This window comes from Lathamus discolor, chromosome 1, assembly GCF_037157495.1.
Source record: "Lathamus discolor isolate bLatDis1 chromosome 1, bLatDis1.hap1, whole genome shotgun sequence".
Classification (NCBI taxonomy): Eukaryota; Metazoa; Chordata; class Aves; order Psittaciformes; family Psittacidae; genus Lathamus; species Lathamus discolor.
In genome coordinates, this window is record NC_088884.1 from 154,678,750 (window position 1) to 154,750,838 (window position 72,089).

General features: G+C 41.1%; 1 protein-coding gene across 2 annotated transcripts; it reads left to right on the top strand.

Moving 5' to 3' along the window:
* Positions 1–5,209: 5,209 nt before the first annotated feature.
* Positions 5,210–40,194, top strand: CPZ (carboxypeptidase Z). 2 transcript variants are annotated; one of them, XM_065660121.1, is made up of 11 exons: positions 5,210–5,456; positions 17,527–17,550; positions 18,430–18,804; positions 20,150–20,362; positions 22,489–22,685; positions 23,641–23,802; positions 29,624–29,782; positions 33,284–33,419; positions 34,491–34,630; positions 37,298–37,397; positions 39,143–40,194. In XM_065660121.1, the coding sequence occupies exons 1-11, from the start codon at positions 5,369–5,371 to the stop codon at positions 39,496–39,498; spliced, it is 1,950 nt and encodes a 649-aa protein (XP_065516193.1). In that variant the 5' UTR covers positions 5,210–5,368; the 3' UTR covers positions 39,499–40,194. The 2 variants fall into 2 exon arrangements, with proteins under 2 accessions (XP_065516193.1, XP_065516200.1); XM_065660128.1 differs by lacking the exon at positions 17,527–17,550.
* Positions 40,195–72,089: the final 31,895 nt, after the last annotated feature.

Sequence of the window (72,089 nt, forward strand, 5' to 3'; positions counted from 1 at the left end):
GAGAAGCAAGCAAGTTAAATGTACTGGATTTAATTCTGCTTTGAGGGCTTGCCAAGGACACAAACCCGTTTTGGTATTTAGTCTTGTCTGGATTGCTGCTGTGCTGTGGACTGTAGGCTGACAAAAAAGGTCTGATCAGGAGAGAGGTAGTCAGCAATAAGGTCTAGTAAAATTAATGTTATTGCAGTGATTCAAGTGCAGATGATTAAACCCAGCTGATGCTGCTACATCTGCTCGTCACACTGGGATTTGTTAATCTTTAAGATTCTTTTAGAACTGGGGTGAATATGTCATATTTAAGCCTAAGCCAGAACTTAATGCTAACCCCCTGGAAAGACTACAAGATTTACTAAAACCCAGAAATTAAAAGATAAAGGAGGTGAAATCCCTCTATTCCAAATCATCCCTTTCCTAGCTGTTTTTAGTGCTTTTAGGTTTTGGAGCAACTGCCCTGTGCAGTACTAGTAGTCCTATTTGATACAGTCAGCACAACACATCTAGCACACACAACAAACATCTAAGAAAGGTAAATGATATACAGAGAGTACTGATAATAGGCTGAGATATAGCCAAGCAAGATTGGATGGCTTCAAATATTTTATGGGTGGGAGGATCGATAGATGATCTACTATCCCCTCAGAAAGGCGGGGGTCTACAGGAGAACCCAGAGGTGGCAACCATGTAGAGGCAAATGGACAAAGCTTCACAGAAAGACACACAGTAAAGCCTGGGATCAAATACCTTGGAAAGGAGGAATAGAACAGGCAATCTGAGGTAAGAGTAAATGAAATAACCCTTCCATACCTTCTGTTCTCTATGATGAATTGAAACATTCATAGATGGTGGTGACAAACTGATAAATTTATCTTTGCTGCTAATTACCATAATGTCATTTGTAGGCCACCCATTTACCCTACTTATGCTATATCCTGCTTGAACATAGAAGTTCTCTGGAAGCTGAGAAACAAAGAAGTTTGGAGCTTTTTGGATGTCAGCTATTAAGGGTTTTATCTAGTTGATGCAGTGAGCTTGTTAAGGATGTGATGTTTCTGAGTGCCAGATCCAGGCAACCAGTACCTGGAATTCCCCCTTTCCTGCCTGTGCTCTGTCACCCAGAGGTCTCCCTGTCCCAGACCTGTGGGTGCAACTACTGCTGTTCCAAACTGCAGGTTCAGCCAGCAGCGAGGATGAGTCCCACAGTGTGAACACATGCATGATGCCAGAGGAGTCCTACCTTTACCAACAGTGCTCATGTAAACGTAAGCACAGAGAGCCCAGTCCTGTTGCCCCTCTCTGGTTGCTCAGGACTGAGGTTCACTAGTGAAAGCACACCCGCTCCCACTCCCTGGATTCACATATATGCTCGTATGCACAGAGCCCTCTAATATCAGCACAGGCTTTCAGGGCACTTCTACACCCTTAGCTCCTTAGCCAGCCACTGACTCAGACTGTAAGTCATTTTCTACTTGCCTGTTAATCCAGACTGGAGTTAGCCAGTAAACCACTGTCCTGGGTTCAGCAGTAGTAGTTATTTTTCTCCTTCTTAGTAGCTGGTGCAGTGCTGTGTTTTGACTTTCGGCCTGGGAACAGAGCTGATAACACAAATGTTTTAGTCTGACCAAGGACTTTCTGAACCTCATGCTCTGCCAAGGAGGAGGGAAAGCCGGGAGGAAGCAGAGACAGGACACCTGACCCAAACTAACCAAAGAGGCATTCCATACCACAGCACATCATGCCCAGGATGTAACAGAGAGTTATCCGGAAGGGCTGGGGGACTGCGGGGTTGGACAAGGTATCGGTCGGTGCTTGGTCGGGTGGGGTGGGGAGAGTTATCGGCCGGCTGGTTTTGGGGTGTTGTATTCCCTTCCCTTGTTATTTCCCTTATCATTATTATTGGTGGTAGCAGTAGTGATTTGTGTTACACCTTAGTTACTAATCTGTTCTTATCTCAACCCATGGGAATTGCATTCTTTTCAATTCTCCTCTCTATCTCTCCAGGAGAAAGAAGGGGGGGAGTGAGTGGACAAGCTGTGTGGCTGGGTTTAAACCATGACAGCACATGCACACATGGTAGATTTAGGATTATATTCACTTGGGAACTATGAACACATCCAGCTTTCTCCAGGTGCTGGCACTTTAACCTTTCAGCACTCACACTTAGGTCAGAGACAGTAAATACATAAGAAGAAAAAAAGGATAAGGAAAGATTTAATATGAAAATAGACTAGGTTGCAGGGGCCAGGCACAGGACTCAGTCAGATAAGCATACTGCGCAGCAGACTGCCTGCATGTAGCCATTTGCTTTATACCCATCCTTTCTGACTTTCCCACTCTTGTGCCTCCCTGATCCACTCTGGTCCTTCCCTTTGCTCCTTCCCCTAAGCAGGCTGTAATAAGTTTTGCATAAGTTTCCCCGCCTGTCTTCAGGTCCCAGGAGTCACTTCTAATATCCCATAATATTAATCACTTTTCATGTTTCATATCAGGAATAATATTAAGGCTAACCTCTTCAATGCTGTGCCCAAATCATTGTTTTAATGACCCATCAGAGACCAACATGTTCTGATCCCTGTTAAAGTTCATCACCTGCTTATTAATTCCTGAGTGTCTATTTACGTTTCTTTGTCTTTAATTTTCCTTATCTTTCCTTATCTTTAATTTATCTTTCCTTGGTACTTGTTTATTCTGTTATAGTGAATAATCCTTAACCAGAAAACTTAAGGAACTGAGTGCTTTTTCATTGTGCATACCTGTGCAGAGCTTACTTGACTGGTGTGTATAGGAGCCATACAGCCCACCATACCCCAGGTGCTGCAGGGGAAGAGCTAAAGCTGAGCCAGGCCAGTTCTTCCGTTCTGTTTGGAACAAACCTGGATGTGCAAACTTGGGTATGGGTAATCTCTGACAGCAATGTCGATGGGGCAGGATATAGCCTTGGAATCACAAAGAATGGGTAGAGCTCTGCTCCTGTCATCTGAGGTGGTAGCCCCTTAAAGCCCTGCTGTAGCTCTAGACAATGTCATAAGGAAACCCAGGGTGACTCACAGGAGTGAGTGTACCACATTGCAGCTATGTGTAAAGGCAGTAGCTCTGGTCCTGGAAGGCCTGCACTGAGGCCAAGGAGTCCTGACTCTTGGCAAAGCTAATTATGCTGAGTGTATTGCTATGATGACGATACACAAGGCTCTTTTTGTTCCAGAGCTTATCCAAGTTAATCACTAGTTTGTACTCCCTTATGCAAGGCAGAGAAAATACTGTCTCCATTTGATTATGATGAGTAAGATATAATGGCCCAAAGGATGGTTGAACTGGGGGGTGTGTGTGTATGGAAATCAATGCATACACAAGCTACAAATAATATTAGATGGATACAATAATCTTGAGAACAAGAAATGATATAATGTGAACCACAATCCTTTAATTACTTAAGTTCTTGAGACAAAGTACAGAGCACAATATGAATCTGAAGTATTACAGTGATGCTAAATACCACTGTTGAAAGCATGTGTCAGTGGTTTGCAATGTTTTGTGGGATCCTCGTAAAGAAAACTTATGATTGCTGGTATTTTAAAATGTGTGTCCCTAAAGTACGCAGCATCTAAACTGAGGCTGGAGGCTTGAAATGTGGAGGAAGGGAGGAGATATGCATGAGGATAGGACAGGCTGAAGGGTAGGAAATATTGAGAAATAGCATGCATAAACAAAAAAAACATCAACAACCAAAAGACAGAAAAAGGGGGAAATGATGGGATTGCAACTAGTGAAGGATTTGTTCTGCAGCAGAGCTCACCTCAAAAGCATTGAGATGTATGGGAAAAATGTCACTCCATAGTCTTAAAGGCTGCAGAAACTTACAGTAAAACATGAGCTTTTCCAAGGACAGAGTTAGCTTCTGTTTGTATAATCTCTGCAGCTCTTTTTGCTGTAAGGAATTCAGCCACATCACTTGGTTAGATCTGGGCAGCCTCATTCTTTTCCTTTAACACAAAATGCACAGCCCAGGCACGCAGCAAGAACTGGGCTTAGATGTGACCTCAGCTGTACCTGAGCACATCAGGTATGAATGTGGCAGACTGGTATTCAGAACATCTGACCGCAGGCTGCAGGGAGCTGGGCAGAAGGTGAAGTACCCCTGTCCTTGGAGACCACGCTTTTAGACATCCTGCTGCTTTCAGACATCCTGTCCTGTCAGCCTCTTCAGTGTGTTTCCCAATAGGGGGGTTTATTTACATTATCATATAGGAGCATAACTCCTTACTTATCTCTCTGATAGCGATCAGCAGGAGCCAATGTGCTCCAACTGCAAGGACAGATTCTCTGCCCTCATGTGTAAGCAGGTATCTCTCCTCAAAGGAATATGCACTGCCTGCAAAGATAGGATGGTTTGGTCTGTCTTGGTTTATGTTTTTGAAGAAAAATTCATTTTTGTGTCATACAGGATATTTTTTTTTATGTGTCAGTAAGAAATGAGGAGTTCACATCCAGTCTAAGGTGAACTTCACCAAACCTGTTGCATAGAGATAAAAACATAAAACACATATTTCTCTGAATGATAATAATAATAATTAAAAAACCTACAAAAATATCAACTTAAGATGAACTTAATGTAGATTTACCATCCAGTTAAAGCCTGCATAGATGTTCTGGAATCTTATCTATGTTTTTGTGCAGGTTTTTTTATGAAAATACTGGTATCCCTCCGAGTTTGGTTCTGTAAACTGGGTCTTAAGCAAAATGCACAGGAGGAGCATTTGGAAGGGGGATCCTGGTGACTATTTTGTGGGTTGCCATCATGGCTGTGCTGGAGAAGATGAGGCTTAAAGTCCCTTTGTTGTTGTGTCTTAAATTTGCAGTTAAGTGGGTTATGAAATACCATTCTTTGGAAGGAAATCTGCTTTCGATTGTTTGCTTTCCCTGTCTCTTTTCCCCCTGCTCTTTCCTGACAGTTGCTCTTGCTCAAGTGAGACACAGCTTAACGAAGCTCCCGTGTCCCATAGGAAAACTGCATGAAGACCAGAGGAATCAGACCCGCCGGGGAGGAGCAGGCGCATCCTTGCGGGACCTCCGTTAGCTCAAACTGTTTATGAAACTGTAAACCAGGCTGGAAGAGAGGGAAGGTCGGGAGGCAGAGGGGAGGGGGAGCTCATTCCTCCTCCCTCTCTGCCTCAAAGCTTTTTTGCTTTCCAAGCTCAAATGCTATTTGAAATCTGACGCCTGGACTGCTTATACTGTGAGACGTGGGCATGCCCTTGCAGTGCACTGATTTCCTCTGCAGCTTGGACAGCCAGAGCTGAGGCTCCCAGCGAGGAGCCGCTCCACCAGGCAGCGAGTGCCACATCACTGTGCTGCCTGCGCAAGCGGCTCCAGCATGGTCCTGAGGCTCCTGCTCCTCCTCGGCGGGCTGCTTAGGGCCACCAAGCCGGCGCCCCACTGTGAAACCAGCCAGGAGACCTTAGGTAAGGCTAACCACCCCAAAAGTCCCCCTTCTTCTCTCATTCCTTCTCTTGAAGGTGAGCAGAGTAAAGGGCTCCAGCTCCAAGATAAGAGAGGTGAGAGTTGTCACTCTCCCCTAGAGACAAGGGGATCAGTTCTTTCGAACTCTGCAAAGTGCCAGTGATGAAACTAGGGCTGTGCTTGGGAAGTGTGGATGGGAAGATAAGAGATGACATGGCCTTTCAACAGAAAAGAAGTCTGTGATGGAAGGGAATGTAATGCTTCCCCACCACTATCCCTTACAGCCATATGTAGAAGTGTCTTTCTGTCAATTTATGGAGTTCCTAGTAGGTAAGATCCCCCTCACTGTTTGGGGAATGCAAAGGATTCTCCAATCTCTGGCCTTGCCTTCTAGAAATGCAGTAGTCAGATTGCAGGAAGGTGAACTTTTGACCTTCTGTATGCTTTTCTGCTGAAGAAAAGCCTCTTCTCCTTACATTTAGCTTTAGGTCACTTATTTCAAGTCCAAAGTATGAGAAGATTTATTAGGATCCGACAGCAGTAGGGTGTGTTTTAGCTTGCTATAAGCAATGTGGAATTTGTATGAGTTGATTTGAGAAAGATTTACCGTTCAAGTAAAGGCTAGATAGGAACATGCTGCAAAATGAATTGAAAACTTTTTGGTTCAGTAACCAGTTGACTAATAAAAAACACTAACAGTATATTTTAAAAACACAGGCTGTTTTTTATCAAGTGGATGGGCTTAATTCAGATTTCATTTATATGGGGATAGTGGAGGGGTGAATTACTGTGTAGTGACAAGGTCTATTCCAGGAAAACTATTTTCAGAGAGTTCAAACTCCAAATGATTCAGAAAATCTTTATTTTATGGGAATACAGGAAGGGATAAGTTAACCTGAAACTGACCTTAATGTTACACCAGGAAATTCAGCTTTATTTCAGTGCTTAAATATAAGCTGTAGACTGTACTGGCATTGAACTGCTACACAGTGCAGTCCATGTGCCTTATACTGCATATAATTTGAGAGTGCTGTTCCCATGAACATCAAAGTGAGGTCTACCGCAGCCTAAAGGGATTTTATTTTTGGATAAAGCTGTACAAAGAGAAGTGTTGTAGACTATTTACAGCCAATTACAGGTTGTGGTTTGCAACATGCCCTTTCTCTGTGAGGTATGATTCTGCTCCAGTTCCAGCTGATCAAAGTTTTACCATGGAGTATTAACCCTAGCAGCCACAAATGTATGGATTATTGAGTGGTAACTGCTGCAGCACAATGTTTTGCGTGTTTGGAACTGTGCTGCCCTTGGGGGAGAGCTTGACGAAGGGCAGGCGATGGAAATGCCTTGCATGTGGTGGGACTGGGCTGCTGAATAGAGATGTCTAGTGAATAGGCCCTAGAGGGATATCTAGTGGTAGGGAAAGTGAGCTGTTAGTGTCACTACGTGGTGTGTAGGGTGAGGATGGGGCACATTTTATGCTTGAAGGGGTGTTGGACCATGGGATTAAGTAGCAACTTGGACGTTGAGAGACTTGCAAGATTTCTTAAGGGCCTTCCTTTTCTAAAGGGAAGATAAGGTCATGTCAGGCCACATGAAAAGAAAGGGGACTATGGTGCTGCACATATTCACAAACAGACCTTGCAGAGGTCTCCTCTCAGCATCCAGGGCGGTAGGTTACGTCTTCAGCTGTAGCAGTGGGATTTTCTCCCATTTTGGGATCCCCTGTGCACATCTCAGTGGGCAGACCTGTGATGTTCTGCAGGACACCAGCCTGGAGCTGCTCATGCCAGAGAGAAGGGCAGCAGGAACCAGTGCCACTGCATGACTCCCAGCAGGGCTGGAGCTGGTTTCTGGAGGCTGCCTGGACTTCTCAGTGATACTCATTCTGCTGTGACTCATTTCATTTTTTTCAATAAGAAACTAAAATGAAACATGGTTTACAATATCAACATCCTTACAGAATGCTTTGTGCTCTTCTGTTTAGAAAACTAAGGACATTATTACTGTCATCCAGGTTCACAATATGACGCAGGCATCACATGCTGCAGGGAGCTTTTAGAGCAGCAATTGGGAACCATGCCACTGAGAGAGGGCAGATCCTTTCTCCCCAGATGTGTCCTGTATCCCTGGGGAGCCAGTAAACCACTGCCTCCCCCAGTGATAAGATGCTACATTGCCCCATTGTGAGGCAGCACTTCCAGACTCTGATGAGTTTTACTGGCCTCTCAGCCTCTAGCTTGGGAGAGAAAAGTACAGCTTAGCACTTTTTTCCTGAAAGATGGGCAGCCTTTGGTGGAGGGAGGTAATAGTACAGGTTCTTGTTTTGAGCAGCGCTGGTCTCTGCTGCACACTGATGTATCCCAGCGGCAATGAGTTAAATGCAGAACTGACAACAAAAAATAAAGTAGAAGCAGGCTGAAGTCGCATGCCTCAGAATGCTAAAAGCAGGTGACTCCCTCGCAGCCGCGGCCAGCCCTACCACTGAAATGCTGTCAGGGGTCAGTTTGAGGCTGTAATATAACAGCAATAAAACCTCTTCTGAACACTCATGAGCAGAGAACGCTTTCGTGGAGACACTGGCGCAGGGGGGCGCTGTGCTCAGGCTGGTGTGCGAGCTCGCAGGGTGAGCGGGGAGGGGACACCGCACAAGCCGCTCCCGACGGGCCCTGCCGCGGCGCGGCCACCGTCTGTAGTGCCACCGTGTGGGCACCTCGGCTCGAGCAGGCGGCGGCGGGGCACCGGAGCTGGTCCGGCTCTGGGCAGCAAAGGTGTGCTTCAGCCTCGTGTCCTCCCTGTGCGAGCAGTTAAAGGGTGTTTCGGGTACGTGGCCGGTCGGATGCCTCTGGTGAGGAGAGGAGCTGTCGGAGCTGAGGCTGTGGAGGTGGGAGGTAGCACAGGCTAGCACGCTTGTCACCTGTGGGTCTACTCCTCGCCCAAGCACCTTGGTATTCCCCATCCTCCTGGCTCGCTCTGCTACTGAACTTGCCCATCCCTGAGGTTCCCCCAGTTTAACCACTACGAGATAGGAGGCAGTGGGGTAGTGTTACTTTGCCCAAGTGAAAAGTGATGTAACAAGTGATGGAGCAAGAGGAAACTGCCTCAAGCTGTGCTAGGGGAAGGTTTAGATTGGCTATGAGGAAAAACTTTACTGAGAGGGTGGTCAGGCACTGGAACAGGCTGCCCAGAGCAGTGAACACATCCCTGGAAGTGTTCAGGAATGTAGATGAGGCCCTCAGTGACATGGTTTAGTGGTGGTCTTGGCAGTTCTAGGGTAACAGCTGGACTTGATGATCTTAAGGGTCTTTTTCAACCTGTGATAAGGGAGAGAGACAGGGAGGGAAAATCCACCATGGTGGAAGCAGGGGACAGGTGCTGTATTTCTTCTGGATTGCCATAATAACACAGAAATAGTGCTAGAGACAATGCCCAGATTTTGTGGCACTGGCTCCTCTCTATGCTGTGACACTGAGTAAGACTTCTGGAAAGTCACACTGACAGAAAAATGGCTTCACATATAACTGTGGAGCCGTTTGCTTATAGACGCTATACGTTACCACCACCACCACCACCATCACCCCCTTTTCTCTGCCATTCCTATCTCCATAGCATGCCATGGTTTCTGCTAAGTGAACCATTTCCTTCTACAAGCTTCACACTGGCCCCAACTTCATGGGACCTGAGCATGTTAATTCACCTGCTGCAGACATTTCTAATGCTTGTTTCCTGGTGAAAGCTGTGTGCACACACAGAGCTACTGCTGCTCTCACGTGTGTGACTGCACTGGGTGCCCGGGCAGCAGTGTACTCCTCTGCCCCATGACCATCGCTGCCAACTGGGTTCTTCACCCTGCTATGGCCAGCATGGGCAGGCATAGGCATTGAGTATAGCCACGGTGCTGTGCCACCACGTGTGGGAAAGCCCAAGCCGCAGGAATATCTCCTGCTGCACCCAAGATGGGTTTTCCCCAGTCTTTTCAAAACAAAGCAAAATATGCAGAACTAGCATCTACATCATCACAAGATGAGAAATTCCAGCTCTTGTAAAGCCAGCTGTCATCACCCAGTCATGTGAGCTGCTCTGGATTCCCGCCACTGACTCTAGTATTTCTACACAGTTATTATTTTAGCCGTGATCTTCTGCTACATTTAACATGGGAAATGGGATCAGAAACAGCCACTTATGTGGGGAAGTTTATATTGAAAGTACAGTACACAGGTATATCCTTTTACTGCTGAAGCAGTTTATGCATGATTTTAATCTGAAGGCAAAGTTTTCTTCAGAGTACTTGTTCAGACATTTTTAAGATGTAAATATATAGAAGTCAAAACTTGAGCAAAACCCCTAAGGGGCAGCTAGACTTTTAGCAAAACCTAGTAACACTGATTGTTGTTCCCCTTTAACATTTGTAGACATTGCCTTTCCCTTCACCCAGTCAAGAGGTGGTTGGGGGTGCTGGCTGGTTGATGGCTACTATGGTCCCTTTTGGGTTGCCTAGGCTATATGAGAGCCATCCTCTCCTCAAGACTGGACCAAATGTCGGGTAAATGTCACAGGTGCCACTGTCTGAGGAGGTGTAAGCACAGAGGTAGCGTGAAGAAGTTGCCTGTCATGTTGTGAACATGGTGTTTGAGGCTGGTATTTGCTGGGCTTTTATGACCTAGGGTTTTCATGAGTACTGAATCTTTTTGGACAAAGTCACCCCCCTCAGCTGGATGCAGCAGTCATAGGTCAATGGAGTTCAAGGAGTTGGGGTTGCTCAACCTATTTCAGAAATAAAACTGGAATTTCAATCCCTTTGTTTATCCTGTTGTGACTCCATTGACTTATTTGGCACCCCAGTTTTACAGGGTTATAACAGGACACTCTTATCCAGGAGACAGTACAAGACTAAGGCATGGATTTAAGTCAAGGCTGTTGAATTAACTGTCAATCTTTCATAGCATAAAAAGACCACATTTGGATAAAACTCAACCAGCTGCAGTAGAACCAGATGCAACGTTAACTACAATAGTTCTCAGACATCTGAACTAACGAAAAGACAGTTATGCTAGGGGGCTGCATGGGCTGTGTTTATAAAGGATGGAATGATGTTTTGGCAAACATTTTGTAAGGGTTGTAGCATGAAAGATAAAAGCCACACTTTTTTAGATATGATGCCCTGTCCCATGGCATTCAACATTACTCAAAGATAAGCTTTTGACTGTGTCGTAAACTGCTGACCAAATTGCAACACTTAGTAGAGAGTACAGTGTCCTTAGGCAGTGGGAACTGGTCTATACAGTGTATATAGCTGCAAAGTAAAGCTATGGAGGCATCACAGCTCCAGGCCTAATAAGTATTTTCACCCTTCTCAGTCACCCTGATAAAAAATTGATCCCTGAGATGGCAGAGATTTCCTGACCTATTCCACCTTCTCTCCCCAGCTCTTGGTTTAACATCAACATCTCCCAGGTCTGAGTAGCTTTCTCTTTCCTTCACTGACCAGACACTGGGAGATGGTCTCAATATGTCTCCAGGTCATTTTGGCACACAGCAAATGAACATTCAGCAGCAGCCGCATGTGCAGCCCAGCAAGTCTTCAGCCAACTTGGAAATTGCTGGGCCATTTTGTTGTCATTGTCTTTATCATGTTTTATTTGCTCAATCTGTGATTTTTCCCTCACAACTTGGAAAATATCTCAGCTGAGGCCGAAAAAGGGCATTTAGTGGTTTTTGTTTGGGGAATCATGTTTCTGTTCAAGAATTTCGGCTCCAAGACTCCCTGAGCAGCACTTACTAGTCAGAGACACAGATGTATTCTATGTGGTGACACCAGGGATCTTGTCATTAGAGGTACAAAGACATGCAGTGGGGATAGACTGTATGGAGACCTCATAGCAGCCTTCCAGTATCTGAAGGGGGCCTACAAGGATGCTGGAGAGGGACTCTTCATTAGGGACTGTAGTAATAGGACAAGGGGTAACAGGTTAAAACTTAAACAGGGGAAGTTTAGATTGGATATAAAGAAGTTCTTGACTGATAGGGTGGTGAGGCACTGGAATGGGCTGCCCAGGGAAGCTGTGAATGCTCCATCCCTGGCAGTGTTCAAGGCCAGGTTGGACAGAGCCTTGGGTGACATGGTTTAGTGGGAGGTGTCCCTGCCCATGGCAGGGGGGTTGGAACTGGATGATCTTAAGGTCCTTTCCAACCCTAACTATTCTGTGATTCTACGATTCTATGACAGATGGGCAGAAAAAAACACTCTGCATCAGTTCTTTTAGGCTCCTACAATTGCAGCCCTGTTTGGATTGCACCTGGACAATCAGAAACAAGAGAGAATTACTCGCCACCACTGAGGCCGACTTTAAGTCATTGCTGAGTGGTAATGTCTTGGTGTGCATCTGCAGAGATTTTGACCTGTGGCTACATGAAATCCCACTACCCATGGGAAAGCTGCAAAATCTTCTTGCAGGCTCCAGTCCAGCCTTGTGAAAGGAACAGTCCAGGAGAGCCAACTGCAGTGTCATTGCTCTGGGAACACCTTCAGTAATTCAGTAAAAATGGGTGTTTGACTAAATGCCAGGCAGAAGGAAGGTCAGAAAGAAGGATGATTAATAGCAAACACTGGGTTGTGTCTTCCTGCTGTGATCTTGCGCTGCAAAGTGAAGGCAGATTAGGCATTAATCTCTTTCAGGTGTTTTCAGGCTTCTTCATGTGAGGGAGCAGGGCTAAAGCAGGGCTTGTCTCACTTCCTGCACATCGGGGCCCTGCATACTGCTTCTGCCCCTTTGCAACCACATCACTCCCCTGGGACAGTTTCAACGATTGCTGGAGTCGGCGATTAGTAACAGGAATTCAGTCCTCTCCTCACAAAAGCTTTGATGTATCCAGAAACAGAAGAAACCACATGGTCTGCTTTTTGTAACCATTCCTCTTCTCCTCCAGTTTTCCTGGAATTTCTCTCTGTGGCTTGGGATCTTCTTCACTTCTGCCACTGCATGTATGTAGATATGTAGCTATCGTCTCTCCTGCTTTTTCTGCTTAACCATTTTCCCCCTAGCCAAGCTACTCAGCTGGCTTATTCCCCTGCCACTAGTCCCACTACTTTTTCACTTTTCCTGCATCCTTCTCCTGGTGATTCTGATCTATTACAGTATTCTGTAACGGATCTGCTTTTGTCCTCGTGCTGTAGCTGGGAGCTGACTCCGAAGGCAGGTTGTGGTTTGCCATGTGCCACATTGCGCAAAACGGTACAGCCCAGAAGTATTTGCATATTACTGCTGATACCAAGTTTTGTCCTTTTAGTGTTACAACGCAGATTGTAGTTGCAAAGACTGACTCAATGAAGCATGTAGAACCCACAAGGAGAGTAACACTAATGTGATCAGAAACCAAAGTGCTTGGTTTAGAAAAGTAGAAGGTTTGGCTATGAACACTCTAAAATGAATACAAATGTCTTCCAGTTTAAAACAGTATTGTATAAAAACCCAGAAAGCTGGTAGGGGGTGTGCTGGTCTGTACAAGATATATTATCTAATCTTGTTTGATCTGTCAGTCATAACAATGCAATTGTGTAGCCTCACTGAGTGATTTATGTATTTGAGTTTAAGGCTGGCCCTTGGGCTTATTCCATATCCTCAAGCACATAAGTCTCTTGTTGGCTTTGCTCTTGAAAAGGCAAGTGGCCAAGCTGTGGCACTAGAAGTAGCTGTTCAGCTCTATTGTCTGGGTTAGGGTTAATCACAGCAGCTTGCTTCTTTCAGTGCTGAATCATCAAGGGGAAAAAATGTAAGCTTGGCAGTAAAATATGTATGTGCTACACTGTAGATTTTCAAGCTTGCCTTTGCAAATTAAAAGCAGGAGCATATATTAAAGGGAGGGCTCAGAAAGCTTGAAATGGCTTTTCTCCCCTTCAATAAGGTATTTTATCCATAATCTTAAATAGAAGCTGTACTACTGAAAGCACTTCTGTATCCCTGGTGGAATAGACAGAGTACAGAAATAAACACAAAAATGGAAAAGGCTGTTCTGGGTCAGGAAGAAAAAGGTCTTTTTGTACCAACCTTCCTGTGGATGGGACTGTGAGAGGAGGCAGCATTGTCTCCCTCTAAGCCCAGGGAAGCCTCTGCTCAGAAAAGGAGAAGTAAGCTCTTTCAGACACAGAAGCAGCAGCAACTGAAGCCTGCCAAGCTAATCTGGAGACCTGAGAAGCTCTCTGTATACCATTTAAAGGAGACAGTGAGTGGTTGAACTCTTCTGGCATTGCCAGACCTCTTACAAAATGAGCTATAATGGGTAGGGACAAGGATTTGCTGGTTCTTTCTATGTGCAGAGACACACAGCCATGGTTGCAGAGCTTCAGGAGCAGAGCACACAGATGTGGCTCTGGAGCTGGCCTCAGAGGTTTTCCTGCTGCCTGCTCTCCAGGCTCTGGCCCAGCTACGTGCATCCACACTTATAAGTGCACATACTGGACAATTATCTTTGGCCCTCACAGAGCCGCACCCTCCAAAACATATGCAAGCATTGGCAATAGGACACATAGGAGAAGTCCAAGCACCACATCAGCACACAACATTTAAGACTTGTTATAAAGCAAGATCTGGAAAACACAGACCTTTTCTCTCTTGCTTTTATGTGTGTTATCTGCTGATAAGCATTTTCAATCAGGGGTGTTCACAGACAGAGCTGTGGCTGACAAATAGGTCATATGGCAGCTTTTACTATGGTGGGGAGAAGTGTTACAGTTAGGGCAGAACTGACTTCTGAAAGCAGAAGAAGCTGCATAGAAGTCTCTAGCAGAGAAATACAGAGGAAAAACAGCACAGTGCGATAAAAAAACCCCTTGAGACTTAGATTTAAGCCTAAACTTAGATCTAGGCTTAGGACCCAGAAAGAAAGAGTCAATTTTGATGCTAATTAATGAATGAGTCTTCGTAGCTCTGAGTTTGTGAGGGGCTTCCTGGGCCAAAAGTGATGAAAAGCTTTATCTTGCGCCATAGAACCACCTCTGGTTAAACCACCAACTTTAGTTGCCATGGGAAAGGTTTATACGGATTTGGGTTCCTCCTCCAAAAAAACTGATCTATCCTGTTCAGTCAGCATCTTTGTTAATAATAGCCATGTTGCTTTATAGATTGCCTCTCTCTCTAATTTGATCAAAATAACAAAGTGTAAAAGCCAGGTAGCAGACAGTCTGAAACCAGAGCTGCCTTTACCTCTCCTGTGCTAACATCTACTCCTGCTCACAAAAAGATCCAGACCTCTTGTGAACCCAGTTACAGCGTATGACTTGGATAAATTTTACGTATCTCTTCCAATGGCTATCCATTGCTTCCTGGCACCTCTCCTGGCCAGCTGAGCAGAAATAGGCATCTGCTAAACGCAATAAGGTTGTTGCTGCTTCTCAGGGAGCCAGAGCAGGGGGAAGCAGCAGCACCATGCCCAGACCCTGCCTGCTGCATTTTCCCTTTGGTTTCCCCTGCTTGTTCCAGCTTGTTGCTAAAATACCTCTTTTGCTCCAGCTGAATTAGCAGAACACTGAGACACCACTGAAAGAAGGTCTGTGCCACGTCAGAGTGACTGATGGCTATAGCACTCCTGCACAGTAGTAGCTGTCTGGGAGATGGTGTGTGCTTCACTTTTGTGATTTGATCAGTGCATGCTGGAGGGACAAACCAAAAGGACATTTGTAGCTTGGTCATGGAGCCAGCAGAAGGGAAATGCCTCTTACCTTTGAGGAAACCTGAGCAGCTGTGGAAAGACCATTCATACTCCCCAAATAATCCCATGAAAAACTACAGTTGGCACACATGAGCCTTTAGTCTAAAATAATAGCTACAATACAGTCATTTTCTGCTGAGGAGAAAAAAAATAGCAAGTGTTTCTTAAGCCACCCTTCAAGGTAAGGAAGGTGATTCATTGCTGACAACCCTGCTGATAACCAGAGACAGTGCCATGCATCTCATTGGGACGTGGCTGAACTCAAGGCAATCCCATCCACACCAAGTTTTCCCCTCTGATGGAATGTTTGGCTGGCTCCACACTTGCGTCCAAGGCCTCACAAGCTGTTGTGGGTATGATGGCATTAAGACATAAGACTACCCAGATTCAGAAAGGTACTGACATCCAATTCTATCAGCAGGATAATTGCTGGAGCTCTTACTAACAAGAGATCACTCCTTCCTCTTTTTCAGCTAGCACTGTACAAAAGGCTATTCCTTGATTGTCCCCATATGTAAAACTACTTGCAGTATCCAGCTGAGATGAAGCTTTTTAGAAATGCCTTAACCTTAATAACTAACTCACTGAGGGGATTGTGCCTAACTAAGGGAAACACTTAAATCTATAACAGAAGGCACTGCTGATGAACCAGGTATTGTTTATTGCTGTTAATGTACCAAGTCAGGAAAGAAGTTTGCATGGATATAATTTTTTCCAGCTTGCTGCTTACCAGAACTTGCTGGTGCTGGAGATAGGCTGTTTCTGCTAGTTCTGACCCCTCATTTGTTTTATGAGGTAATGTGGATCAGTGACAATTCATAATATAGAACCAGACTAATTTCCAATTAAATGTCTCCCTCCAAGATAAAATTCCAGGGTTAATTTTGTTCTCATTATGATGATTTTATTTTGGCTAAAGAAGGATCAGATCGTTAGCAACACATATGCAGATGATTACATTTATACAAACATGCCAGGAATAGAAGTTTAAACTTGGTAGAAAAAAATGTATAATGAATTTGGTCTTATGAGGGCAAATGCTCAATTCACTGGGCAAGAAGCTATGTGCCTGTCCTTCAGTGAGAGCTACAAGAAAGAGCAACATAGCTAGATCCCCAGTACATCACAAGGAAAGCAGACCTGTTGGTGTTTAAAAAGTTTGTGCATAGTGGCTTAGCTCTTGTGAGGCAATGTTGAAAACAAGCTCTGATACCCTGGTAGCAATATTTTTCTTAATTGCTGGTATAAGAGAAGGGAAATATAGAATTATTGGCCAGATAAGCAAAAGAGACCTCTCCTTGGCCATCAAACCATGTTCCGTCAAAATCAAAGAGCTTCATTTATTTGACTTAGCAAATAGAAATCTAAGGAAGGGGATCTGGTTGCTCTCTGCAGTCGCATGGTGAAGGCATGCACCAGCAAGTGCAGAGAGCTATTTAAGCTAAAGGACAATGCTGGCACAACAACAGATGGTTATAAACTGGCCACAAATACTTTTAGGCAGGAAATTAAAAGGCAATTTCTAGCCATTAGAGGAGCGAGCTTTTGGAAAAGCTTTCCCATGAGAGCAGTTGGGCAGGAAAATAATTAGTTTTAAGATGTTATTAAAAGGATAAAAAATGCAGTTGCTAGAGATAGGATGAAGTGGGATGGGGAAGAAATACATCCCCTCATATCCACCAAAGGCTTAATTGTTTTACAAGAAAGATATGCACAGTGTTATGGGGGAAGATCCATAAGGCATCTTAGTATGTATGGAAGGACTCCTATGAACTGTTAGATTAAACCAGATTACTAAAGACCTACATTTTCATTACTGACATTTCCTAGGCACCCAATTTACAGTTTTCAAGCGTGCCTAGAAATTTTATCAAGTTGTCAGGGCTGGGCAGCTCAATGTCTTTCAGATCTAGGCCTGATTTCTTATACAACCACACTTTAGATATATTGTCAAGTACTGGGGCTTGGCTACCAGTGAAACCCCAGGGTCTGGGCCAGCTGTCAGAGAGACCATCATATGTGTCAGTCCACGAGGCAACTGGGAGATCAATAGCCTTAGGGGACAACAACTGGGCTCTCAGTGTGTCCAGGATGAACTACTGGAAGGATCCACTTGTAATTCATTTCTATCAATGCTGTTTCATCCTGACTAACCGGTGTACTTACCTGTACTGTGTTTTTCTTTGTGTATCTGTGTAGTATATCCCTGTTGGCAATACATGTTTGTCCCTGGTATGCCTGGACCTCAGGGCATAGAGCTGCAGAAACCCTTTTGGGGCTACCAGATTGGACAATTCCTAGCATAAGGAAGCATAATGGACACATGCCCCATAATGGTTTTTTGGGTTTTTTTTTCCTCTTTTTTTGCAGGTCAGTGCCAAACTGCACAGAAAGGTATGATGTGACTTTGCCTGCTGTCTTTGGAGAATCTCAAAACCTTAAGTATTTCTTAATTATTTCTGACAAGTTTTCTAATGTTGGTGCTATAGTAGGTCTTGTTCCTAGAGAGATGATCTCTTTCACACAAGGCAGGATTTTGCTGCCGTGACAATGGCATTTGTTACCAGCCAGAGACATTAGCAGGAGGAGTCTCAAATGCAGGCCTATTACCATAATAGCCAGTCATTTTACGAAGAGACATCTCTCTACTACTCCCTTTTCACTTCCAAGTGGGTTGAAGGTATTACCAACATTTATCCTTCTTAAGACGTTGTCCCTTGCCCATAGCAGGGGGGTTGGAATTAGATGATCTTTAAGGTCCCTTCTAACACAAACCATTCTATAATTCTGTGTGTATGAGACAGCCTTTTTTTCTGGAAAACAGGCTTTATTAATTTTGATGGTTTCCAAGATATTTGTTAAATGAACTTTCATGTGGCCCAGTACTCCAGTGTTTTCTGGCTAGGTATTTGTCCTTTCATTGCTATTCAGGTATTGAATTAACAACATAAATCTTATTTTAGAGACAATCTTTATCAACTAGATAACCTTTAATGCCCTATCAAATTGTCAGATACCATTTCAATCCTGAATGAAATGTACTTGCAGCAAACTGTTCACAGTCAATCTCCAGATGAAGTATACTTTCCATCATCTTTCTAGAAATGGTTTTAGACATCAAATTCATTTGAGAGTATTGCAAACTGCCTCCAGTCTATCTGTGAACAAAAAAAAAAATAAGTTCATTGCAATGTTATTTGTTATGCTGTCTTTGAACTGTGCAGAGTATCAGTGAAGTGAATTATTTTTCTTATGTTCATCTCCTTTTCATAGCCAAATGCGTGGATATTGCCTTAAGTTCTTGTACTGATGTTACCTATACTCAAATGTCATATCCTAATTTTCTGGATCAGAAATCTCGAGAAGTGATTGAGTACAGCTCTGAGTACATCCTCATCAGCGTGCTGCAAAACTTGCTCCAGGGAGAGTGCAATCCAGACCTAAGGCTCCTGGGCTGCTCGGTGCTGGCCCCACAATGCGAAAAGGACAAAGTAAAAAAGCCTTGCAGGCATGTCTGTGAAAAACTAAAAAAGAATTGCCTCCATGCTTTTGATGCAATAGACATGGCTTGGCCCTACTTCTTAGACTGTGACCGTTTTTTTGCTGGAGAAGAAGAGGGTTGTTTTGACCCATTGGCAAAGCTGCGAGGTAAGGAAGGAAGCTCTGCTGATGCATCTTACTCATCTAGATGGGAAAGATCTCATCTCACTCAACTTGATGTGTCTATGTGTCCTGGTTTTGGCTGGGATAGAGTTAATCCTCTTCCTAGTAGCTGGTGCAGTGCTGTGTCTTCAGCTTTAGTCTGAGAACAATGCTGATAACACACCGATGTTTTAGTTGTGCTCAGTAGGGTTTACTCTGATCAAGGACTTTTCAGTCTCATGTTCTGCCCAACAAGGAGAAGAACAAGAAGCCAGGAGAGAACAGAGACAGGACACCCGACCCGAACTAGCCGACGGGGTGTTCCGTACCACAGCACGCCATGCCCAGTATATAAAGTGGTGGGAGCTGGATGGAAGGGGCTGATCATTGCTCAGGCATGGGCTGGGTGTCGGTCGGTATTAGTGGTGAGCAATTGTATAGTGCGTCACTGTTTTTTACTGGCTTTTATTCCCTTTTCTCTCTTTGTTGTCTCCCTTATCATTACAATTATTATTACTATTAGTAGTATATTTTACTTTATTTCAAATATTAAACTATTCATATCTCAGCCCATGGGTTTTACCTTTTTCTGATTCTCCTCTCCATCCCACTGGGGAGCTGGGGGTGGTGAGCAGGCTTCTGTGTGGTACTTATTTGCTGGCTGGGATTAAACTGTAACACTATGTCACAAAACTTTTCTGTTTGTCATCTCAGCTGTAAGGTGTGATTCATTTTGTTCAATATATTTTAGACGCTAAAACTGTGCTCAAGAACCATCAAGCATCTGTTTCTGTCCCTCATATAAAAAGAACATCAGGCAGCTAAGAGCTAGATGTTTGGACTGCCAGTGTGCATTTAAATAAGTCCTGCTCTGTGTGATAGCTGTCTATATATTTGAAATATATTATTTAAAAACTGGAACTTTAATGCATTCATAAATACATGACTACTTGACAAGCTCATTAAAGTAATCTCAATTAATGATTGTCACAGATTTTTCTTCTATGAAGATCCAGATAACTGAAGACAGCTGAATCTCATAAAAAATTCATTTGAAGGGAGAAATCTGTACATTTTGTTACTAAAATGTGCTAAGCATGCTGAAGTCCAAATTATAACTGGAGGTTGCACAAATTATTTGTCAGTGTGCATATACATTAGTATGATTTTGCAAACAAAGTATGCCACAATGGACAGTGTGGGATGTGCTGCATGGATTGAGGGTTTTGATTGCAGCTTTTTTTTTTATACTTTTACTACTGAAAAAGGTGTTTTGCAGAAAAGTGCAGACATCTGTACGGTCCTATGGGCATCATGGTTTTAACCACTGTGTTATGATTCTTCTTTACAGGAGAAGTAGTTGTTGAGGAAGATCTGCCTTCAGACTTGCCAGGAACTTTTATCCAGTTCAAACACCATTCGTATTCCCAAATGGTGAGCATGTTGAAGAAGACTGCTTCTAAGTGCTCCCATATTGCAACAACCTACAGCATAGGTCGCAGTTTTGAAGGGAAGGACCTTTTCGTGATTGAGTTTTCGACCAAGCCTGGACACCATGAACTGCGTGAGTTTTATCTGTGTTGATCAGGTTGCTCGAGGGGAGTCAAGATTATCGGAGTGAAAACAGGTCTTTTTAATGGGATATCGCTTAAATTGTGCAAAGCATTGATTCAAAAACTTTTCTCCTCCTTTGCGTTCTTGAATTGAAGTGATAGGTGATGATTTATTGTAGCAATTACAGTCCCGGTGCAATTTCATATCTTTATGACCTCCACTTATGACTGTGGATGACATTCCTTGTTTCTAGATGTATGACCGTGCACTTGGCTGCAGTGATATGGCTATTATTTATTTGTGTCCAGCATTCAAAGAAGCTGGAATTGTTTTCTGTTACTGACCTGCCTGCCCTCTCCATCATCTACCACTTCCTCAGTCTCCTTTTATTTATCACTGTACCATCAAATCCTACACACTTCCTACAAGTATTGTTCTTCTCTAGTCCTTCACATCCTAAAATATGTAAAACTTGTGAGAAGGCCTCAGACACAGAAGGACACTGACGTCAAAAAAGAGCAAGAGCAGCACAGAAAACAGTCCTGAACAGAGATTCAGGTCAGTGCAATACGTATCAGTGTAGCGGGTAAATGATACCAGGAATTTATGTTCTCATAGCAGTTGAATACTTTTGGTATATGAGTCCTCACAGCTTTTTTTCAATGGGGACCAGTGCTGATCTCTGTTTTGTATATTCGTCATTGAAACAAGAGCCAGATTTTAAAATGTTTTAAATCCTTAAATGCCAATCGTTTTCTTAGGGAGTATTAGATATTATTTTCCAGTTACCAGCTCCCAGCTAAAAAATAGTACCCAACTGAATCTGGTGACTGCTACGGCTATTGCAGCATACCAGAAGCCTCGGGCTGCTTCTCAGTGGGCTAGCTCCGGCACCAAAGCAACCTCAGCAGTGTAGCAGAATGGAACCACATCTGACTTAATGCTTTTTTGAGAGCTGATCTTAAGGTTCTTTCCTACCCTAACTGTTCTATGATTCTATGATTATCATCTCAGGTCAAGTGACTGTGTCCTGTCTGTGCTATGCTGCAAGGGAGGCAGAGAAGACTGGTGTTAGATTTGTTTACTCTTGGCCATGTTGCCTTGCATGGTGTAGAGGTATTTTGAGGTGACTTTAAACTTCATCAAGGTCCCAGTCTTACACATCTTACACAGAGCGAAGATCTACATTAACTATTTCCTGTCTGACCATCCTTCCTCTCTTGTGTAAAGAAAAGAAGTTATAGGTATCTTTTTACGCTGATACTCCATTTGCCAGCAAAACACAAAGCCTATGAATCAGACTTTTAAATTAAAACTGTGATATGACATGATAAAAGGTGGTAGTTTAACATATTATCTAGCATTTCCTTCTAAATCTATTGCTTCATGCAGCTCAGGACAGCATAAAAGAGGCTGGAAATAGCTTTAGAGCTGGAGGTTTTGCCAGCCTGAACAAGCTGCTATAATAGCTTTGTGCCATGCCTTGTCCAGTGTCTATTGCTTGAGGCTGGCCAGGATCAAAGACGAAGATCAAGGGATAGACAGGAGAAGGTGTCTCGAAAGTGCATCAATTTTAAACTTTCCATTAGTCTTTAAGGAAGGATGGAGATTGAGAGAATAGCTGTGGGGAACAGTGAAATTATATGTTTCTAATAGTCTTATTTCAAGGCTATTTAACCTAAAAGCCACTTTTTATGCACGATCCAATTTCTTTTCCAAATAGAGGGGTAATATATTATGCATCTGCGGGTCATTTCTAGGATCTGTGACAATATAAGGCATTCAATTTACCCAAGGAAAATGAGAATGCCAGGGGTGTATTTTGTTCCTTTCCAGCCATGCCTTGGCATTTTTGTTTGCATCATTCTTTGCTCACAATTAACGATGAGCTCAGCAAAGCTCAGAGCAATGAATGCCTCATACAGTTTGGGACCCTGAAAGTACGGACTTACTTTATTTCACACTGTTTCAATTGTTGAACTGACTGGAACTGGTGTGCTATTTACAGGAACGTATGCATTGAGTTAGTGTAAATAAAACTTTCTGACTCATCAGTAAGCTATCTGGGTTACTTTGCTTCTGGAAGTCATCCAGGTATAATCAAATTAAAGTATCTCATTACCTCATATTCCACAGTCAAGCCAGAATTCAAGTACATTGGCAATATGCATGGAAATGAAGTTGTGGGGAAAGAACTACTAATATACCTTGCACAGTATCTGTGTTCGGAATATCTTCTCGGGAACTCTCGCATCCAGACCTTGATTAATAACACGAGAATTCATCTCCTACCTTCCCTGAACCCTGATGGGTATGAACTGGCTGCAGAAGAGGTAAAAGATTTTTTATAAGCAAATGTTTAGGGCTTCATGTTTCTGAAATTCCCCATGGGAAAGGACAAAGGAGGAAGGGAGTAACATGTATGGGAGGGAGTGTTAATAATCAGCAGCCAGAATCCAAGGCTGGTTTGTTGGTAGGTTTCTTTCCAAAGATGATGCAAATAGACCTAAGAGCCATGTTTTCGTTTTCACTGCCTGCATGCGATGACGTGGGAATGACTGTTATTTTTTCACACATTTAGCATGCTCTGCTATCAGTTCTAGAACAGAATGCCCACTGACTCACTGTAATAACTGTTAGTTATTTTATAAGGAAATGTAGTTTAATGCTATGGAATAGGTGTTCTTCCTCATTTAGGAGAGCCGGTATAACAATAACATGTGAATACTTTCTGTACTGTCACACTTCCATAATGAATAGCACTTTTCAGAGATTAGCTGGTGTCTGAAGGAGACCTGCAAAAGCAAAAGTTCTATTACGTGTTACCTAACATTCTTCTTTTTCACCTCACTTTTATCGCTAACACCATTAACATGAAAAATAGGACCTTTCTTTTTCTTCACTGCTCATATGATGAGTTCTGTCTGTTGTATGAGACTGAGGTTATTGCATTCTGCATAATCCTGTGTTGGACCATCAGCTGTATTTTCATTTTTCTCCTCCTCTAACCCACTCTGCATGCCGCTCTGTGCTGAGTAAGAAGTTGCTGTGTTCCTCTCATGAGTCACATCACTGGTGAGTGAAATCTTTCTGCATTCTAGTTACTGCGCTGGTGTTCATGGGGATAAAAAAAAGATTAATAAGTGTGTTTTTGTAACAGTATAGACATTTTGAGTTTACTTCTTTTAAAACTTCCTCTTAATTAAAATGGCATTTTACATAATTGCCACAACGTGATATTTTGAGACAGGAAGTTATTCTGATGTTGGCTTCTACGTTATCAATTAGGGAGCTGGTTACAATGGATGGGTTGTCGGACGACAGACAGCTCAGAACTTGGACCTGAACAGAAACTTCCCTGATTTGACGTCTGAGGCTTACAGAAGAGCTGGGATTCGTGGGGCCCGCCTAGACCATATCCCCATTCCACAGTCCTACTGGTGGGGTAAGGTATGAATTACATATTTTATGAATCACATATACTAGAGAGCAACTCATGAATTAAAAAGCTGAGATTGGTTGGTCTGAAATCATTCTCCAGTAATCAGATTTTATAAGTAGGACTAAGCTGGACAGGCTCAGAATTGGCATGAAAAATCATGGTGTAGGTCAGGCCAAAGAGGCAGGTGTCACAAATTGGGAAAATTTGTGGATAATTTGGATTTTGCTATTTTAAATTAAGAATTATGACTGTTAGAAGAGGGTCACAAGTGTGTCATGATTCATCATTAGTGATATAAGCTCTGGGAGCATGCTAAAGACTTTATCGATTTGGCTGTCTTTGCACTAAGCTCCTCACAGGTTTGATGCAACAGTGATTTCTGCCTTGGAAAATGTAAAAAGGTTTACACGAAGTTGTATGGCATCACCTTCCACAAAAAGGATGGTTGTAAAATGACTGTAATCAGTTGGAGCAATGGCAACAGCCTGTGAAGCTGCAGTGGTGCTGGAAGGGAGATTTGCTGCTGCCTCCAGTCCTGGGGAGCAGGACGCAGGCAGCTCTGCAGGGACTTGTTTGCATCATCACTAAGCTTCACATTATGTGATGCCCAGGAATGCAAAGCTCCATACTACCTGAAGCCAGGTCTAAACCACACAGGCATCTCTGATGCCACCCCAGTGTTTTGGTACTCCATTTTACAGTAATGAAATTTGGATAAAATCACTTCAGTTCCTCAGGATAATGTACACATGAAGATGCAAGGTTGTGAAAACTCAGCAACACTCACTGTATTAGACCATTATTTTTCAACATAACTAATTCAAGAAGTTTATTCTATTTCATGCACGTAGCCCAAAGCATCTCCAAATCTTTATGATTTGATGAGGAAACAATTTGCCTGTGACCTGAATGGCACCACAAAGTCTTAACTGCAGCTTCATATGGATCAGAAACTTGGCAGTATACGATCTCACAGCCCCACATCTCTCTTCTCTGCCAGTGGTACCATGGGACAGCAAAATCAGCTCTCCTGTAATGAACTTCAGCTTTGTGAGGCAGATTAACCCATGGCTCCTACAGTAGTCATCTTTGTGCATGCAAAAACATTAGATTAGATGTTTCAGCACCAGCCTCTGAGCTTTCATTTACTTAATAGGGTTTATTATCTGCCTTATTAAAGTAATTATCCAAGTATTGCAGGGGATTGTATAAAGATCAGAAAATGAAAGAGAGCTCCCAGCCAATCCCTTAAACTCAGGAGATCTCTTGCTTGCCCGTAACCCTTGCTGTACAGTGCAATTTGCTCCCCACAGTTATGAATTATTGTAATAAGTGGTCTGAGGGCTCAGACTGAGAGGCTTCAGGCTTTATCTGAAATTAAGTGTGTTAGACTGGCTTGATTCAACCAGAATTTGGAAGTCTGTGCCAGTGGCGGCTGGCATAGTCTCGAGGAAAGAGTCTGGTTGCTTCTAAAAGGGAAAAAAGAAATCTTTGAAAGCCATGGAGACAGTGGCTAATTGTAGTATAATCGACAGAAATGAGATTCAGGTTTAAAAGGATATTGGCCATTCCTGGTGCTTATGCAGAAATATTTTAGCTGTTTTCTAATTGTGTCCCAGTGTTCTTGTGAGATGAACACTTTAGAATTGATCTCTTCTGAGTGAAAAAACAACAGCCCTGGTGAAAAAAAAAAAAATAAATCAAAACCCACATTAAAGGAAAAGCCTGTGAATAGTCAAAAGCCAGAATGACACAGATAGCGTCTGCTATCGTCCAGTGGAGCTGAACCAGGATGTACACATTGCAAAACTTAAATCACCATCCATGATGTCACTGAAGTGCTACTAGGATAAAAATAGTGATGTTGAAACTCCTGATTTTCCACAACATCCACTTCAGTAGGATGTTTCCTCTGTGACACAGCAGTGTTTCATGACTTGTGCAGGCATCTAGTCAGGAGGAGGGGCTGAATTTAGAAGCACTTCAAACAAAACTGTGTATATCTCCCTTGCCCTCTGAATTGCAGCCTGAGACCACTCTTTGAAAGCAGGGCTGATTCTGCCATCAGGCAGTGGGAGCTGCGGCAGCACAGGCAGGGCAGAGAGCTGCTGAGACTCTGGGGCAGCAGCATCCTGTGGAATGCTGGTGCTATGAGGCTTAGAGAGTGAAAGCTTGGTGCCAGGTCTTCAGCCACCCTGTGCACCACTAAACAGGGATCCATAGGGCAGGCAGTGCTGCTCACAGCCCCTTACAAGCCACCTTATAAGGTTTTCTGCTCTTAGAATCATAGAATCATAGAATAGTTAGGGCTGGAAAGGACCTTAAGATCATCCAGTTCCAACCCCCCTGCCCGGGCAGGGACACCTCACTCTAAACCATCCCAACCAAGGCTTTGTCCAACCTGGCCTTGAACACTGCCAAGGACGGAGGATTCACAATTTCCTTGGGCAACCCATTCCAGTGCCTCACCACCCTCCTTATAAAAGAATTATAAAAGAATTTCCTCCTTATATCCAATCTAAACTTCCCCTGTTTAAGTTTTAACACATTAACCATTGTCCTGTCACTACAGTCCCTGGTGAAGAGTCCCTATGAGGTCTCCACACAGCCTTCTCTTCTCCAGGCTGAACAGCCCCAACCTCCTCATCCTATCTTCATGAGGGAGGTGCTCCAGTCCCCTGATCATCCTCGTGGCCCTCCTCTGCACTTGTTCCAACAGTTCCATGTCCTTTTTATGTTGAGGACACCAGAACTGCACACAATACTCCAGGTGAGGTCTCACGAGAGCACAGTAGAGGGGCAGGATCACCTCCTTCGACCTGCTGGTCACACTCCTTTTGATGCAGCCCAGGATACGGTTGGCTTTCTGGGCTGCGAGCGCACACTGCCGGCTCACGTTCATTTTCTCATCGACCAGCACCCCCAAGTCCTTCTCTGCAGGGCCGCTCTGAATCTCTTCTCTGCCCAACCTGTAGCTGTGCCTGGGATTGCTCCGACCCAGGTGTAGGACCTTGCACTTGTCATGGTTGAACTTCATAAGGTTGGCATCAGCCCACCTCACAAGCGTGTCAAGGTCCCTCTGGATGGCATCCCTTCGCTCCAGGGTATCAACCAAACCACACAGCTTGGTGTCATCGGTAAACTTGCTGAGGGCACACTCAATCCCACTGTCCATGTCAGCGACAAAGATGTTGAACGAGACTGGTCCCAACACCGATCCCTGAGGGACACCACTCGTTACCGGTCTCCAGCCGGACATTGAGCCATTGACCACAACTCTTTGTGTGCGGCCATCCAGCCGGTTCTTTATCCACTGAGTGGTCCATCCATCAAATTGATATCTCTCCAATTTAGAGAGAAGGATGTCGTGTGGGACAGTGTCGAACGCTTTGCACAAGTCCGGGTAGATGACATCAGCTGCTCTACCCCTGTCCATCAGTTCCATAGCCCCATCATAGAAGGCAACCAAATTAGTCAGGCAGGATTTCCCCTTAGTAAAGCCATGCTGGCTGTCACCAAGCACCTTGTTGTTTTTCATGTGCCTTAGCATGCCTTCTTCAAATAGATGGGTTCAAAGGATGAATAAAGCACTTTCAGAGTTCAGGTGAGTGTCTGGTTCAGTCCCAAATTCTCTTGGGATAACGGTCATTATCCGACCATCCTAGGGCACTGTACAAAAACCAGAAAAGCAAATACTTTGACTGCTGTAGGTAGCGTTCTTCAAACACTGCCAGGTTTCTTGTTATGGAGCCTGATGGGCTGTTTTCTTCTCCCACCCCTTGTGTGACAGGGTGTGTGAGACTGCAAAAAAGTTCAGAGCATTTGTCCTGTCCTTTCAGAGTTCCCTTTATCTACGTTTTTAAAGATGCTTGGGTCATGCTCTTCATGGAAACTCTGTGTCTGATCTTCCCCATTGCACAAAAAAGTCTGGTGTACAAAGTGCATTTTGTGTGTTCCTGAGCTGGTCAGACTTTACCTGTTGCATCTCAACTTACATTTAAGTTGCTTCTTTAAAATACCAAGGTTGAAAGGGCTGTGACACAGAGATTCAGAGGCTTCCATTAGGTTGATAGACAAAATTGGCCTGACCTGTTTCTCCTGAGGACAAGCAGCACAGTCTGACATGTCCATATGCTAACCACAGACTACTGATTTAATGATTTACCTTAACAGCAGCGGGAACCCTCAGGTTCCTATTTCTTCCCATGTGCAAGGTACTGCCTTTTCAAATAGCACAGCTGCAGTGGTTGGAGGCACTAGTTCAGCTCAGTTGAAGAACTGCATTTTAAGGAAACCTGGAAACTAGGAGGATTCATTTAATAGCTATGGCACCTGAAGGGAGGTAGCCGTCCTGCCTAGGTCAGGAATAGGCAGGATAATATCTTCTTAAATAATTCCAGGTAAAACTGTATTTAGACATGGCTTTTTCCTCATTGCTGAGAGCTGTAATACATCCATGGTGCACCTCTACTTCACAGCATTTTCCTCTGCTCTACACCCAAGTTTGCACTACCTACCCACTGCGATTTACCCATAGCAGAATAGGGACTGTTCCAAAGAAAACAAGCATTACTGTTATGTACTTGACACTGGTGAGGCCGCTCTTTGAATACCTTATTCAGTTCTGGGCCCTTCATTACAAGAGATATTATTGTAACCTAATGTATATGGGTTGTATAGAGGTTTAGGTTTTCTTGTTTGTTGGGTGAGAGTTTTTGTTTGTTTTGTGACTATTTCCTGCACATTGCTCACTTGATTCACTGTTACTGGTCATTAGTCACTCCGTGATCCTGGCTGGCTGATTTTCTAACAGCTGATAGAAGCAAAGCAAGGGGTGATATGCAGTGTTTCCCCTGTTAGTTTCGCAAGCTGTAAGGAAAGGGACCTCACCGCCTCCGAGGGAATGGAGCGTGTCAGGCCTGGCGTGCAGGGATCGGCCACCAGATGACAGTGTTACCCTTAAGAATTAACTAACTCCAGAGCAGGTCCGTGAAATTACTCCTCAGGAAGAGGGGAGGGAGGAGTCTCCGGCATGCCATGGGGACATGGGTGCCCGAGTATCTCTGGGAGGCCGGTGCCCACTCCATTGGCTACTCTTACTGAGCATCGACTGCTGGAAAGGCAAATGTATCTTACCTGCAGCAGTTCTCTGCAGGTAAACTGCAGACATTGCTGTGCATTACATACATTAGTTTTATCTGCAGATGAACCCAGACCAGAGGGTAACAAATAAGACAATTCCAGTGATTGCTGAGAGTTACAAATTGATCCTCATATTCCACTCTATCCATCCAAAGTCAGTTCTGCTGATTCAGAGATGAAATTAGATAAGGAGCTGGTTTGCAGGTAGTGGTACAACACCACGATTTTTCAAGCCTAAAATGCTGCCATCATCACTTTGAACTGCTGAAAATGCCACTGTACTGAAAAGTTGTTATTCTGTCAAATTTCCTCTTCCTTTATCCCTCCACTTTCCCTCCCTTTCCCTCTTCTCTCCCCCCCCCCCCCCCCCCCCAAGTTTTTCAACAGTGAGCGGTGTGTCTCATCTATTCGCTGGAGCAAAGTGATGCTCTCTCTCCATTAACCTTTGGGATGGGATTTGAGCAACCTGGTCTAGCAGAAGGTGTCCCTGCCCTTGGCGTGGGCTGTGGAACTGGATGATCCTTAAGGTCCTTTCCAACCCAAACCATTCTGTGATTCTATGGAAAAGCCAAAGAGCACTCTCCTCTCTGGCACACTCTTCTCCACTGGGTGTCATCCTGCCCAGGATCAAATCCCATTGGTGCTGCATGACTACTCATAGCTGTTTTGTTTTCTTCTGGATTTCAGGTGGCCCCTGAGACAAAAGCAGTGATGAAGTGGCTGAGGTCTATCCCGTTTGTGCTTTCTGCCAGCCTCCATGGGGGTGAGCTGGTTGTGACCTATCCTTATGACTACTCCAGGCATCCTATGGAAGAAAAAATGTTCTCCCCTACACCTGATGAGAAGGTAATATTGGTTTTGCACAGTGAGCATATCAGTGTGGTTTCCATGTGTAGAAATGCAGAAATTTTTAACAAGTAACAAACTTTGATTTATTTAGATTGCACATATGTGTGTATATGCATGCAGGTATGTATTAAATATGTAATAAATCACACATATGTATAATATATATATAAAATATGATCTATGCAGTTAATTAACATGCTTTAAAATGTAGGATCTTTTACATACTATCAGCTTTATTTGTAAAGATCAGCCCATGTTTTGTGAGGCCAAAAATGATTTCACAAGGCAAGGGTTAGAAAAAGCCAGGCTTTTACTATTTAAATGGTGCAGGCTGTGATATTTTTACCACTGATTTCCAGACAAAAAGAACAATCCTGACCAGCAGTTACTTTCTGTTGAAATCTGTAGGTGAAAAAAAGGCTGGCTGCCATATGGTGGCAGCCTTGTAACATTTATTGCAGGTCAGATGAACGGGAATGGTTTTCCCCTCTTGTCCCTGGAAAGTTCCCCATTTGGGACTCACTGTAAATCTTCTGTGAAATTTTTTGCCATCTTTCCTGTTTCCCTTTGGTTTCTTCAATCTAGTATTCATTGCCGACATGCCCACTAGGAGAACAGCTAGTTTTTCAGCCTTCTAGCATATGTTAAAGGTATCCCTGGCCTCTTAAGGAAAAGTGGTTCTTTATATAACAAACAGCAGTTGAAAATAGCCCGAAGTTGATCTTTCACCTGAAGCATGTGTTATCTTTGAGCACATCTCTGGGCTGACTTCTCCCAGAGACAGTTCTCACCAGCACATTAAATATTTAAATATTTATGACTGTTAAATGTTTTCTGTATCAATCCATTTCTTCTGAGCTGTGCGATAGGTGCTGACTACATAGGTATGACAATGACTTAGCAGTAAAATAAACCAGGTGCTGCACAGTAAAAAGGCCATGTAAGAAATACCTGGTGAATAGTAATGAATGCTACAGAAGCTCCTAGTGAGGACTAGGGGAAATCATAAACCTGTGCACTTATATCCCATGGCCTGGGCTAATGGTATCCTGATTTACGTGTAGATGGTGGAGGAATATAGCCACATGACTTATCAAGCAGTTCACCTGTGGGATGGAAAGACAGCAGTCCCTCCATCGTCTCCAGCCAGAGACAGCACAAGTGTTTTGGGTGAAATGATGAAGTTACACAAAGTGCTCTGTCCCACTGCAGTGAACAGCTGGGGAAGCCCTAACGACATCCCTGGTTTGTGACATTGCAGGACAGTGTAAGACCTCATATCAGTGACTGCTGCACAGTCAGTGGCTGCAAAGCCTAGGAAGTTAGGTGCAAACTTGGAAGTTTAAGACAATGGGGAAGGGTTGGGGATGTCCTCAATAACAACCAATTTTTCAAATGAGTCAGCACAAGAACCTTAACAATGTTAACTTTAGATTTTACTCAGAAAGTTATAAAACTTGTACCTGTGAAGTGACCCACACTTAAGTAATGTCCTCTGCAGCTGCTGCTGCCAGGGAACCTGCATCCTGAAATATAGCAGCTTATTTTAGCTGCCATACATTAGCCATAACCGTTTTGCACCCTTGGCTGCAGTGCATTGTGAAATGCTGCAGTGCAGATAATGGCTTGGAATTAGAAGAGTCAAGTTCTGCAAGTATATTCAAACCAGGTTGCCTTGTTTGAAAATGCACCTGGGTGCTGCCACCTCCCTATATCCCTCATGGTGTAGCAGAAGGATCCTCCTGGCACCTTTTCGATGACACTGCAGATTTCAAGCTTCTTTAGCCTGCATTTTTAGTCTGGTCTGGTGCCTCCTGAGGCCAATGAGTCTCAAAGCTGGACCATGTTCTTACACTCACGTTCTTGTGTCTGGTTCAGCCCACAAGATCCAGAACCTTCCAGGTTCTTTGCTTTTGTGGAGATGGGTGTTTTTAGCAGGTTTTTGTTGATTTCTGTTGCACAAGAATCTGCACTGGTGCTTGCACTCACTCAAGAAGGAAGGCGCATACCTACTCAAGATCTCTCCCTCTGGTGAACAGAAACACTCCCTTCCCTCCCCTGAAGAACCCAACCTGTGACAGTCAGTGGGGTGAATGTGCTAGCCAAGGTAATAGCACTGACCACATTGTACCAAATGAATCATCATGCTTCCAATGTCACAAGAATTCCTCTGTGTTTTTTCCCTTTTTGTCCACTGTATGACACCTAAATGTCTAACTTTTTTGAAATCCATGAGTAGTCATACATTAGTTGCTATGTGATAATAAATGTGTTGCTATCCAAGGACATTTTAACTTGCTTTTTTTAATCAAGTTTACTTGATTTTGTACCTCTCACTTTCTCTTCTCACTACCACCCATCTTTGTTCACTTGCACTAGCAGCCAGGCAAAAGTCTTATGCCTCTTGGTGAGAAACACGAGAAGAAGGACTTGGTTACTGGAAATATAACATCTGCAGATGTCTTCGGGAAAATTGAGGAACATGCTCTAAATATTAGATCAAATTTGTGTCCCTGGGCATTTTGGTCTTCATCTTTGATGACAACATCAAGGATGAAGCTTTAGGGTCACTCCTAAAACTAGATTTGTAGCCACCCAATTTCTTGTGCACATTGTCCTAAGCAATATGCAATGAAACACATGATGCTGAATAACAGGCTCTAGTAGAATCTGATAATTGGTGTCATTTGAATATTGAAACCTGAAATTATAGCTTTTGTAGATGAGGTTCAAATAAATGAAAAGGAGAGGGGGGGATTTCTGTAAAAGGTTAGAATGAGCATTAGAGGAAACTGGCAGGAGCCTGATTCAAAGAAATGTTTTCTGCAGATCACTGCTGCTTCTTCTGTCTTCACTACATGTACCTGTCACTTTTCCTTTCTGGGTGGTGAGTCCTCTGCACTTCATCAGTATCAACACTATTAGGAAACCAGTGGTGACATCCTTCATCACCACATCCTATCCTTCACTTTTTAGGAATGGTTTCTGCCCCCACAAATAAGCAACTGTCATTGAAATCAAACTGGCAGGTTGTCCTGTGTGAGTGATAAGTGCAAAGCAAATTGACACTGTCTATTTAAAACAGCAGCAGCCAATGTGAAGATCTGATTGGGCTGAGGCTGATGGGGGTATTTTTGAAGAGGTAAAAATAGCAAGAGCTTAAACATAATTGGGAGAGCCAATTTCTGCTTTAAAACCTGGGACTTCAAGTACAACCAAACAAGCCCCCTACTCCTGCCCCAGCTGACAGGTTAAAGCCAAAAACCACAAAATCCACTGGTATTTAATGTGGTCTCTGGCTAAATGTATTGAATTGCAGAGGAGGACCTTGAAGAAGACAAGTGAAAACTTCCTTGCAGCATATATTCCCAATGGAGGTTCACCCCCTCCATCAGCCTCAAGGACGCAGGGCTTGCAACAGCAATAGTTAGTTACTAACAGCAATGACAGTGTTTAGAGTTCGTGAAAACAAATGTATTTCAATCCCTTTTGTTACAGACATTTAAAATGCTGGCAAAAGCCTACGCAGATGCACATCCAGTCATCTCGGACAGATCCGAACTTCGTTGTGGTGGAAATTTTGTCAAACGCGGAGGTATTATAAATGGTGCTGAGTGGTACAGCTTCACTGGAGGTAAAACCACTTTACCGTCATATCGAGTGAGGTAAAACCTCTATGTGACCTTTATGAGACACAAGGGTTTGAAAGAAATAATCACATTAATTTCATTTTGCTTTAGGTCAGACCTAAGCAAAATGTAACTTGCAATTGATTTAAGTAGCAAAATGTACGTTAACATTTCTATTCAAATACCATGGGGCATATTCAGCCCTGCTATAACCTTAGGAAAGCTAGCAAGTTATACAAGGGTGAAATTTAATACATATAATACCATTCTAGTTTTCAAATCCAAAATGTAGAAATAAATGCTTAATGCTATGCTCTCATTCCTTAGTGGCATGAATTTGAATTCATCTTACAGACTATGCAAGTGCTGCTTTTTCAGTCAGGTTAAAATAACTCTTTTTCAGGGAAAACTCTAACAGAGACAAACATCCCATTCATTTGTGCATGGGTTGCTAATTTGATTTTCCCAATAAAAGCATTTCATTTTCTTCAAGATTTCTGAAATACTGGCATGGATGAAATATCAGTGTTCATAAATTTTCAGCAGTTGCATTTTCAAATAGGACTCAGCTGGATCCCCAAATAATTATGTTGAAACCAGGCATTTAGAAAGCTTTAGGGCATGAGTGAGAATTGGGTTTAAATATTTTTGGCTTACATTCTTCTGAAAATTATATCCAATGTCTTTTGTACAGAAACAGTTTTGAACATCATAATGACAAAAGGTCATCTCTTTGCTGGCGACCCTTGGCAATCACCTCTGATACAGCCGATTACCCAATTACCATGATTAACCAATCCTTATCTCTCTATCTCTGATTCTTGGTCAGGTGAATAATAATTTGAAATTATGGGTTTTGGCCTGAAAGAAGCATCATTGTTATCAGTTAACTTCAAGTTGAAATGAGTCGTAGGATTCTGAATTTGTTGAATAGTTTTCATATATTGGCAAACACTCTTTACAAGATATTAATCCACATCCACAGGGACTGCATTCAGCTGGCTGCAACAGCAAAGCTCCAGTGAAGGGTGACAGGGTTTTTTCATGATCTCTCCTTTCTCTTTTTAAACCTATAGGTATGGCAGATTTTAATTACCTTCACACAAATTGCTTTGAAGTTACCGTGGAGGTAGGATGCGAAAAGTTTCCTTTGGAGGAAGAACTGTTTACAATCTGGCATGAAAACAAAGATGCTCTTCTGAATTACATGGAAATGGTATGGCTCTGCTTTTATAGACCTTTGTGCTTAGCTTTTCTTCTTCATTCTTCATCAATACTGGTTTCTCTCCTGTTTCCCCAGTTATTTATTAAGATAGCACCAAATCAATCATCACACTATACCAGGGGCCCCAGTACCTCAGTTTGTCTAGCAGGACACAGGAATAATATTTTGCCTATATTGCAGTAAAGATGGAGATGGAAGACTGTAAAAGCCTTGAAAAAAAGTGTAAGAGGAATTGTCTGTAAATGCTTTGTGCAACATTATAAATCAACTGTCCAAAATTTATTGCTAGGGAAAACCCCACCTATTCAGAAAAATATGAACCAACCTTTCTTTGAAGAATAAACCAGCAAGATCTGCTGTCCAGAGAGTTTCCTTGATTTTTTTCCGTTCCATATTCCATGTTTATGGCCCAAACCCTACTGCATGGCAGCAGGAGATTTAAACTCCGCTAAAATGGGAAGACTAAAATGGGAAGATTCTAAGTATCTTGCTATAAATTACATTTTCACACTCTTAAGCTTTATTTCTGTAGGAAAGCAGTTAAAAAAGATCTAAAGCCTGGTCTTCTAAAGGAACAACTCTCTGTGAGCATTAAAACATGCCTTTTAAAAGTAATTTTTAATAATAAGTTTAAGCTCAGCAAAAAACAAATACCTCATTGACAATAAGTAAGTGAACACAGAAACAGAAGTTGCTCATCTTTCTCTCAGCCATTAGTAAATTAGGTTTCTATCATGCCTTATTTTGATTGAGTATGCAGTAATCTGAAATTGTTAGGAGTGTTTTTATGGCCTTTCTAAGCAACCTCTTGCTACTTGTGGTAAGTATTATCATTCAATAAAGTCTATAGTACAGACCACCAAACTCATTTCATTTTACAGCTGTCTGATGAAAATGAGTTTTAGTGAATCCAAATGGAGCTGGGTTAAATCCATATATACTGCAATTGAAGTCTTCAAGATGTAAAGATTTTTATAGTGTGAGATACTGTAGAAGTCTATGTCAGAAAAGCTTTTTGAGTAAATGCAGGACAGTAAGCAAAACAACTTTGTAGATAAGGATGACTGAATTACTCCTGATAAGGATTAAGTCTGCCATAACCAATTCAAACTTTTCTTATTCTGATATATACCAGGCTGTTTGGTGTGTGTACAAATCTACTTGGCTTAACAAGCAGAAGTGGAATTCATTTTCATAAACACTGATGTCTTCTCTCCGTCAGAAGTGATATCAAAACACTCTCCCAAACTTATGTGGCACAGACTTGAGGCAAAATGAAAAATAGTGTATTTACTAAAGCAAAACAGATCAACATTGTTAAAGAAATTTCAATTTTGTCATTTCTATCCTGTCATGTTGTAATTGCAAAATTGTTATTGAACTTGGATGAGGTCATACTGCTTTGAGTATGTCTACACTATAAATTAAATTTGGGTCTGAGATTACTCTTATGACCAGATTTATCCACTGTCCATATGATAAATCCTCAAGTCCATGCTGAAAAACAAATTGCAGTGCTTCATCATAATAGTTCTTAAGGGACAGTTTTCAAGTCCTTACACTGAGTTCTTCCTAAACCCTCCAGTGAATGGTACCACACAGTATGGCTGTTCAACAAGACAGTGTAAACACAGCCTCATCTTAAATAAAAACCTGCTGTCACTAGAAGAAGAATGACTGTAGTTTGATATTTTAATGCTTATTTTTAAACATCTCTAGAGTCCTACAAAAAAAGAAAATATATTTTTTCCATTGTTTTGATGCTTTGTTCTTTTTTCTATTCTACTTTTACGACAAAGGGTAATAAGGAGGGAAAGATGAGAGGAAGAGAAAGAAAGAAAGAGGAGCAAATTGAAGAACAACTCAAGTTGTTCATAGCAGTTCAGGGGAAAATTAGAATGAAATTACTTTTCACTTAAAAAGGTCATATAGAGTTTCCAATAGAAAACATTTTCATTTCAGAAGATTGGAAAAAAAAACCACCTTTAAGTGGTTTAGTGTTTAAATACTGTGATTTTATCCTGTTTTGTTTTGGTTTACAGAATTTCAAATATAGTGAGCTGCTTGTGCACCTCCTTGTATGTCAGAGTTCACATCGCTCTTTTGTTTGTCACCAACCACATTTCCCATCAGCTCAAGCAGCTCGGTTCTGTGCTTGTAGAGAAGGGAAAAAGGATATTATACACACTGCTATCATGACATTCTGACATGTAGTGAAGTGTAGGCAGCAGAGTGATGAGTCCCAAGCTCAAGTAGCTAACTTGATGCCTTCTCGTTGTGTATAGAGCATCAGACTATTTTTTTAAGCCTTAACTTTTCATTTCTTTGTTGTTCTGTGTCTAGAGTGGACATTCTGAAACTGTCTTTAAATACTGTGGGCAGATCATGAGGTGACAGTGATCTGTGCAGAGAAGGATCTCTCAATGCAGAGCCACACACTTAGCCCAGAAAAGCACTTGCTCAATTACCCCTTTCCCCCTGCTCCCTTGGGCTCTCAAAATAGAAGATGCAATCTGAAGGGGCATTAACACCTGACAGCCTCTATAATGAGCTGAACCTCTTGAAAGTTGTTTCCTTTCTGCAGGGGTTTCCTTGTAGAAGGAGAGGAGGTTGTACTTTAATAAATGACTCCCATCTAACTTCACTTTGTTTTGCCAGGTTCACCGGGGAATAAAAGGAATTGTGTCTGATAAGTTTGGCAACCCAATAAAAAATGCTCGTATTTCAGTCAGGGGCATCCAGCATGATGTCACAACAGGTAATATTTTTAGTTTGAGCTTTATCGTGGGACAGGGTGAGAGCTTAACCTGCAAAAGCCTTGTCATATCTGATAGAAATGGCATGTTATTGGAGAATTGAAGGCTCACTTGTGGGTTTGTTTCTGCAATAACAAGAGAGAAGACATGTTAAACTGGCTGTTGAATCTGGTGTGTCTCTGTGATGACATAGTACTTGTATTAAAACTTCCACCTGGAACTGTCTGCTGTCCATCAAAGCCAATGTGTCTTCAGTGAGAGTCAGAAATCCACATTTATGTTTCATGTTTGGGTAAATATGGTAATAACCCTGCTCAGGGGCTGAAACTCAGTATGCGGAGGTGCACAGCCCTGATAGAATAAGTTAGTTGAAATATTGTAAGCATGACATACAGTCATTAGAGTAGGATCCACATGGACTTTAACAATAAGAATAACCACAGTGATTGAAGGCCTGCAACCTTTTTTTCATAAGGAAAAACATAAATATATGCAGATTTTGGACAACAGTTATATCAAATGCAAAAAACTAGAATGTTGAATTATGTTCACTTTATACCTGTTGCCAGCTGGTAAACATGTACTGAGAAATATGCAACTGTTAATTTTCACAGTCATAAAGTTCTGAGCTTTTAGGCCCTCAGTGAAATCAATGCTCTCATTTTATTATTGATTTCAGTGAGGATAGGCCATAGGAATGTAAAATAGAACACATGAATGGTAATGATTGCTGCTGAATCAATTTGGAAAGGCAGAATGGTTTATAATGTAGTGGATGCTTTCCAGCTTTCAAAAAAACTAATATTAGAGGGGATACAATAGTGGAGATGATGCAGATTCTTGAGGCTGGTGGGAGACTCTGGCATGAATTAGGGTCTTTTTCAAACTTCTTCCCAGACAATGGCTTTCCATTGGCAGTGGACCTTTAAAGAATTAAGAATTAAATACAAAATGTGTTTACATTGAAGGAAAAAGGAGTATTTGTTCTTGAGTTAGATGGGGTTAAGAATGTCATATGATCAAAATGTCTTTTAATTTCAGTGTTAAAAAAGACTGAGAAGTTCCATGAGAAAATAGCATTATTGCAACATTAACTGAGTTAAGAAACTTAACATTCAAAATAAACGAAATATAAAATGAAGAGTAAATATTCCATTTTAAGACTCCTTGTTTTTTGCTGTAGGCTCTAACCTTCAGCTGGAGGAAATTTACACCCATTTTACACTAATGGCAATTTATACCAGCTGCAGCTCTGACTCCATAGTCTTACGTGCTATAATGTCTACAAAGTAATTGAATGTAATATAATAAAAGCAGGGATTTCTTAGCTCCTTTACATGCCATATCTATATTTGCAGCCTGGATTCTGCTTTCATTTTCTTAAGTTTCACATAATTCTAAATTCATTTGATCTCTTTGGAGTTACTCCTTGTACCCCTGGGAAAGCAGACAAAGGAGAGCTTCCCTTCCCTATGATACAGGCACAGCAGTTACTGACATTTTGTGTGTGAATTTTACTCTGTTAGCTCCCAAAGGCCAGATTTTCACAGGTTGAGTCTCTTGTTGTTATTCAAGAGCTTTCATCTGAATTTCTTTCAAAATCAAAATCAAACTCTGAGATCCTTTCAAAACCTGCCCCCTAAATGCTTGTGCTGTCTGTGCATGCAGGTGTATGTGAGTATGTAACTATAAGGGATGCAAGACTGAAAACTAAACTCAGTTTTGTTGTGCTGATTACTTTCCTAAGCTGCTGACGGGGACTACTGGCGACTCCTGCCTCCAGGGACATACGTAATCAGTGCCCAAGCACCAGGATACAGCCGGGTGATGAAGAGGGTCACCCTGCCTACCAAGATGAAACGGGCTGGGCGAGTAGATTTTGTATTGCGACCTATTGATACTTGGCCCAACAAACTCCTCCGCCGCTCAATGGAAGACATATACGACCCATATGACCCACTGGAACTATATGACCCTCATGCCCAACATGGGCAGCCTGAAGCTCGAGGTGGGTCATCACCAGGCAGGGAGAAGCCCTGGTGGTGGTCTTACTTCAGCTCCCTAGACCTACACAAACCTCTGTGGCTTCTCAAGCAGCGCTGAAGAGCATCATGGTGCTCTGCTCACCTTGCTCTGCTGCCCTTCCACCCAACTCCAGATACCTTCACTGCGCCTGGCAATATTTAAATCTGTTTAACTTGAAAATACACTGCTAACTCAAGCGTTGCTTACTTCTTTCATTTTCTCTTTACACACAACTGAATATATTCAAGTGGTTTTATATATTAAAAACAATGGTGCGCACCCATTCAAAGGACAGGTTTTATGCAATTTTTTCCTTGGTAATGCTCTGTACTTCTGCCTATATAGTTAATCATCACGTTCATTATTTATCAGGTTCTAAGTACCTGTAGGAAAATATTCCCAGGATTTCTGTACATGTCTTAACACAGTAATGACTATATACTAAAAGCAACTTCCAGAAACATGTAGAAAATGCTTTTCTTTCCTCTTTTTACTTTATTTTGGCATATTCAGTTCATTAACTCTTCTAATTCAGTTAATTAACTCTTCTAATACAACTCACGGTGATTTTTTGGTTTTTTTTTTTTTTTTTAATCCATCATGTGGATTCAGACACTAAGAATTAGGAATCTGGAAATAAATCTGCATCTGAATAAGTAATATGTTCAATAGGATGGGCTGCTTATGGGCAGGTCAGTATCAATAACAGCATTTTAACTTGTACTTTTCAGAAGTTATCCTTTGGAGATGTGTATTAAAAGTGTTAAATCTTTACAGGCTTCCTCCTTTGAAACTTGTATCATGAGTAGCCCCATTAAATCAAGAAAAAGGCTTGGGAAGTAAACTCTGTTCCAGGGAGCCAGAGTATCCAATCTTTATGATGTTTAAGTGTTAATATAATTTAAACAGCTTTTAATCTGTTAAGCAAATAGATTTTTAATTTATTTCAGCAGAGTACTGACAAATACTTTTACTACTGGAGATACTCATATCTTATGACGTAGGAAAATACAGGACAGAATTTGTGAGGAATTGAGGTTAAAATCTGACATATTGCATTAAATTTGTTAAAATCATGCACTTTTTTGAATCTACATACTTGTTAGTGGAACTTGTTGACACCAAAGAAATCACAAACTTCCTTCAAGATAGTTGGGTAAAGCTAGGTGAATAGTGGTTTTACAAGATGCTATCTTCTGTCAGACATCAGATGTAATGTGTGTTTAGAGTGATTCAAAAAAAATCCATAATTTTTATGAAACACACAGGCCTAGACTTCCTTTTGGCTTGAAGTTGTTGATGAACTCTGTATACTGACAGTATTCCCTGATCTAAATTGTGCAGTGTATGAATGTGACTGTTGGGAACTGTTGTATTTACTGCAGGAGCTGCTGGATTAGCTGTCTGGATTGCCTTTTGATTGCTAAAAGCTTTCTTTCTCATATTAGTTAAAGAATCCCAAATTGCATGAATTCTATAATCCATGTGCCCATATCTCGTACTATAATTGCCTAAGAAGACCCAAGAGATGAATGATCTTAATTCTACAACCAGATGCTGCATATGCCTAAGTACCTTATTCCCAGTTGTAATCTGATTGAAGTTAGGGATCTGTTATTCATGTGCATGATTGTCTCCAGGACTGGAGACTATGTAAAAATTAAAGAACAATTTCATAGCATTAACAAAGTAATTATGTGGGAGTGAATGTACTGCATGCACATGGGTAAGTGTTCCTTGGCCAGGCCTGCCAAGTTAAAGAAACTCTGAATCCTAAGTATACCAAAGATAAGTGAACAAGAGATACACCTCCAGACTCTATTTCCAGTAATAGTTATTACTATTTTCTGTGATTATTTTTTTCAAAGCCACCAACCAATGGTAAAGCTAACAAAAGCAGAACAATATGCCAAATTGCTGGCTTTTAGCTGCTCTTTTTATGCACATAATGCCTTACACACTTAGAAAGATGTTTTTCATAAGTATTTCCTAGGTTCTCGCAATAAACCCAAGCCTGCTGAAATGCAAAACAGAATGACAATGCAGAAAATCCACTTCTTTCCTGGATACCCAAGTTGGAATAGCCTATGGCAAGCAAGATTTGGGAGAGATTATTTTCTGAGAAGTTCATAAAGGTGTGAAAAGCTAGTATTCTGTGCTCCTATACCATTAATGTTAAATCTGTATGATAGTGCAATAGTAGCTTCCCTGTGTCTCACCATCTCATACACAAAAGCAGGTGTCCAGCAGAGAGAAAGTTAAGATCAGACTTCTGCTGGTTCACACGCCACAGCTTGTAGGAATGGGACAAATTAAAGCTCATTGAAGCAATGATGACGCTCTTGAGAAAAAATATGCTTCAGTCTTCTGGTACTACTCCATTTTTGTGTAAGATAAAATCTCCAGTTTTCAGTTCCTTGAAGATGGAAAAGACTGCCAGAATTTCTTGGGTAGCTCTCAAAATTCTATCTGAGTTTACATTAGTTTTTAGGACACCTTTATTGGTGCTTTAAGAAAACAAGCAGGAAAGAAAGAAATGAAAAGAAGGAAGGAAGGAAGGATTGGTCACAACCAGTAAAATATCAACATAAAATTAGCATCGCACTTCCGTTGTCATTTGAGATTAACAAAGATTCAGTTCTACATTTATCTGGGAAAGGAAGCATTGGGTTGAATTTTTTTACTGGACTAGATTACATAAATCTTCTTCAATATTTATTTCATTCAAGGAATGTGTGTTTGAGACCATACGGTTTTGTTTAAAAAAAAATACCCAAACCCCTTAAAACAACCCACCCCATAACTATAATAAGGTTAAAACAGTTGTAAATGGTGGAAATTTAATCAGCTGTAGGCAGCTCTGTAATTAATACATGAAAATAAGTACAGAGATCAGCTCTCTCATGCACCCCTCTGGAACATGCTTGTGTGCAGAGTTTAATAGAACATAAAGTTAGGAGCATATTAAATACTTTCTGAAGAGGGGCTGAAATGCTTCAGTGAAACATGCCATCCTACAGCTGAAATAGAAGGAACATAGGGAAGAAGTGAAAACCAGCTGCCAAAGTTCCCTGGCAGTCACCATCATGCTCAAACCATGCTTTACAGAATGGGTTTGGCCTTTTTCCAGTGCTGCTTTGGAGCGTGACAGGTTCAGCAGCCAGACGGTGCTGTCAGGAATTATAGTGCGTGTTCATGAGACTCCCTCTCCTTTTAAGTCAGAGCCTACATAATTTTTTTCAATTACCTTCCAACCACATATTGAACAATATTGGCATACGTTTTTGTAACATCCTCCTTAATAATTGATTTCCTAGTCTCCACATTCATTTCAGAGGGGAGCTTCTCTACCATGGAGCCAAACTTCATCTGCACAAAGCAATCTCATTAATAACTGTTCTGACCTGCCAACTGGCCAGACCTCATCGCTCTGCCAGAAATGAATCTTACTAAGAAGTCAAAGCATGCAAATCTAACAACATTACAACCATAAAGAGCAAAGAGAAAGGTCTGCTTATGTCACACATGCAATTCATCTTTCATTTGTATGGCAGAAAAAAGTCAACAGCACATACAACAAATACCAGGCGATCAGTCACAATCGGTGTGCATGAATTATACCAAAGAAGATTTCGGTCCGTTTGATTATAAAAACTTTTTAGATCAAAAATAACTATAATAAATCAAGGCATTAAAGTTTGCAGCTGTTGACATCTTCAGCTCCTGTAACAAAATGATGCCTCAGTTTTGGGCCACCCATATATAGGAAGGAACATCCTTATTTCCCTAAAGATAGAAAAGAAAGGCATCTTAAGCTAAGTGCCTTAAAATAAAACTTTTAAGTGTCAAAATCAGTTGCTAGTAGGAGCTCCTCCTGCTATCATTTTTCATTGTGTTTACACAGTTGTTCTCCTTTTCATGCCTCAGTTTAACATCTAAAGGGAAACACCCTAAAACAATATTGCAATCTGTTTTGAAGTCCTGTGAACCAGCTGTCAAGCAGAGTTTGCCAAGCCAGTGCCATTTCTTTTTGTGCGTCACTTTAGTAGTGTTGCAGTGCAATTGGAAAACAAGCCAGAGATGTCTTTAGCTATTATGAAAGCAGCTGTCAAAGTGAGACAAGTCTCTGTGTCTCTGTGGTGATGCCTGCAGACAGACTGGGAGATATCTGTGATGGCTGGGCATCCCCCCTGCAGCAACGAAGCACTGAAGATTCAGCCTTCAGGAGATGAGGTACAACAGAGAATGGACCCGTCCATGTGGCTTGGATGGAAATGTGAGCTGAAGCTGATACACCTTACAAAGCTCCTGTCAGAGGTACTCTTTGCTGTCTTTCTTTGCTGTGCAAGATCTGTCTTTTGAAGCTGCCACAATGTAAAAAGAGTGGATGGGAAGGTTGTAGTATACTTCCCTTGCTGTCTTTGTCTTTACAGCATGTCAGAGGAGAGATCCTATTTGACATTTATCTTTTCTGATGTTGTGTAGTCTCAAGTTGTGCTGCCAAACGGCTTCACATTGGCTTCTTTGATGAGGCAGCCAGACCTCTGCAAGGAAGTGTGCTGCTTCCTGCCACCCATCACACATAAGTGGACACCAGAAGAAGGGCTTCTCTGTAGGCGCCTTTTGGTGATAATGTTGTTTCTGGCACGAGGTCAGCTTAAATGAGTGTGTGATGAAGGGTGTTCCTGAAGGACTGTATCCCATGAGAGGGACCCCATGCCAGAGCAAAGGAACAGAGTGAGGAGAAGGACCACCAGAGATGAAGTGTTACGGACTGACCATAACCCCCATTCCCTATCGCCCTGCTCTGCTCAAGGGGGAAGGATGTAGAAGAGTCAGGAGTGAAGCTGAGCTTGGGAAGAAGGTTGTGGGGAAGGTATTTTTAGTTTGATTTGGCTGTGACAGTAATTGGTGTGCCTATCTTTGAGTTTGATGCAACCATCACAAGATGCATCCATTACAGCCATCGCTGGTAGTTATCACTTGAGCAGGGTTAGAGAAAATAAAGGTCAGGTTGGAAGGGGAGCATCACAGCATCACAACGGCTTACTATACCCTGCTTTCCCCAGCTGCACAGTGATATTAGTTTGGGTGTAACAGCAGTGATCCATTTTAAAGTAAGAATTTCTATTGAAGCTGCCCATATCAGAGCTAATGAAGATGACAGCAATAATACATGATTAACAATGAGTAGACCAGTGAAACCCATGTAAGTTAGATTAATAAAAAATTACTTCAGAATTCACTGCTTTATTCATCATTAACAGGAATAAAGATAGCATAAATAAAGTTTCATAGATAAAAATCACAGACAAATATGAAACGATATATTGTAGAAAGCAATGTACTGCTAACTAAACCAAAAATAAGACAGCATAGCTCTTACATTGACATTAAGTAGCATTTTATGTCTGTAATAATATTTCAGCTAAATATATATTTGAACCATAAAATCCAGTATTGAAAAGAACATTAAGTCATACCTTGGATGTCTCAGTCAACCTTAATGCCAGTCACAAATATAGTTATAAAATAGTCCATAAATCTACCAAAAAAAGTCAAACTGCTCTTACCCTGTAGAAAGAGTAAATATTTGTGAGATAAATAACATACATATACAAAGATAGATAACCTACGTGTATGAAGAAAGGAATATAGGCAACACATTTTTTATATGAAAATAATCCAGGGAGAAGGTGACTTCTAAAAAACATAGCTTGTGTATTGGAGGACAGGATGGTATGACTGCTACTCAACTTTGGAGAATATCTTTCGTTCAGTCCAGAGAAAGCGATACCCAGTCTACTCATAAACATACTACAGACTTACAGGAGAAATTAAGAAAATGGTCTGCATGGAGTTACTGTGAATTAAATCCATCTGATGGTAAGGATTATCAGACATGGATAAGGCTGGTTTCTTACTGAGTTTGAGAAACACTGACTGTTTCTTACAAGAACCAAGTTGCCACAGACTTGTTATCCAGGCTGTCTCATTTTGACCAACATCCACAGGAAAAATCTTGCTGGAGTAACTGGGAGTCAAAACCACTCCTGACACAGACAGATTAATAGAGAGGAATGCAGGAAACACTGGTCTGTATGAGACCAGTGGTCACCCCTGTACGGTGTTCACTGAGGCTGGCAGTACATGTGCACACACACATACATGGGGGTCCATTTTTATATAATGCATGTATTAACAATAATGGATTATAAATTGCATAATCTATTACTTATTATTTTGTACTGCTAGCAAAAATACATTTGAGCCAATAGGAATAAAGAAGTAATATTTTCTTTGTTTAAATTGGTTCTGATTTTTGAAGACTTGATAAATATGTCTTGTTTTAATTTAAATAATAAATGCTTTAAAAGCAGGTGGGTCATGAAATGTGGGGTATTTTAGCTTATTAATTTTTTATCACCTAAATTGAATGAAACATTGATGTGGCCAGAATATGAATAAGTGAGTTTTCTGCCAAAAGTGTACATTGTGTATGTGATTTTGCTAGTTCTGCTGGTTTTATTAATGTAAAACGGCAAAATTAGGCAGTTCACAAGGTGCAAGCCTTCAATAACAGAATTATAAATGAATTAAAAGTGATATCTGAGCTGGTTAAAGCAACAGTAAGGCTTAGTGGTTAGGGCTAGGAAACAAAAGAAACAGAGAGACATGGCAGCAAAACAGACATTCTTGTGTGGCTATTGCAATGCTCAAGGCAACGCTTCTGACCTCCAGTAGGTAACTTGGAAATCAGTTTATTTTGACAAAAACTCTGTTTTTTTGCTAATGTTAAGAGAGGAATGGAGAAAGGAGAAACTTACTTGAAAAAATGAACGCTGTCTCTAGCAAACAAATCATCGCATTCAGTTGAAATCACTAAGAAAACGTTTGCTGTATTTGTGTGAAAGATATGCAAAAATTCATTTCTGACCAGAAGGCCATTTCATTTTATTAATCGGATAGATAAATAAATCCGTTAGAGATGGGGACAATCATCTGGCCTAAAATGTCTGCTTTTTTGAAGCTCTTAGCCTTTAAGTTTGTGGGTATGGTCACTAGCAGTTATGTAACTTTCTACATAAACCAGAAGAGAATTCCAATTTTAAGTGTATCTTGCTACTGCTTCAATATCTTTGGGGTAGGATAGGTTGCAGTCTCAACACCATCCCTGCATTATGTGTGCTTGCTTCCAGGCAGGTCCACACTTCTCCCTCCACCCTCCTCTCATTCAACCTCTGCCTATCCACTGTTGTTAAACAACAGCAACATGATACACTAAAATTGTTCCTTTGAAAGGCCTGTCTGCTCAGGGATTTCTCAGAAATTTTCCTTTATGGGAAGAAATACAATAACAGATAGTGGTGGAAATCTTCAGATTTGAGCTTAAATAGAGGCATATAGTTCTGATATATAAAAAATAGTATCTCCTTTAAAATAGCCACTTAACATTATATAGTAGTGGGTGTCTTCACGAGTTATTTAATGTCAACTCTTGTGTTAAACTCTTGTCAAGTAGTTTGCTTCATGTCTACTCTGAGGCAGTGATTTCCATAGGTTGCAGACATTTTAATGTTTAGTTTTATTAAGGTTATGTTGTAGCTTAGTACCTAAATAAAGCTACACCCTGTTGCTGAGACTAGGAACAACTTTCAGAAACTGTGATGTAAAAATCCCTTTGGTGGGAGTTGGCCATTTCTTAATCATTAAATATAAGTTTGAATGCTTTCTTGAGTAGGAACGGGCTATTGATTTTGGCAAAGGGTGGACATGGAATAGATACTGTATATTGGCCTCCTAGACTGTGAGAAGTTTTTTCAGGCCACACCAGCCTGTGTGATAACTTTGTCTTATATTTCTTTAAGTGCACATCTTGGGGTGGAGTAAAGGTCATGGACTCTTCTGCTTTCCTCCTGTTGGTGCTAGCATCCATTCAGCTCCTGTTCTGCTGCAAAGGGGAGAAACTTGTAGCATGTCAAAAAGTGAGGAGGGGGAATCATAGAATCATAGAATAGTTAGGGTTGGAAAGGACCTTAAGATCACCCAGTTCCAACCCCCTTTCCCGCGAGCAGGGACACCTCACACCAAACCGTGTCACCCAAGGCTCTATCCAACCTGGCCTTGAACACCACCAGAGATGGAGCATTCACAGCTTCCTTGGGCAGCCCATTCCAGTGCCTCACTACCCTTACAGTAAAGAACTTCTTCCTTATGCCCAATCTAAACTTCACCTGTTTAAGCTTTAACCCATTACCCCTTGTCCTGTCACTACAGTCCCTAATGAAGAGTCCCTCCCTAGCATCCTTATAGGCTCACTTCAGATACTGAAAGGCTGCTGTGAGGTATCCACGCAGCCTTCTCTTCTCCGGGCTGAACTGCCTCAACTTTTTCAGCCTATCTTCACATGAAAGATGCTCTAGTCCCCTGATCATCTTTAAAGAGCTCAATGTGGTTATGGTTAGACAATTTCCAGTGCCCACATGTACTTGCCTTAAAGATAACTTGGGTAACTTATCACCACTCAATGCAGTATTGTGCAGTGTTTCTGTATCATTAAATGCATCCTCCACCCTTAGAGATGACTGAATATCTGTTTGAACACAGAGGTAAATGCTGAGATTTGAAGCTGACATAGCACAAGACAGTTTCCTTCTTTTTAGTCCATGTTAAAAATGCAAAAGGGTGGTGCACGCCTGTTCCTGGCAGTTTGATTAATAAAGATAAATGTTGTGGTTAAGAGGGTTGGAAATACAATGAGAGGCTGAGGACCAAATGGGAAATGTCTCTTTGTTGAGAAATGCTTTTGCATTCTTGATTTTCTGTACGTAAAGTCAACTTTGCAGGGCACAGACTAGGAGAGGAGACCACACAGCCTTTGGGACATATGGAAGTTGTCATGAGGGCTTGGAAGTATTTTCTAATATGCCCTAATAATCAAGTAAAGTAGCTCAGCTGAATTATCTCGCTGGAGGATAGATTGCTTTCTTTTGCCAATTACAGAACCAACGCTGAACATTTTCTTGTTTCCTCTTACAATTTACATTCAAATTCTCCTATCCTTCATCATCTTATGTAGTTCATTCTCCTGTAGACACAGCTAAACTCTGGAATAATAATTGTACACATTTCCCTTGAGCTTTCCAAGTGTCTGACTGCATCAACATTGATCTTGGAGTGGTGGGCCAAGGAATTGGCTCAGGTCTTATCACTTTAGACAATGTCGGCATGACTGGGATGTCTATACCGGCTCAGTGTTGTAGGATGGGTTGCATCAGCAAAGGCAGCCAAATGTGGATGATCCTCGCTTAACTAGCAATGTCAGTACAAATAAGCCAGCCGAGCTTCCTAATGAAAAACAACATCTTTCAGAAGCAACTGTATTTTACCATGACTATACAGGTACCACTAATCTGCCTTGTCTTTAAAAGTGACATAGCTGCACATATGGAGTCTGGTTCAAAGGAAATTTTCCTGTAGAAACCACTGTAATACTCTTGCAAATGTAAACACTTCTGCCCCAGACCACTGGGGTGCACCACTGTTCCCTCCTGGATGCAATGGTGCTCAGTTGCTGGGAATATAATACCCATCTAGAAGTGATGAATCCATGTGCTTTAAACCGCCTTCCAGTGATACAAAAAAAGCTCCTTCACTTTAGAAGCAGTGAAAAATGTAGTAGAAGCCGCTTAATTAGTCTATGATAAATTGCGTGCCCAATTAATTGTGATGATTGCCTAGAGGGCAAAACCCAACTCGAGGCAGTCTGATGACTGAAGAGCAAACTAACGGCACACATTAGTGAACACTGAAGAGTCTCTTCCCGTGCCTTTCTTGCAGTTGCTAGTAGCTGAATCACAACAGTTAACTGTATTTGCTTGTACCATCTTTGCCCCAGTTTGACCTTTTCTTCATTTTATGCTTGTTAAATGAATCAATATTATCTTAAAACAGTGTTTCCTTTTCTTCCTCCCAGTAGCAGTGCATGGTTATACCATGGACTTAAAATGCAATTAATGAAATATTAAATGAGTGCAATATGCTTCCTTATCCCTCGGAGTTGCAGTTAGGAATTAGAAGGAAACACATTAAAGGTAAAGGAGTTACTTGAATGTTAAATCAGTGTATATCTGAAAGCTGTACTTCATAAATTTATGTACAGTCTGTGAAGCATGGCCAGTGCAAGCAGAGTTGCACCAGTTTGAGCAAAAAAAGGAGGTTTTAAAATGATTTTGCTAGACCAGTGGCTAAGACCATGCAGACATTGTTTTTTCAGTTTTAAAACAGTAAATGACTTCACGGGGCAGAGTCAGGTCCCAAATGTGCCATCTGCCTGGTTGTGGTTTGTTTATACATGATTGAGTTTAGTGCTTGGCTTGATTCCTTTTATATAATGATGTTATGATAACCACATAATTAATGTTTTTAGTGTTTAGCAGATAAATGAGATGCAAAAAGAGACAGAGAAAAATATCTGATGTTTAAATAGAAATTCTTCCAAAATCCCCAGTAGGAGCCAAGTTTTATTCTATGATATTTAATCTATAATTTATAATGCTTAATATTTAAGGTAGGCTCCTAATTTAAATATAATATTTAATAATCTATGCATAATATTTAACATTAGATTACATTGACAATATAGGTGGTTTAGAGACCATTCCTGGAATGTTAATGAGGGGATGAAACAAATCCTTTTGCCTATTTTTAACTTATGCCATTTTTTTTTTGTCTCCCAGATATTAATTTCCAGAACGTCACAAAATTTCAGCAGAAAGTAGATATCAAATGACACATGATTAAGATAGACAAAACTATTTCCCTTTATTTGGGGAGCAGTTGAAGTGTCTCCTGCAAATTTCATGAAAAGTGAATTCTTGGAAATCTTTCCATGTTTTTCAGACCTTCTACTCCTGCAGGCATATGAATGCTTATTTTCTTGCCCCTTCTTATTTCTTATACAAATGCTAAGCTTATACTTTTGCCCCTTCTATTTGGAAAATTAACCTCTCTGCAAGCGCAAGTAGAGTTTGAGCAGAAACATATGTAGAAAATACGTGTTGTTCTTCTGCTTCCATGAAAAGTTATGAAGTGGAGGTGAAGAATGTGAGCTTAGTGATGGAAGAGAAGGTCAAAGAGAAATTTGTCCCTGTTTCAAATATTTTCCAGTCATAGACTAAATTGGGCAACATTCTCCCCAGGTCAGGATCATAGAAATGTGTCTCCAGCGATTTGACTTCAGCCTCTCTCGGGATGGATTTCTGTCGGGAATTCTTGTAGTTCTTAGCAATGTTTTAAATTGCAAATGTTCAGAGAAAGAATTCCCTACATTCACAAAGCACAGGTTCTACTGATTTCTGTAGCAATGCACAAAGCTGATGACTGCTTTTAAGAAAGTGCTTTACAGGAATAATTTTGAAATGGAGTTACACATTATTAATGGAGACAGATCTGATGGTGAAGCAAACCACATTTGGCAGCAAGAACATTTACTAAAAATGTCATTAAAGAATTTAGGTTGTATGCTACCAAGTATTTTGTAACTCCCTTCACTGACTTCTTGGCCTCTCTTTTTCTTTCATGTCTGGTAAGTGGCTTGAGGTGGTTGATGAACATTGGAACGGAGGAAGTCTGGTTTCTCGCTGCTGTTTGTGTAAAGGTTTGTTGCCTTTGACACCTAAGAAGGAGGAAGCTCTACCCTAGTCCATGCTTCATTTTATGAATTTAGAACTTTCTTAAGGCTTTTCTTTCATGTAGGTTTTATGGCGTCTAAAAAGTGGAAGAGTTTTTATTGCAACTGTTTCCTCAGCAGAGGTAAATTTACAACTTTTTTCTAACAATGAGTGCCTATTTCCACAATTCAGAAAATCTGAGATTTCTTCCAACCTACCCCTGGCAAGTTTGTATCAGTATTACAAGTTGATGAACTTTACTAAAATTTTCCACTAAATTATAAAGAAAAATTGTCAATCTGGTCGACTTTAATATTTGCTTAGAATAACACCATAGGACTCATTTCTTGAAACCCCGCCTTAAAAAAAAGGGACGGTATATTGGATGTATTTCATCAAACACTGCATTCAGTTTCATCTTTGGGGAAAAGAGTAGCTTACCACTGCATCTCTTTCCAGGTGGCATCTTTATTTGAAATGCTGAGGCAGTGAAATGAAATAGTAAGGTCTGGAATGAAATGCAGTCTCTAAGACTGGTTTACTGGGACAAGAAGTTACTACCCAGGTGAGCTTTGGGACAGAGTGGAAAGACCAGCAGTAGCCCTGCTTCTATATGATCAGTTTGATTTAAAAACAGATAAGGTGATCCTATAGTTCTTTTGAAATTTATTGGTGTCACAAAACAATTCAAGTACCAAGGGTTTTGTCTGCCATGCCACTGAATGCTGTTTATACATAAATAGCCCCAAAGAGCTGGAATCATAAAATGAGGAAATATTTCAAATGAGTGGAAGGTTCCCATTGTGCACCTGAAATCTAAGCAGATGGAAGTAAAACAAAAAGATATATATAATTTTTTTTTTTTACTGGATACAACTTTTTTTTTTACTTGGATTTTTTTTTTTTTCCCCCACTGGATATCGAACAGCTTTCCAAGGCCTGGCACTGAGTTCCCTACTCACTGAATTTAGGGCAAGAGCCTTTAAAGACTATAAGGTCTGAAGCCTTATGGACATCTTGTTATGACTGTGAGCTGATCTGTCGATACTGTGGTCTGGATTCCCAACAGCAACAAAATTTTAATCATGGACTTTTCCAGGCCCTTAGGGAGTGCTGAAGGCACAAGATATTTCTTCCAGCAGCTGTATGACTTTCCCAGATGGATGAAGTGCCTCCCTCTCCTTAGGGCTTAGATCTTTCCCTAAAGGTAGGTCCCTCTTTTTTCAAAGTTTTTCTGGGATTTGGTGTTGGCCTCATCCCAACCATCCCAGGAGCCAGCTGGAGCTATCCACTTGGAGGCTACCTGTCCTTGGGCAGGCTTCACAGAGACACAGAGGAGTGGATGAAACCTATGTCTAACAGTCTTCCTGCAGAGGAGTTAAGTTTGTTCTAGTTTTCCAAAGTAGACCAAAGTACTTAAATATTGGGTATGCCAGAGGAAGAAGAAAGGAACATGGCATTGCATGTAGGGGCAGTCCAGTTGGGACTAGCTCCAGGGGCTGTCCTCCTTTACTGGGGATCTCTAGTTAGTCATAAGTGTTCACTGGGAAGTGACACCTGCACCCACACTTGGTAGAGTCCAAGCTGATGTTTTCCATCTTCCAAGCAGGGTAGCCAGACCTGCACCCCGAGCAGAGGTACTTTGGGGGTTCTCAGGAGCAGAACTGATGTGGCATTAAGCATGTTGACAGAATGTAAATGGTTCCAGTGGCAAATGAAAAGAGGGTGGTGGTTTTGAAGGGTGAAATTTGAGTAAATGCACTCCAACTTTACAGTCTATTCAGGAGTTTCAGTCCCTCTGTGGATATTGGCCTATATAAGAAGCCACTGGACTGCGCTTATTACGTAAGATCCTGAGTGACTTTGTAAGCATTCAGCAGCTTCCAAATCCTTCACTTTCAACAACACTGCTCTTTGTACTAAAAATTTAGTATATAAAGGCATATCATAGACTTGGATTTGAAATATACTCAGAAAAGCTCCATGTAATGGCATCTTAATGCCTAGACAAATGCAAAATTAATACACTGAAGTTGTCCAGCAGCAGTAAGAGTAAAAGCAGCATGATTTTTTAATGTTTTGTTGGGGTTTTTTAATAACAAGCTCTATTTCTGAGACAGGCAGTGGAAAATCTTCTCAAGCTGTAAGCTCAGCGTCCCCGGAGTGAATAGGGTTCAATGTAGCATGGATAATTTGTTTGCTTTGCAATTATTTTCCGTCAGTGGAGACAAATTGATTTGTACAATAAAATTGACGGTCACTGCAAGGCAGCTGGCTTTCTAAACTGTAAAAGAATTTGACTAGGTTAAGTGAGTACCAAATTTTTGAGTACTGGGATGTCCTTTTGTACTGGTAAAACTTGCAACAATTTTAGGGCTTGCCAGGGATTGCTGTGTGAAATTCAACATCAGAGAATGCCAGAGCTGTTATTCTTCATACCACTCTGAGCAGGACCATTGCCAGTTTATTAGTGGCCTGCTTTAAAAATTATTTCCACCAAAACAGAAATCAAAATGGAAGAAAAGAAACTGATAGTAGAGCAGATGAATAGGTAGGAAGGAAATGGCAATAACTGCCTTCTAACTGACAACTATTAAAGGAAACTAGATATTTAGCATGAGTTAAATAAGTATAACAGAATTGAGGATGTTAGGCAGCAAGAGGGTTTCTCCTAGAGAAAAGCATGGAGCAAAAGCTTTATCTGGAAAATAGAAGCATGCCAGTGAGGTGCGTTTCCAGAAAGTATTGGTAGTGGAAGCAAAGAAGAAACAACCATTTGTGCTGCCACTAGAGTATTTGGATATTTGTCCAAATAAAAATATTTAAAGCCCATAAAAACTAAACAGCTATTGACATCCATTCTTTTATTTTCCTGTGTGAAAAGCAAAGACTTGATTGTCAAAAATCCTGGCAAAACATTAGTGCATTCATGGTCAAATGCTCAGTGTGATTAGGAATGCTGTAGTACCTGGTAGCTACTTGGAATGAGGCTTTGATTCCAGCACTAGGCTAATCAGGACATACTGTCATATTCAATCAAAATGTAGAATATGCCCCAGAAAAAATGCTGAATGTAAAAGTTCAGTAAATTACTCTGGTTAAACTTCATTTTGATGTTCCAAGTGTTAAACCTCATTGCAGACATCAGGATTAGATTAGTGATACTGTCAGTTTTGCAAAAGTCCAAGATCAGCACTAAGTAAGGTAGAAGTTTGCTAAGACAAGCTAGTTTCTCTTTGCCCCAAACTTAAAGGACCTGGGAAAAATTGATACTGTACCATTCAAGCACATTTGTCTGGGCTTAATACATAAGGTAAACAAAGTGCTCTAAGCACCGATCAAAGTGCAGTTCTGGGGGCCAGTGGCATGATCTTTAGGTGTGAGAAAGAAAGTTTGGAGGAAGAAGGTCACATGTTTGGAGGGCCAGACAATCAGGCTTTGGCTTGACCTCTCTGCCTAACTGGGAGCAGCTCTCCCCAGCTACTCATGTGAGCAGGGTTCAGAGGTTACCAATTACTTAGGGAGGCTGAGAAAGTTGTATGGAGTTGCTCTCAGCTGCCATTTCACATTAGCATCAGGCCACTTGCAGGTAGGCCATCACAGTTAATGCTTCACTGACAGTCACTGGAGTTCTTCAGCCTGCAATTGTGACATAGCATCTCCCTGTCCCACTGCGTGTCTCTTCATGTCTGCCCTGTGGCACAACCACTCCAGCCCCACTCAGCAGCCCCATGCATTCATGCATCACATAGCTGCCCCCGCGCTACGTGGAGGTTGTTTTAATTGCTTAACTGCTGGTTAGGTAACATTTTTATCCTTTTTTTTTTCCTTCATTTTTTCCTTTTCTCCCCCTCCCACCTTTGAATATTTCAAAGCCATCAATAGAAATGAGTGAAATGCTTTAATTGGTTGCAGATACTGAGATAATTAGAGTAATTTCTGGCAACTTTTTCTTACAAATCTGAATACATGTGCCTGCATACACTTAACAAATTAAGCAAGGGTGACTTACAAGCGTATGATAGCAGAAGTATACAAAAATACCTTCAATAAAAATCTTTTAAGTTATAGTAAATTTCTGAAACTTATACTAAAGCTGTTGATTTAAGAACTTATATCATTTTCCAACTTTAGAAGTTAGAATTACCCTTAGAAATTGTCTTGGGTGGATAGACTGTGTCAAACAAGCTCCCTGGGGGAGTTCCCATGTTTTCTTCTGAAGCTGCTTCCTCGGGTAGTGACAAACAGGATATTGAACTACCCAGGCCTCTGGTTTGATCCAGTATGGAAAGTCCTATTCTTTTTGTTTCACGAATAGGGGTTGGGGGTTTAGAGTTCTTGCCTTGTGGAAGTCCCAAAATTGAGAATGATCACACTTCCCTAATGCAAGACATATTTTCTTTCTAAAAATGAGCCAGTTTCCTTTCAGAAATAAATCTGGTTTTGATTACACATCCTTTTACTTCCCTGGAAAATGAGTACATTTCTGGTTGGAAATTTTCACATAAGTGAAGAAATTTTCTAGGAAATTAAGTGAGCCACTTTGACTTTACAGTGAAAGGCAAAAGCAGCCCAGCCTTAGACTGTGAATACATTATTTCACATACTCTGCCCTTATATGTATTTATGGGGTTTTGGTTGTTTGGTTGAATAGGTTTTTTTAATTCAAAAATCTCCCAAAACACAACTGGAATTATTTTAGTCTTGATTTACACCTCATTTTCTTCTTTTCTTCCTCTTACCATTTAATTCACCTCTAGGGTGAAAAGCAGACTGTTAAACACTATTTCACAAAGTTAACTTACTGTGTGTTATTTACTGCTATAGGCTTACTGGAAATCATATTTTCCATGCTGCAAATAGGCAAGTATAAGAATAATCATTCTATGATTCTATTTCAATATCTGGACAATAGTTGGAATGTCTTGGTCAGATGCTATCTGATGCTCCATGGCACAGATTTTGACATACTTGAAGAAAAGTTTGCTGCATTTCAAGTTTTTTCAAAAGCCAGTCTTTTATCTTTCTTTGAGATTGACATAGAATCATAGAATAGTTAGGGTTGGAAAGGACCTTAAGATCCTCCAGTTCCAACCCCCCTGCCGTGGGCAGGGACACCTCACACTAAACCATGCCACCCAAGGCTCTGTCCAACCTGGCCTTGAACACTGCCAGGGATGGAGCATTCACAGCTTCCCTGGGCAACCCATTCCAGTGCCTCACCACCCTCACAGTCAAGAACTTCTTCTTTATGCCCAATCTAAACTTCCCCTGTTAAAGTTTTAGCCTGTTACCCCTTGTCCTATTACTACAGTCCCTAATGAAGAGTCCCTCTCCAGCATCCTTGTAGGCCCCCTTCAGGTACTGGAAGGCTGCTATGAGGTCTCCACGCAGCCTTCTCTTCTCCAGGCTGAACAGCCCCAACTTTCTCAGCCTATCTTCATGAGGGAGGTGCTCCAGTTCCCTGATCATCCTCGTGGCCCTCCTCTGGACTTGTTCCAGGAGTTCCATGTCCTTTTTATGTTGACACCAGAACTGTCATTGAGAACCTCAGCCTTCTCCAAATCCAGGGCAGCCAGTTCTCCTGATAGCTTCTGTCCAGGGCCCACATTTTCCGTAGTCTGTCTTTTATTTGCAATGTACCTATAAAATCCCTTCCTGTTATCTTTCACATCCCTAGCCAAGTTTAATTCTAACTGGGCCTTAGCTTTCCTAACCTGGTCCCTAGATTCCCGGGCAACATGCCTGTATTCTTCCCAGGCCACCTGTCCTTGCTTCCACCTTTTATAAGCCTCTTTTTTTCCTTTGAATTTTCCTCAGCAGCTCCTTATCCATCCAAGGAGGTCTCCTGGCCCTCCTGCTGCACTTCCTTCTAGTTGGGATGCAGCACTCCTGAGCTTGCAGTAGGTTATCCTTGAATATCAACCAACAGTCTTGGGCCCCCCTGCCCTCCAGGGCTATATCCCATGGAACCTTACTAAGCAGGCTCCTGAAGAGTTCAAAGTCTGCTCTCTTGAAGTCCAGGGCAGTGAGCTTGCTACACGCTCTTCTCACTGTTCTGAGGATCTCAAACTTGACCATCTTACGATCGTTACAACCAAGGCTGCCCTGGAGCACCACATTTCCAACAAGCCCTTCCCTGTTGGTGAGCACAAGGTCAAGCATGGCACCTCTCCTTGTCAGCTCCTCTGTTACACGCAGAAGGAAGTTGTCTTCCACACAGTTGAGGAACCTCCTGGATTGCTTGTGCTGGGCCGTACAGTCCCTCCAACAGACATCAGGGTGGTTGAAGTCCCCCATGAGAACAAGGGCCTGCGAGCTTGAGGCTGTTCCTATCTGTCTATAGAATGCTTCATCCACAGAGTCCTCTTGATCAGGTGGTCTGTAACAGATCCCCACAGTAATGTCCTCCATTGTGGTTCTCCCTTTAACCCTGACACCTAAATTCTCTGTTGACTGCTCACCAGTCCCCAGACAGAGTTCCATACTCTCCAGTTTATCCCTAACACAAATAGCAACCTTCCATGCCTGCCGAGCCTGTCTTTTTAAAGAGCCCGTAGCTTTCCATTCCAACACTCCAGCCATAGGAGCCGTCCCACCATGTTTCTGTGATACCTATTATATCATATTCCCATAAACGTGCACAGGTTTTCCAAAAAAAAAAAAAAGTTTCCCTTCTATATAGGCTTTTTCTTCCTATGTCTTTTATTTTAGCATCCTTTTACATTGATCTTTCATTTGCCACCGTGCCTGAAAATTCGCTGTCATTCCTTGTTTACCAGCACATACTGTTTGTACGGCTGCAAAAATTACAAATGCGCATTTTGATATGCTTATTAACGGTGTAAGAGATCTACTCTTTACAAACATACCTCACTGGTGTAGCTTAAGAATTGCAGGAGAATTACTAAGACTAGTGTGAAAAACTGCTGATATTTAGAATAAAATGAAACGAATAGCCTACTGAAGGCAACTTGCAGATAAGGCTAAAGGGAATCTTTGAGGAAGAACCTCTCCCCACTAAATGTAGCTGGAGTTTCCTACTGGCATTAATTATATTAGACCAGATCCCAGGTTTGCAATAACACTGTTGTGCAAGAAGACATTGTGAAGCTTGCAAAGGTGTCTTTTACCATAAGATTAATAAAGGACATTGTTTTTCTTTAAAAACACTAGATATTAATTAAAATTCTGACTCTGGCTTATACCATTACAGAGACTCTTATTTAAGATACATTACAAATATTCCAGTTTGCTCCGTTTTGGTGTTTTGTTACCATTGCCAAGTGAGGTTAAATAGGGTAGCATTTTCCATTTAACTTCTAAGTAAGTACTACTTTTCTGCCCCTAAAAAATCCAGTGGTATTTCCACTATTAAGTAAACCTTAACTAGCTAATCTTTTTGATAATTTAATTCTGTCACTGTGGGTTTAGTATGAGAATTTATTTTCTAAATGGAATTGTAGCCTCTAAACCAGTCTGCGGCTACAATTCGTATTCACAGCAAAAAGTAACAAGCTCAGGAAGGTCACGATATGGCATTCAGTAGAATTTGTAGGGGTTATAGGTTTATAATTGTCCAAACTGCAACATCTATAACCATATATAGTATAATGTAATAGATATCTTCAATAGGCTTATCTATGAAAGAGGAAGGAAATGCAACATTGACATGTTTTATTTCAGAATCTATTTTATGAAGATTTGTCCCTCTGCAGAAGTATTTTCAGATTTAAACCGTCAGTATCAAAAGGCAATTCAAAGTATTGCATAAATTTCAGGGAGAAGTCTATGTGCTAAGGAGGAGAATAGCCAGGAAAAGATTCCTGGAAACACAGGGCTTGGAGAGTATTTTTTCCGCTTGTTACTCATTCAGGTTGAAGCCAAAGCAGACAGGTTGCTGCAAAGGTGAGAACTGGCTGGAGATGAGGATAAAAAGGCTGGAGGATTGGATGGAGAAGGAGGAAGCCTATACGAAGAAAAGAGAAAGTACGTGAAAACTGAGATGTTTTCTGACATGTAAATGCACAGACTCTAATATAACAAGGAGAGATACAGTTTAAATGCTTGACGATATACAGAAGAATCTTTTTTCTGTTTTACATTATCCTCTCTTAAACAAAATATTTATTAGATTACATGCCCTATTATGCATGAACTCAGTATTGAAAGCAATACTACTGTAGAATATTCTTCTGTATTATTTAATGTAAGAACATTTCTTTGCTCCTTTACTTACAGTTATTGTATATAGAAGAGAGCAACTTCAATCCAGGCTTTTGTGTGAATAGTATTTGGGAAAAAAGAAAAAAACAAACAAACCAAAAAACCAAAACCAAAACAACAAAACAACAAAGGCATAGTGTGGCATTCCAAATACTATGATGTTTAGGCGCTTAACACCACCATCGTTAACTGATGGATAAAGTCTCCTTATGGCCTGTGTGAAATTCAGTGTATTTAAGAACGCATTTTAAAGAAACTTCAACTAAAAATCCTAGTGCAGAAGTGAAAACATGTATTGCATAGAAATGTTTACAGCAAAAGTGTCAGGAGTAGCAGTTAGGGAAAGGTGGAAATTTAGAGAGCTATAGCTGACTGAGTCTTCGTGAATTTAGCTACTTATCAAGAAAAAAGCCTGAAGAGAAAAGGACTTTTTAAAGGTACTGCCACATGCAAATGTAAATATTAGACCCAGTTTGACAAAGAAGAAAAGCCATAAAGTACAGGGAAAATAGGAGAGTAATTTTTCGCAATATGTATGTAGTATTTTTCTCTTTATCAGTGAAAATTATGTCTGAGTAACGTCAAAATAAATATTAAATATACGTTCTTAAATGTCTACTGTAACACTTCTTTTCCTCATTGATCATATTTAAAAGTCACATACATACTATACCAGTATAGTACCAGTATGCCTTTATTTCTCCATGAGATCATATATAGTTTTCAATTGCTTGAAGGACATGGACACCACTCATTTCAGTGTGCCATCTGGTGTTAAGAGAGGTGAACAGGAGACAGGACTTTGGAAAGGTAGATGTGTTTGATGAAATGTGATAGAGAAATCATATATAAATTATGCAATATATTCCTTATTTCTTATTCTTTTATTTAAAGTATCTGTCATCCAGGTAGGAACTTATGATAATGCTATTTGATTGAATAACCACTCACATGTTATAAACAATGAATATTGCAATAAAAAATAACAAACAGTTTCAGTAGCTTGTCTATTGAAGCCTCTTGTTGAAAAATATTCCCTAGTATAGTTAATGACCGCTTCTGAAGAACAAGCCATCAATAGAAATCAAGAGTTCCACTTGTGACAGGTCGATAATCAATGACTCAACAGTCTGCTTTGATCTGTCATGATATCAGCCTGCAGTCCAGATGAGACCAATGCCTAAGATACATTGGTCAGGCTCTGACACAGACAGATTGCCAATGGACAGGACAGAAAATGTGGAGGAAGAAAACAGACATTTAAGATGACCAAAACGAGTTAAAAGACTGAGTAGGGAAAGAAGAGAAGGACATCATTCTGATGTCCTGCAAGGTGTCTAGAAAGGGTTTATGGTACTTGAAGGGTCTTGTTGCTGTGTGCTTTAAAGAGATGCAAGCAGTGAATTTGGGATGCAGAGAACATTAAATCTCCCAGATTACGGATTTAAAAGGCAGAACACTACTTCAAAGCAATAGTGAAATGCCTTTGTCTTTGTGCCTCTCAAGTGGAATTAATTGTTCCTAAGCATCTCAAAGCATTGTTTTTTTCTCCTTCTCTTCTAAAATTTATTAGTCTTCTCTTCATGATAATTTGCAAAGGAATTAAAAAAAAAAACAAAAAAAAACAAACCACAATGAGAAGGTACAGGTTTTCAGGATGGAGTTTTTTATCCCTTGATCATTCAAAACTGAAGAAATGTCTCCAGCCTTTGAAGATTAAATCATTAACATCCCTACCACATCAGCTGATCCTGGTTAAGCTAACACAAAGAACAAATAATCACAGTAGGAAAAGAACAACCAAAAACGCTGTCACTGTAGTGGCAGACTCTGGAATGATGCTCTTGTCTTTGGTGAGTAGCTGCTGAATGGTGTCTGGAGAGCCAGGGAAGATTTTGTTTGATTTATTAGAGTGAGGAAGCTGGATGGCATCAAGCTTCAAATCAGATGAGGTCTTTGAAATTATAGCTCTACCAAAGTTTTTGCGCATCACTGAGATGTACTGATAGCAGCCAACCTATGTACGGTTGCATTTCAGTACAGAGAAGTTCATTTTAAAATTCCCCAGTGAGTCACAGGAAGAGAGGCAGCAGGAAAAGCTGAGAAAGGTTGAGGAGACTGAAGCTCTGATCTCCCTTTATTTTATGGATAGATGTGGTGAGAAATGGTGCTGTGCATGTGGCTTTTCAGTCACACTGGCGCACAGAAAACATGACAGATAACAATTATCCTCTTTGAAGGCCAATAAACCAATGATTTTGTAGAAACTTGCAGTTCTTGGACAGCATCAAGTAGATCTGATTTCTTTATTCCCCAGGAACTTTCTGATGGCACGAAAACTTACCAGAGGGGATAAACATACGCAAAATAAAACCAACCTTTCCACTAAGAGACCGGAAATCAAGATATCTGGGTTTAGTTCTCAAGTCTCCTGTAATGCTGAATGAATTATAACAAGGTATACACCACAGATACTCATCTATTGAACTGGCTAGTGGTCTCTCACCTGCTGCCTTTTTTGTCAATAGCCTTTTAACTAAAATATTTTTGTCAAATGTCAGGTCTTTAGTAGCAGGGTTTTATCTAATTGCAAAGTTATGATATATAAAATAAGTTTTAAAATATGTAAATCTTTCTTTATTGTTCATTTCTTTATTTTGAACATATATAGTTATAACATATATATAGTTAAAGATAATATCCTACCCTGATAATTAACATGAACAAAGGTAACACCAAGTTCTTCCACTACATGCTTCACCAAGCTATAGAGAGGTTAAGACTCATTCAGATGAATAGCACCCCTCCTCATGATGCAAAATCTAAACTTTAAAGCAGTTATGCATTTTTTCCTCACGTAGCTTTATATTACATCAAAATAGTCATTCTGTTAAAAGAGTGTTTTAAAACAGGTGAGGAATGATTTCAGCCAAAATTTTTCCTCCTTTTGCCATGTGCAGTCTATCTCCAGTGTTTCAAGCAGTTTTTATTGTCGTTCTTGTTTTTCACTGTTAGTAACTAGCTAAGCAGAAACAGACCTGTGATGACAATAATATATTACAGTGGGTACTGCTGAAGGTGGGAAAGTCACAACGAAGGGAAGGGGCAAGTAGGGAGATACAGCCAAACTGCTCTTTTCGGGAGTGTTCCAAGGCTCAGAACAGTGCAATAGGATCCATTTCAGGGTATTTTAGCTCTTTCCTGGGCAGGAAGAAACTGTCCACATATAATCTTATGGTTCCTACATCACAAAAGATGTAACTATCTTCAGAAACCTTAGCAAGGACCTGTGGATGTCAGCAGTAGCACAGTGTTTAAGATCTTTTTTAACTGAATGCTTGCACTTCTCAGGTGTAGCTGCTTACGCCTGTGCAAGCATTTCACATTTCCTCTCTTTGTCCTATCTTGCCCACTTTTTCCTGTGCTCTTCCCCTCAGTGAGTATTATCATCCCTTATTTCTGGGTTGGATGCAGGAGGTCAGATGTATCATGATGATCACATTACTTTGGAAAGGCAAAGATGGAGTTGTGTAGTGGAAAATCTAACCCTGTGGAGGTTTAATAGCAGTGCTTGCTCCACCTCTGCATTTGGAGAGGCTTTGTGCAGCTGCATGTCATGGCTACCCTTCTAGATATCACCATCTTCCCAGTGTCAGCTGAGCATGTAGTATTAGCACTGCATCTTCTAGTGGTAAGAAGCCAAGTCTGCAAAACTGGTCAAGAAACCCTTTTTTAGCGTAGAACAGACGCAGCTTTCTCTACCCATGTAGTTCTCCAGCACGTTCCTCCTGCAGCTCAGTCTGGCTTTTGGCTTCCCTCAGCACTTCTCGACAGTCACCCCCTGCCTCGCTCTCCTCCTGATGGCAATGGTTATGCCCTATAGCAGCAATATTTAAGGATTATCCTCTACCCCTGCTGGCTGGGCCAGACAGAAGGGCAATTGCTAGGAGTAGCTGTCTCCTTCCTAGCTGATGCATTGTGCTTGCTTTCCCTTTCATGTGTGCTGGCATGACTTGCAAAGTGTTATTTTAGTTGCAGTCATAACTAAAGCTAATAAAATGCTATTATGGTTAATTATATTCACCGGCGAGGCACTTAAACTTTACATGAAATGGCATCCCAGTAGGCTTGAGTTTTCATAACATATGGCAGTTGGAATGGCAAGGTTTTAAAAAACATGTAATTTCATTAGAGTAACAAGACAACCACTTGAGTAGTCTTTTTATGACATGTTTAATGGTGCTGCCATATGGATGGCTTGTAAACAAAAAAAACCCTACGGAAGGCTAGATGATGTAAGGGACACATACATCTGCCAGAGGATATCCCGGCATGCTTCAAGCATTTGCAGCTTTAATAAGCACTTCTGAGCACCTTGTGCTTGTGAAAAAGTGCAGTAAGGCTGTGTGCATTCTTGCCCATTTCCAGAACTGATTTTTATTTGAAAATCAAAAAACAAGAAAGTGTGTGAGGTTATTATAAATTTTATCATAAATTCCCTTCAGGCCCTTGGGATGTCCTGCTGTACACCAAGTAGCTTTTCTCACTGGCTTTGCTGACTAGAACATATTTATTCTATACTGATCTCAATGCTACTAACTCCCAAGCTAGCTCCACAGTTTTATGGAGGAGATGACTTTTCCTGTCTTTTGAGCACCCTGGAAAGTTATTTTGGGACCCCATATTATTAACGGGATGTCCTAATATAGTTAGTGTAGTTAGCTAGTTAAGAACATTTATTTACAACATAAATGCAAAAATAGCGTTACAAAGGTTTACAGGGATGCAGGTGACAGAAAGCAAAATCATGTTTATCTGCAAAATCAAGACCAGGAGACCTGTATTTCTCTTCATGTCTAGCTTCAGAGGCGTAGGTGCTCTTGTACCAGCAAGTTTGGTTATGCGCAGTTCAGAAGGCATTTATAAGAAAGACCCTTCAGTTTGGGATGTGTAAAAATTTCTGTTCCTCTTTACCTTTGTCTCATGCATGATCATACTTTCCCCCTTCTCAGTTCTTCTTCCTCAAATTGTTGGACCTCAGTCTGCAATATGGTTCTGAACTTCTAGGCTAGTTATCTTCTCTCAATGTTTTGGAAATCACTACCATGCCTTTGGCAAACTAGGTGTTTGACAATAATTCTGGTAATTCCTTACTCATAGAAAAGTGATGTGGCTGATGAAGTAATTTGCAAACATCAGACAAACTGTTCTCCAGAACACATAGCTCACATTAACTTTCGGTTTCCGATAATATTTTACGGAAAGCAGCCTGCTGCTGACTCCTGACTGAAATGACATATGATGATAAGTAACCACTACAAGGTGTTAATCTCCAAAGGGGCATGACTCCATCACAGTCTTGATTTGTCGTTTTTTAGATATATCATAATAACAGCTTTTAAATCCTGTTTCAGTTGAATTTATATTGGTTGTCCAATCTAGCCTGTTAATCACTAGTGCAGTCAGAGTTTTGAGCGGTTCCAAGCAGGTGTCAGTCACAACTGCTCAACAGACATGCATAGTAAAAAAGAATAGGAATTTGTAGGCACTGTGGAAGCAGAGGATTAGGCAAATACAGATGTGAAGTGGAAGAAAACTGTAGGTGTTCACCATGAGCGTTGAGGGATAGGGAAGGCAGGCACTGAAATAGCTAGATGGAGCAAGTTGATGGGGTAGAATTTGCAGAAGGAAATTTGCAGAATGGAAACAGACTGAGGGGGAAAGGGAAGGAAGAACCCTTCCCCTACCAGCACAGCACAAAGGTGATAGTGAGGAGAATTAAGAGCACTAGAAGAGTTATAGACACTGACATTTTGGAGACCTCAGAAGCTGTGAGATGGTCATCAGAAGAACTTGTGGTGAGTTATCATAAAGTAGGAAATTGGGCCACTTCTGTTCTTTGTGGAATAAAAGAAAGCCATCTTGTTCTCAGTTTCTCTAAGCTACATTTAGCCCTTTTTATGGGTGACTTCAGAGCTCACTAAAGAGCAAATCCAGTAACACTGACTTGAGTAACACAAAATGTGAGCAGATGTTATGCAATCTCTTGTGTGTGTAATTTTGCCCTGGTACTTGCCATGTCAGTGGTGACCTATAACAATAACTCCTCTGAACTTTCATTTCTGCACTCCTTCTGACCACAGACTGCAGTAGTTTGGGACTGCGTGATGACTGTGTGATGCTGACAACTGAAGACCAAGATTAAACTACTAAATTCTTTTTAATAACAACCAAACATAGGATGCAAAGTCTCTGGAAGCAGCCTAACTTGTCAACTCTGCTTTTAAGAATGTAATTTGCCAAGAAGCAATCTACAATTTACCTATCTATTTCCTTTTAAAACACTTTTTTAAAACAAAGCATTAAATCTTGGCAGAGGCTTTTGGCTAAAATGCAGCAAATGTATTATAAACATATTTTTACAGTATGTTTCCACATTATTTTTGCTATACACTCTAGACCTATGCAAAAGCTTTGTTATAAGTTTTCATTTTATGAATGGAAAATAGCAACTTTCAGGTTTTGTTAAAGCCAGAGAACAAATAAATTTTCGACATAGCTCAGGATAATAGTTCCAACTGAAAAACCTTTGTGCCTTCACACTGTGAAGGTGGCATTGTCCAAGACTGCCATTCACATAAAAACCAAGTTTAACAAATTGAATCATTCATATACTCCTTCATAATTCTAAAATATTTCCTCATTAGTTTGTTTCCAAAGGCCATTTTAACATATCAAAAGTAAAATCTCTTCAAGCAAGGGTTTGCGCGCTTTTTCTTTCCACTGCAAAGCCAGTTTGCAATATAAGACTGTGTCCTGGGTTCAGCAGTAGCAGTCATTTTTCTCCTTCTTAGTAGCTAGTGCAGTGCTGTGTTTTCATTTTTTGGCCTGGGAACAGTGCTGATAACACCGATGCTTTTAGTTGCTGCTCAAGTGTTTAGTCTGACCAAGGACTTTCTGAGCCTCATGCTCTGCCAGGGAAGAGGGCAAGATGGGAGGAAGCAGAGACAGGACACCTGACCTAAACTAGCCAAAGAGTCATTCCATACCACAGCACGTCATGCCCAGGATGTAACGGAGAGTTACCCGGAAGGGCTAGGGACTGGGGGTTTGGACAAGGTATCGGTCGGTGCTCGGCTGGGGGGAGTGGGGTGAGTTATTGGTCGGCTGGGGTTGAGATGTTGTGTTATTTCCTCTTGTTATTTCCTTTATCATTATTATTATTGGTGGTAGCAGTAGTGATTTGTGTTATACCTTAGTTTCTAAACTGTTCTTATCTCAACCCGTGGGAGCTGCATTCTTTTCGATTCTCCTCTCCATCCCTCCAGGAGCAGGGGGAGGTCAAGAAGTGGGGGAGTGAGTGGACGGGCTGTGTGGTTTATGGCTGACCTTGTTTAAACCACGACAGACTGACTGCTCCATTTGCCTCTGAGTATTTGATCTGGGAAGTGAGAAATAGGTATTTTCAGAGTTTAGAAATCTGTGGATAGAGTTTTCTGAAGAAGAATAATGAGTAAGTGCAGTGATGGATGCTGATAGCAAAATTTCCATTTCACAAATAAACCAAAAAAGGAAGTAAAAAGGGTAAAGTTTCTCTCCTAACCCACATAAAGGGCAAATTATAGAGGCCAGGCAAGGATAATAAGTGTATGATTGACAGCTGACAGAATGCCAGTGAAAATTTCTCTCTCCCTTAGGATGTTGTTTTGATAATCTTTGCCAATTTTATACTTTATGGAACTAGAGATTTCTCTTTTTTCTGTATGGATATTTTTTGAGGGGTGGAGGTTGCACTTGTCAATTGCAAATCAAAATGGGGCGGACAGACAGGGAAACAAAATGTAAACAACAGCTCCAGGTTTGTTTTTCTCTTCAGGCTGTTGGGGGATGTTTTTGTACATGAAGGTTAATAGAGCACAGTAGCAGCCTTCATCAGTACTTAAGGACATTCGGCCAATGCCCTCATACAACTTAGCTGACCAGAGAGTTATTACCTGCTTTTGTATAGTCAAAAAAAGTCCATAAAAAGTGTGACTGTAAAGTAGCAGAATGGGCTTATATGTTTATGGTATTTAAAGACTATATGTTTGCCTAGAAATATTTACATCGTTTTCTGTGCTTCCATCATTTCATCACAGGGTCTATCATTCCACTCAGTCTACTTTGTCTGTTTTACACACCTGCAAAGTTTTTGTGAGAATGTGCTGATGTCCAGTTTTACCCATGTAACTCTACTAATTTCAGATAATACCTTCTGTGGCACAGATGTCCATTGTGTTTGGTGGGTTATCACCATCGTTACTGATTGGAACTTACTAAACAGTTCCATAGATGATGATTTGTAAAACATTTCAGTTTCTTCTACTGTATAAGCTTTCGAGTAGGAAAGGGTGGATACACATCTTCTTGACTATGGATCTAGCAGAGATTATTACCTTGAGCACACTTGAGCTAGAGTCCACTTCTGATCTATCTACAGCAACTTTGAAGTAGGGCTAAAGAGGTGAGGACAGTTTCACTCTGAATTGTACCACTTCAGTCTCATATCAGTATTTTGATGCCAAAAGAAGGCTCTGATAACAAAGGAAATGAAATAAACTACTTTCAAATGTTTAGAGATGTAATGAGTCCCAGTGGAAGAGTGCCTTTTAAGTTAGTTACTTTGTAAAAACAGTGTGTTATTCAGAATGATGAAAATGAAACTATACAGTTTCACATTAGCTTAATTTATCACAGAGTTTTTTTCCTCTTTAGCTGAGATGGGGTAGGTACTTGAACACAATAAAAGTGCAGTTTACTGTAGTCTTGGAGATTAATCCTTTAAAAACACATCCAAGTAGCCTTTCATGCAGTCATGCTCCCACTGGTAGCAGTGAGACTACATTGACACATCTGTGACCTGGGGGTTATTTTCACATAAAATGTGATTTTGGTAGCCTGTGACTAATTCACTGGGGTCTGATGAAACGTGTATGAAGTTTTCTTCTGTCTAAAGTATGCCACATACAGCTTGTTATTGGTATGCTATTGAATGTCTTGTATCCTTGAAAGAAAACGTTCTCTCCGTTTGTGCTCTTAGCCCTTTCTGTCTGTCCTACATCCATTTCTTTGGGTCTGGATATGTCACTTTTCTTTACTTACTTTATGCAAAGGCAAATAATAATACTTGTCAATTTATTTGTGGTGTTTTCAGCTGCATAGCTAACACTCTTCTGCTTGATAGGATGTTGTTGCTTTCTGTAATTATAGTTCTGCTTATGCCCTTGAGGAAGAACATCTGCTATTTCCCACTCATGAGTTATGTTTTGTCTTCTCATTTCTTCAGCATTATCCTGTACTACAGTGATGTTGTGGTCTCTGATGCCCTTTGCAGCACTTTTCCTTGGGGTTCTGTACAGCAAGGTCCACAGCCATCCTCTTCACTTTCCCCTTCTTTCATCAGCCCCTTGTGCTGTTCTCCTCCATGTGGGTGATGTATTCACTGATTCAGCTGGGAGGGAAGGGGCAGAGGTGTGCAGGCACCTCCTACCACAACCTGCCTCGGCTGGCAACAAATGTGCAGTGAAGCCTGAGGACAGCATGCTGCAATGTTCTTAGTAAACTGAGCAGTGTAGGTTGTCAGGGTCATGATATGCGATCAGCCAGTTAGAACAGAAGATAAGAAGAGGAGGAAAAAAACACCTCTTTTTGGACACTTACCAGTAAAATTCTGCCAACTTGGCATATGTTTCCCACCATATTTGTTGCTTCTGTTATTTACTGTTGCATGTAAATCAGCTGAATGATCCTATGTTAATCCTTTGTTCTTACACATATATAATTTGCTTTGAAAGGGATTTCTTGATAAGAACATAAAACAACATTGTGTAGTAGGCAAATTTTGAGGGAGAATGTATTTATTTGTGGAATAGTCAAAATTAACTTTGGATTTTTTTGCATTTTTGTGATGTTTGCTTTACTCGTGTAATAGCTATTTTTATACATAAGCCATCATTAATTACGCATGTCCAGAATCAGGTGTGGTCTCCAACTAAGAGACTATGTCAAAGAATTTGAAGTGTTCGGGTTTTAGTAGGAGCTGGAGAGAATACAGACATCATTACTCTTAATAGACAAAGGGAAAAAAAACATTGAACACATTGAAGTAGGGAGGAATGAGTCTAGAAAACAGCTGTAGAAGACCATGCAATTGCACCTAATGTTAACCTAGATGTTAGTGGAAAGCTAACTGTAAAGTGGCACACTGGATGTGAGACCGGTCGAGTTCATGGAAGAACTATGTGAGAAGATAGACAAAACCAGGAGCAATGATGATCCCTTAAAAGAAATTATGAAAATAACAGATTTGGCAAGGTATAATAGGGGAAACAGATGGAGGTCCTCACAGGAGAGCCATAGTGTGGAGAGAGACAGGCTTGTGGGCAACATGTACAGTGTTTTGCTGCCGTGAAAACTGCTGAGATCTTTGCATAGATAAACCAGTACAGATCCATGGAAGAAAGAACAAGGAAGAAAAGTATCCACAAATGGCAATACTGAGGTAGGCTTCTGCATCCTTCATGTTTCTGAAATGAAAGAAGAACCCAATGAAAGTGGATCTTGTTATAGAGACAAAAGAGAGAACAGAAGGTGGCTCTTTTGAGAGCAGAGAAGCATATCTCCCTTACCTCACCCAAGAGGTGAAAAGGTATAAATATATCAGTACTGGAATTCATGTTTCAAGAGGAAGAGAATTTAAGAGGTGAGAAAGGAAGCAACAATAAAAGAATAGCTGCTGGGACTGGTAGTCCTAATTACAGAAAAGTCATCAGCCAACCTCAGCAACAAATAAACTAAAAAAGATTAAAGATGAAGAGAAGTGAACAGGGAACTAAAAATATGGTTGAGGCAACATAGTTAAGTAAAAGAAACAGGAGAATAACAGGAGCTGAGGGGCTAAGAGAGGAAAACTCAAGGGTAATGAAGAAGTGTAAAGGAAACAGAAATAAAGCATAACAAATTACATGAGTAAAGGGGAAGATAAAAAAACCACAAACAACAGAGCAAGGCAGTATGCAATCAGGTCTATAAACATGCTTAAATATCATCAGTAGCTAGCTCCAGAGCAGTAATAGTGCTGTCTGGAAGCTTTGCTCTCACTGAAGTGAGGAATAGTGATGGGGGCCTGCTGATCTGGGGGGTGACATGGGACTTTGTGCCATGTGGGCACTAATGGCATCAGCAGCATTTGATGGCATCCAATGGCTCTGCCGTGTACTAGAGGGGACAAGGTCTCTCCTACTTTCTTGTAATCCACTCTCCTCCTCTTATGGGAGGGGAGGGGGCAATGCTCACTGAGAAAAAGGTTGTTTTCATGCACATACACATGCTCAGTTTCTCAGAGTACCTCATACTGCACTCTGAAGGGGGACATGGGAAAAGATGTAAGCTTAAATAGATTTGAGACTTTTTTTGGAAGAGGAAGTAAGGACAAGGGACAGGCAAGTGCTGACATCTGGAGAGCGGTAACAGCTGTGAAGACCTCAGGGCCGAGGACTTTTGTTTCTGGCCCTAGGGAGAAACCGGATAGTACTGACCACATGGAGTGGTTGCAAGGAAGAGTGAGGGCAAAGGGGAGGCAGAAGTGGCAGCCTCTTATTTTTGTACCCTGGAGCCTTGGTAATACATCTCTGTAAAGAGTCCAGTGCATGTTCATATGAGAAGTTACTCCTTTCTGTCTGAAGTCATGTTAAAAATAACTCTCTTTTGGCCTTAGGGCATTGCACTATAATGAAGTTAAAAGGATAAACGCTATTAAATGTCTGAATAATGTTGCTAACATAGCTTGTCTTCCTGATCATTTTGTTAAACTACAGTAACATACAATCATGTCACCATTAATACCTCCTGCATGTGCAGGAAAGAAGAATACAAAGAGTATGAAATATCAATTGATTTTAGGATGGTGTGTTTTGTATTGAAAACAGCTGGATAACTTATTCTCTCATATGGCTGGTGGCGGGTACTGGAAACATCACACATTTTTATTGTTGAAACAGAGTGTAAACTATTCAGAGCGATACACCTACATCTGTACCGTATTATACTGTGTGCCTGGCTGCCATCATTTTATGGACTCAATATCTGTCCAACTATTATTTTTATTGGGTCTCATAACTCCATAGTTGGTCCACCTGTAGAGCCTGTGAGTTATCAAGTTAGTGTGTTTTGCTATTGTCATGTGTCCAGTTTTCAAATTAAAGTGGTTTCCAACTGGACTACAAAGAACCAGAACTGCTGTTCTTATAGCTATTTTTATCTTAACTACACCCACTCCTATTTATCATTACAGTCTGCTGGAAAAGGTCTGCTTTCCAACAAAGAGAATTTTAATTTTTGGACGGGAGAGGAGAACATGTACCGTATTCTTCATCTCCTTTTTATTATTGTATAATTATTCCCACACTTGATACTTGTTTATCGCTATCACATTAGAAAGCAGGAATGGCTGTCCAATATCTGGATTGTAAAATCTCCCTGGCACGTTCCTGAGGCTCACTTAGACTGTGCATGATCAGTCAGACATCAAAGGTAGCTAGAATCCAAACTCTGCTTTGAAGACAAACAGCCATTCTTAAAACCAACTCGATGCATTCTAGGCAAGGCCCTGTTGTCACAGCCTTTGCTCGCTCTGGCTGGCACTGATTTGAACAATAAAATTTTTATTTGGTCTTCTCTATCGTGTATGTTCTTCTTCACTCTTTTTTTTTTTTTTTCTTGACATCTGTCAAC

Excerpts from the sequence above, each read along its gene's own strand:
- CPZ (XM_065660121.1), top strand. The coding sequence starts at position 5,369 with ATGGTCCTGAGGCTCCTGCTCCTCCTCGGCGGGCTGCTTAGGGCCACC. Across the intron at positions 29,783-33,283 it reads CCCCTACACCTGATGAGAAG|ACATTTAAAATGCTGGCAAA; the intron begins GTAATATTGGTT and ends CTTTTGTTACAG. Across the intron at positions 34,631-37,297 it reads TTCTGAATTACATGGAAATG|GTTCACCGGGGAATAAAAGG; the intron begins GTATGGCTCTGC and ends TTGTTTTGCCAG.